At 41.2% G+C, this 72,089-nt stretch overlaps 1 long non-coding RNA gene across 1 annotated transcript; it reads right to left on the bottom strand.

Annotated features, from left to right (window-relative positions):
• Positions 1–13,859: 13,859 nt before the first annotated feature.
• LOC135983958 (uncharacterized) lies at positions 13,860–30,286 on the bottom strand. The gene is made up of 3 exons (XR_010601829.1): positions 29,975–30,286; positions 15,604–15,847; positions 13,860–14,285 (listed from the first exon to the last, which is right to left on the bottom strand). It is a non-coding gene; the product is annotated as an uncharacterized LOC135983958 (long non-coding RNA).
• Positions 30,287–72,089: the final 41,803 nt, after the last annotated feature.

Genomic DNA, 72,089 nt, shown 5'->3' with positions numbered 1-72,089 from the left:
ACAAATGGGGAAACTGAGTCAGAGGTGCAATGACTTACCCAAGGTTACCCAACAGGCCACCTGAAGAGCCAGGAGCAGAACCCTAGAGTGCTAAAGTAAAGCAGTTATATTTAGAAATTCTTATTTAATATAAAAGAGTTTGAAAAATTATTACAGTACTATTATATTTAAATATTTTTGGTGTACTGGGAAGTTTGTTTTAAACCAAAGGTATGAGTACAGATTTTAAAAAATAGTAATTTTTCAGTTTGAGTGACTTTATCTTCAAGGACACACACACAAAATAAATAAATAAATAAAAATAAACCCCAAACCCATGAGTTATAAGGGAACATATTTTATGTGCATTTAATTGAAACTAAAAACTAGTGATTTTTCTTGAAATCTGAAGGGAAAAAATAATTGTCTACCTGCATCCTTCTTAAGTGACATTATTCAGGTTAGAGTGAGTCCATCAGAACAGCCAGTAAAGAAAACAGTTGTTCACTAACTTTCTTGTGTGTGAACATGGCAACTAAGCACTGGACATAGGAGGAGGAGGAAAGAATGTTCTTTGGGACTTCAAGGAAGGTCAGAATACACAGAAAAAAGATCTAGAACTTTTTGAAAACAAATGTGTATGTAGGGGAAGTTGGGAACTGGTTGGGGTGTGCTGAGGAGGTCCATGTCTCCCCTCCCCCGACCTCCTAAAATGTTGGTTGGGTTGGGAAAGAAAGATGCTACCTGAATAAGACATGTTTTCTAAAGCTGACAGCCTTTAGTGAGCCATTTTTACCGCTGAAACTGGAAGGTGACCTCTAGTGGGCAATAATTAAAATTAGTCATTTTTCCAATGTACTGTAAGCTATAGTTCTAGTCAATAACTAGTACAATTTCAGAGAGAGGATAATTTACATTAAAATTTGCTAGTCACACCATTTCTAAATGGATAAAAATAAATCATTTATACTGCCTTTCAATTACATGCAAACCTAGTTAGATCTGCTACTGTATATTCTTCTTATCAAAGGGGAAATTGCCCTGCTCAAATGTCCAACTTTTAAGAGACAGCCACTAGAGCCAAGTGTCTTCCCAGCTATGTAGCTGCCATGAAGCCTTTTGGAGGTATCAGTGTTTTAGTCTGTGTCACTTATTCCTTACATTAAACCAAAAACATTAACATCTGATTGATGTTTAAGAAATGGTTATTACTGTACTTGGATAATCTAAAAATCAAATTTAAAAGATTGCTCTCTTGAATTGCAGTGTTAGAGAGGTTTGAAGGCAGCATCACCATTCCTGAGGGGGTCAAGTCACCACATCTATCTTCATGTAAACCACTGCAATTAGTCACATTACTTTTGCAATTAAACTAGTAAAATATGAAATTAATTGCCATTCAAAAACAATTTAATTTTCCTAAATTTTATAGAAAACTACATTGGAGACCAAGCTTTGTAATGTGGCCAGTTCTGTATGCGTTGCACAGTGATAAGATAGAAGGTAACACAAAGATCCGGCTTATTATTAGTCTGTGTTTATGTCTGTGTGGTTGTGATACCCATAGGGTAAATTGCAAAGCAATAGCAAATTGTTTTGACCATCCTACCTGCACCTTGCCATGCAATCTGTCCCCCTAGAAGCCACTAAACCTCAGAACACTTTGAAGCAGACATCAATCTTAAAAAACAACATAGCAACCCAACACCTTTCTTAATTTCAGAAAGGGGAACTACACAAAAACGAGGAAGTTAGTTAAACAGAAATTAAAAGGTACAGCACCAAAAGTGAAATCCCTGCAAGCTGCATGGAAACTTTTTAAAGACACCATAATAGAGGCTCAAAGTAAATGTATACACCAAACTAAAAAACACAGTAAGAGAATAAAAAAAAAAGTGCCACCGTGGCTAAACAACAAATTAAAAGAAGCAGTGAGAGGCAAAAAGGCATCCTTTAAAAAGTGGAAGTTAAATGCTAGTGAGGAAAATAGAAAGGAGTATAAACTCTGGCAAATGAAGTGTAAAAATATATTTAGGAAGGCCAAAAAATGAATTTGAAGTACAGTTAGCCAAAGACTCAAAGTAATAGCAATTTTTTTGTAAGTACATCACAAGCAGGTAGCCTGCTAAACAACCAGTAGGGCTACTGGACAATCAAGATGCTAAAGGAGCACTCAAGGACGATAAGTCCGTTGTGAATTCTTTGCATTGGTCTTCACGGCTGAGGATGTGAGGGAAATTCCCAAACCTGAGCCATTCTTTTTAGGTGACAAATCTGAGGAACTGTCCCATATTGAGGTGTCTTTAGAAGAGGTTTTGGAACAAATTGATAAACTAAACAGTAATAAATCACTAGGCCCAGATGGTATTCACCCAAGAGTTCTGAAGAAACTCAGATGTGAAATTGCAGCATTTCTAACTGTAGTTTGTAACCTATCATTTAAATCAGCTTCTATACCAAATGACTGGAGGATAGCTAATGTGATGCCAATTTTTAAAAAGGGCTCCAGAGGTGATCCTGGCAATTACAGGCTGGTAAGTCTGACTTTACTACTGGGCAAACTGGTTGAAACTATAGTAAAGAACAAAATTGTCAGACACATAGATGAACATAATTTGTTGGAGAAGAGTCAACAGGGTTTTGTAAAGAGAAATCATGCCTCACTAATCTACTAGAATTATCTGAGGGTTTCAACAAACACATGGACTAGTGGGATCCAGTGGATGTAGTGTACTTAGATTTTCAGAAAAACTTTTACATGGTCCCTCACCAAAGGAAACAAAAGGTAGGAATAAATGGCCAGTTTTCAGAATGGAGAGCAGTAAATAGTGGTGTCCCCCAGGGTTTGTACTGGGACCGGTCCTATTCAACATATTTATAAATGATCTGGAAAAAAGAGTAAACAGTGAGGTGGCAAAATTTGCAGATGATACAAAAGTACTCAAGATAGTTAAGTCCCAAGCAAGGTGTGAAGAGCTACAAAAGGATCTCACAAAACTGAGAGACTGGGCAACAAAATGGCAGATGAAATTCAATGTTGATAAATGCAAAGTAATGCACATTGGAAAACATAATCCCAACTATACATATAAAATGATGGGGTCTAAATTAGCTATTACCACACAAGAAAGAGATCTTGGTGTCATTGTGGATAGTTCTCTGAAAACATCCATTCAGTGTGCAGTGGCAGTCAAAAAAGCGAACAGGATGTTGGGAATCATTAACAAAGGGATAGATAATAAGACAGAAAATATCATCTTGCCTCTATATAAATCCATGGTATGCCCACACCTTGAATACTGTGTGCAGATGTGGTTGCCCCATCTCAGAAAAGCTATATTGGAATGGGAAAACTTCAGAAAAGGACAACAAAATAATTAGAGGTATGGAATGGCTTCCGTATGAGGAGTGATTAATAAGATAGTGACTTTTCTGCTTGGATAAAAGACGACTAAGGGGGGATATGATAAAATGCTAACTGGTGTGGAGAAAGTAAATAAGGAAGTGTTATTTACTCCTTCTCATAACACAAGAACTAGGGACACCAAATTAAATTAATAGGCTTCAGATTTAAAACAAATAAAAGGAAGTATTTTTTCACATAACACACTGTCAACCTATGGAACTCCTTGCCAGAGGATGTTCTGAAAGCCAAGACTATAACAGGGTTGAAAAAAGAACTAGATACGTTTTTGAAGGATAGGTCCATCAATGCCTATTAGCCAGGATGGGCTGGGATGGTGTCCCTAGCCTCTGTTTGCTAGAAACTGGGAATGGGTGACAGGTGATGGATCACTTGATGATTATCTGTTCTGTTCATTCCCTCTGGACCACCTGGCATTGGCCACTGTTGGAAGACAGGATACTGGCCTAGATGAACCTAAAGTGTCACCCACTATAGCCATTCTTATGTTCTTAGGTTTTTTAAAAAGTTGAGTGTCAGTGTTAAGTGGTTTTATAATTACAGTAGAACCTCAGAGTTATGAACACCAGAGTTACGAACTGATCAGTCAACCATACACACCTCATTTGAAACTGGAAGTACGTAATCGGGCAGCAGCAGAGACAAAAGAAAAAAAATTAAATACAGTACAGTATACAGTTTAAACATAAACTACTAAAAAAAGGGAAAGCAGCATTTTTATTCTGCATAGTAAAGTTTCAAAGCTGTATTAAGTTAATGTTCAGCTGTAAACTTTTGAAAGAACAACCATAATGTTTTGTTCAAAGTTACAAACATTGCAGAGTTATGAACAACCTTCCTTTCTGAGGTGTTTGTAACTATGAGGTTCTACTGTGTTAGTATCTTTCAAAGCATCATCTTTAAAAAAAATGTCATTATAACATGGAGTCTCCAAAATTAAGCAGTGAAACAGTTAATATTGACGAAAGGGAGAAACAGTATATTTTTCACTGTATTCTAGCAACTACAAACACCCATTAACATTTGCGAAGAAGCTTGTAGATAACACTAACCATGCCATTTCATTGGATTCAAAAAATCGTTGTGCCATTACTATATGTATAAAATCATTGCAGTGCATTGATTGCCAGGTAACATTTATTCAATTATCCCTATAAATAAGGCATTCAATTAATTAGGGTACCAATGAAGTGGGTTCTATTTTTAAATATACTTTTAGATTTTATTAAAGAGTTATTTTGAGAAATCACAGTAATAGACGGAAATGCAGAACTGAAATATGAAAATCAACTGATGACTGCTGACAGTTGACTGAGTTACATTTGAAAAACATACCTTCCTGCAGCAGCCAGTGCAATGAGAGTGGGAGGCAAGGGAGTTTTGGCACCATCCACCCTCTGCTCTGCCTAGTCACCTACTCGCTGGGGAAGAATCAGCTGAACATCCCCTCCTCCTCTTGCAGGATCCACTGAAATATAGGGATGTGCTAATCCAGCCATGCACAATAGCGCAGGCAACCTTATTCCCTTTTACAGCTGTGTGGGCCACGATTTGGCCATCTATCCAGCATTTTTGTATTACCAATAAAAGATTTGGTTGCAGGTGTGCTCTCACATGCACAAGTGTAATCTTTTTTTTTCTTTCACTCTCATTTTTTTTAATTGGAAGCATATGAAGAATATGCAAATACAAATATAATACTATACTTTGAGTAACAGAGTTGACTTCTGAGAGTCAGATTTACACAACTGCCTCCTTCCTCCAGATTTATAACATTGTGAGAGAAGAATTCAGCTTGGTTTTCTGATCCACCAGTAAGACCATTCTCATTACGTATATCACCTTTGATCTTTCACTACTTTGGACTAGATTCACAAAGAGAATTAGGTGCCTAGCAGTCATTTTAGGCACCTAACTCCAGGATTTAGGCACCACTGGCATTCACTAAACCTAAACTAACCTTGGCAGAGACTTATTTGCCTAAAATCCTTCAGGTGCCTAAACTTCAGCAGCTGGGCACCAATACAGCCATTTCACACCTGACATTGCCTAACAGCTCTGCACCTAACTCATGCCTAAGACTCAGAGATATTCACAAATGAGGGATCCCCCCACCTATCTTGCCTTTTGGGCCTGATACGAGAGGCAAGCTCTGAGCACACTTAAACCCATAGAAAAGCTACTGTCAATAGAGGAGGAAGTGGCCCCATTGTCACTTTTGGCCCAGGGTTAGTGCACACACTTATGAAGTGGAAAACCAAGGTTCAATTCTCCCCACTACATAATATGGAGAAGGGATTTGAATGTGGGTTTTCAACCTTGTAGGAGAGTATCCTACTCATTGCACTATAGAATATTCTGGTGAGGCCCTGTTGAAGCTGTTCCACTTCGTATGAAACACTGACTCATTATTGGGCCTAAGAAAGACTGAGTGACTCTATAGCCCAGTAATGAGAGTACCTACCTGGGAAACCCAAGTTCAAGTCCTTATTTCAGTAACTAATTATTTATACAAAGTGTAATAGCTTTAAAGGAGAGAGATGGAGAGAGCCCTACACTGCAACGTCCCATAGCTCAGTGAGTAGAGCACCCTTTTGAGAAGTAGGAGAACCAACTTAAAATCCTTTTGCTGCCTGAAGCAGAGCGGAGAGTTGATCATGACTCTCCCATATGCTAGGTGAGATCCCTAAACCACTAACTTAAAAGTTACAAGGAAGGGCCAACAATTGAAAAAGGACTAACCTGGCTTAGGAGGCTAACTCCAGGAGAGCATCCATGGCTCTGAATCCCAAGTACAGACAAGCACTTCCCACTGCGCTGGATTTAAGCACCTATGTCACTTTGAGGTATGGGGCTTAAGCCTTCTCAGCATTTCCTGTGCTTAGTTTATGCTGGTTCTATGCTCATTGTGATGCCTTTTGCACTTCCCATTCTTAGGTGCTTAATTGTCCCCATGCATTGTATAGGGAACCAGGGCACCTAACTTGGGACTGTGAATTCCACTGGATGGCAGGGTGCCTAAATTTAGGCATTGCAACAGTCAGTATTACAATGCCTTAGCTCCTTTTCCTTCTTTTTGGACAAACATAGCTCTCCTTACAGATTGCAGCCTTCATTCTCATATTACAACTGCAGGGGGGGGGGGGCGGCTGTAGTAGAACAGAATATATCCAGTAAGTAGGTTGTGGACTCCCAACTTCTGCTAATTTAAGAGCAAAACCTGAAGTCAGACATTATGTCCCTGTTCCTCCCAGTCCAAATGCAGCACATTGCACTGCAGTCAGACTGCCAGAGAAATATTTCTCACTTTGTTCCTGGGTGGATCAACATATTGGAAGGAAAGGAGTACTAATTACACTAATTTGTGTTTTCTTGATTTGTTTATTTTGCATGTGTGAATCTGACCACAAGTTTCACAGACATCACCATTCAAGTTTGTGTTTTTCAAAAATCATGTGAGAGAATGTGATGCCTTTGTGCTGCAGATTCTTTTATACAGAATCAGGGTTGGCATGGTTACATTTTAGATCCCATGCTTGAGACACTTACATCAGACATCAATGCCTCACAGGAACAAAAGATATAATTTATCTATTCTTCACTGCAGAATTACAAGCTACATATGCATTAATGAAACTTTACTTAAATAAGACATCTACGTTCATTAAACGGTAACCCTCCATTTGTTCCAAATGTAATAGCATTTGCTGGTTGTTATTTTGTATATTTGGGGAAAGGACATATGAAAATTCATGTTAGACCTACCCACCACATGAGGGCAAATGTTTTCTGAATTTTCATAGTCATTATTTAGGCAAAACACTGACTTCGAAGAGAGTTTTGCTTGAGTTACAACTGAGCTCATAGATATTAGCTCCCTGAAAAGGCCTCGCACTGCAGATTCAGTGATGCCAACATTACCATACCTCCACTTAGCTTTGGAGCATATTGACCAAGCCCCTCCTTCCTCCTTTTCTACCAAAGAAGAAGGAGGGGAAAAAATGTTGTTAGTGGAAAAAAAGGCCAATAAAAAGACAAGCTTAGGCCCAGTGCTACTCCCAATGAATCAATATTAAAAAAATCCCATTTAAGTCAATGGGGCAGGATCGGGCTACTTTCCAGTGCCTGATAAAAAACAAACAAACAAACAAAAACAGCTCTTCAAAAAGTCCAACCCTGAATTTTCATAGACCATATTTATAGGCTTTAAGTCAAACCATTTATAACCCCCAACAAGTCACATCTTTAACTAGTAGCTGCAGAAAAAAGATCCCAATATTCATTTCAGCATGTGTTTTTAAATCCTTTCACTGAAACTCAGAATCCTTTTACCAGCTTAGAACACTGATAGTAATTCTATTACCACTGCAATAGCCATCCCTCTCTAATTTTCTAGACACAATTACCGTGCATCATACAGGGTGAATACAAATGAACAAAAGAAAAAGCTTCTGTGGAAAAGAAAAATTAAGCATGGCCTAAAATGGTCCTGCAGGGGATGCTCTTGTACTCTGTAGCCTAGAAAAAGAAGCCTCCAAAATAGTCAGAAAAGGAATGGGGGGGAAGGGGAGAACACCTTAGGAGTCTTCTGTGTATGATTTTTACCTCTTCCCTTGGTAATTCATACAGATACAATTAAAATTTTAATTAACCCTTATCTGGGATTTTATTTTATTTTATTTTTATTCTGCACAGTTATTCACCATTTTAAAAAAGCAATCAGGGCTTATATGAAGAAAATTTCAGCTGTGTTTCAGTTTTTAGGCATTAAAATATTTAGTTAATTACATGTTTCTGATAAAATATACATTAAATCATATCAAATATCTAAATTAACAGTATTTTCTTTGAATAACCTTGGCGATCCTGTCATGGGGTTCTGGGCCGGGGGGAGGGGCGCAATTCAAACCAGTAAGTAGTTGTGTCACCACTTGCCCTGTAACCCTGGGTGCCTCACAATGCTTCTGTGCTGTAGCTGCCAACCAGGATTGCTCACAGCAATGCAGATCATACCCTGACTTGCTGTGTGATTGACAGCCCTGGTTCATTAGCTCTGACCCCAGCAGCCTTTATAGCCCCACAGATGCTTCCACCAACCTTGGTTACAACCAGTAAGGTGACCCCAAGATACTCCCATTCCAGAATTTCCCCAGAACCATGTGCCCTGAAGTGACCAGCTCTCTCCTGGACAGCTCAGAGAAATAATAAGGTTTGTGAGTTCCTTTAAAGAGACAAAATCCCCTCACAGTTCATTAACTTAACTGGGGTAAATTCACCCTTCCCTGCAAAGATAGCACTGGTTTAAAGTCATAATAAAACAAATTTATTAACAATAAGGCATAAGTTAAGTGATGCCAAGTAAAGGGAATAAAGTTAGAAATGGTTACAAGCAAATAGAAGTGAAAACACAAATCTACAAGTCTAAAACTTAATTTAGCAAGGTACAGATTTTGTTCAAGATGTTTTCTCTCACCAATCTTCATTCTTCCCAGCCATGATGGACTTTCCCACAGTCAGGACATTTCACAGAAGTAGAAGATGCTGGCTGTCCCTGTCTTCCTAGGTCAAATATCTTTGCTTAAGCAATCAGGTTTCTCACCTATATTCAGTTTCCGGAGACTTAAATTCTACCCTACTCCTCCCACTGCGGTAGAAGGACTTATCTTTCTGAGTTTGCAAGAACTCTGTTCCTTGTGTCTGTCTAGTGTTGGATAGCAAAGATGACTTCTATCTTTGCTTATATCTTCCAAAGTTCAATGAACTTGTTTCAACAGGCAGAACAACCTCATGCTGTTTTTCCCTTCCTGTGGACTTCCCATCCCCGTGCTGACTTGAATGTAAATGGGACTTCCATTGGTTTTGGTCACACCTTGCTTAATTTCATGGGATATAGCTTGATAGCTATGACTTTCTCTCCTGTCTGGGTGGTACACAGACTATAGAGCCTAATATCAATGAATATCCATAATTCTTTATATAGTGTAAATACATACATTTTATTATATTAATCTCCAGTGTGACACTGGGTTTCTTAAAACACCTTACTTGATAAATGTTTATGATACACTAATATTGTACACAATCAGTTGATTCAATCGCTTATCACTTGAGGTTCAGACCCCCGGTATGAATAGCACATATGACATTTTTCTTCCCTGCTGGAAGCTGTATCTTCCCCTGCTTGTTAGTTTGATAGCTTTGTTACCGAATATGTAAACGGAGCTTCATTGTATCTGTCTGTTGACTGTGCTTGAATGAAGATTATGGTGTCTCGTCCCTAAATTTACAACATATAATTTGAGAGTAAAGGCTAAATTTTCTGAGCATTTTTCAAGGAAACTGATAATTTACAAGTTAAAGCTAATTAAAATGAACCCTCTAAGAAATTTTTCAGTAGTTGTCTTTTTAAGCCTCTGTAACAACCTTTTAATATTTCCATAAAGTTTGAAATTATTTAAAACTATGGGGATAGACACTTCAGAAGAAATTAGATTCTAATGAAGAAGAGTTATTAATAATTATTTTCTATAATGTATAACTACAATGAGGCCAAGTTCAACAAGTTAGATCATTCTTAAATAGTGTCATTGTGACAGAGGTTACTCAACCAGTCATCAACATGCCACTCCAGTTAATATGCCTGCAGCAATTCTATTGATTTAAATGAGTCAGTGGACTAAGAGGACTGTATACATAAATCAGTTCTCAGTTGGAGATGAATTGATGATTTGTATGCAAACAGAAAGCACAAAGCATTGACATGATGCCCCTGGATCTAGGTATTAGGGTCCAGGTACACAAAAGGATGTAGGTGTCTAAGTCCAAAGTTTAGGGGTCACTGAGATCTCCATAAAAACCCACTGATTTGTTACCTAACTGTTGAGTAATTAAAATCCCTCAATGCCTAAATTTTCTATATAAAAGTCCCCTAGGGGCCTATTTTTCTGCCTTTGGGCATGGGCAAAATGCCTCAGCCTAGGCTCTTGGGTGCCTATTTCATACCTAAGCCCCAGCGTGATCCTCAAACCAGGTGAAGATAGGCATTCTCCTGCCTAGCTCACATGTGGGGCCTAATTCAACAGGAATTCTGAAAGCATACCTAATTTCATACAAAACAGGAAGCAGAGGGAGAATCCTTAAATCTAGTGGCTAGAGAATGGAGCCAAGATGTGGGAGGTCCCCATTCAATTCTCTCTTCCCGCATCATCTGATGAGGAGAAAGGATCTGAATTGTGGATTTCTCACCTCTCAGATGAATACCTGAGACACTGAATTCTGTGATACTCTGACGTGGGTTTCTCTCAATCTCTTGCTACTTCATTGTGTATAAATAATTCACTATGCACTGGACCAGAGTGAAAGAGTGAGAATGACTCTTTAGTCCACTGGTTAGGACACTCACTGGAGTGGTAGAAACCCAAGACAAAACCTGATCAATAGCATCCCCTCATAGGCAGCAGAATGCATATGTTGCATTTCTTCACCAGTGACAGTCTTCAACCTTCCACTTTGAGAGGACATATGGTAGTGTCAGACCCATAATTAAGGAGAAGTTATGGCATGTGGTGCCTCTACACCACCATCCCAATGCCTCCTCTAATTTATGAGTTAGTTAGTACCCATTATGCCTCTGGAGTTTAGGGCAGTGACAAAGCTCCTCCAATCCTGTCTGTTTCTGGCAAGTCTTTCAATGGTTCTCCAGCTGTGCCCCAGGTTTTTCAGTTCAGCTTCCACAGCTCTTTGCCATGTTGTTTTCACTTGCCTTCAGGTGTTCATCTTAATGCTTTTCTGGTGATGGAATCAGTTTCCATCTGAAGCACATGGCCAATCCATCTCCAGCACCTCCTGGTAATGATGGTGCTCATATCTTCTTGGCTGCACTGTGTGACTAGGTTTTGGTTTGAGATTGTTCTGGGCCGAAAGATACAGAGAATTTTTCTGAGGCAGGTTGTATGGAATGAAGACAGTTTGGACATATCCTATTTTGTCATTTCCCAGCATTCTGCACTATAAAGTAGAGTTGAAAGTATGCAGTTCTGATAAATCTTGAGTTTGGTTTTGAGTATGAAGGCATACCATATTTTGGCCCCCAGCACATGCATTGGATACTTTCCTAAAGCTAAAGAGGGTCCTGTGGCACCTTTGAGACTAACAGAAGTATTGGAGCATAAGCTTTCGTGGGTAAAAACCTCACTTCTTCAGATGCAAGACTTGTTAGTCTCGAAAATGCCACAGGACCCTCCGTTGCTTTTTACAGATTCAGACTAACACGGCTACCCCTCTGATACTTTCCTAAAGCTGTTATTAAACTGTAGAAACTGAGACTTGCCATTCAGTTCCTGTTGACTCTTACTGTGTGAGAACAACAAATCTGACTGGAGATGCATTGGCAGGAGTTGCATTTGGTGTTGTTTGCCCATGGCAACCCTGTATTATGGAGCAGGCACCTAATCTCCTTAGCCTCATCCACACTGTGAATTTGCTTTTTGACTGAATTCTGATTTTAGTGTTGCTGATATTCTTGGATCATGAGCACTATGATGCAGCTGCCAAGGCCTCATCAGCGGAATATGAGAACAGAGAATGTTAACATAAGAGATATAATATATAGAGATAAATGACATCATTCCCCAAGACAGGGAGAGGGGATATAAGCGCTGATGTAAGAGAGATTTAGGGCAATAGCCCTGAATGTTTGGAGGCAACTATCTTTCTGGCACAGTCCTATACTAGCCGTTTATTTGAATTCAAGCAACCTATGATACTGGCTTGGTTACAAGGAAAGGATTTCTGAACCTAGAAAGGCAAATAAATGTTTTACATAATCAAATTTTCAAGGGCAGGAGAGTCTCTGAGGTGAATCAAAGATAAATTAGTAAAGCTGGTGCTTTCCCCCACTAGTGTGAGAATCCTTTATTAAAAAAAATATTAATTCACAATATCCTTCATTGTGGCAGTCACAAAATTAACTTTAAAAGTAAAGCGGAGTAGTTAATTCCCTTGAGTGTTGGTGGCAACTCTCCCTGGAGAGCTATGAGGAAGAATTTCCTTTTCTCCCCTTCAGCCATATTTCTTGGAAGTCTCATGAATATTAAATAAACTAGTTCTTGTTTCTGTAAAGGTCTTTGGACTAAATTATTAAAATTAGTGAATTTCACTCTGGGTACTCTCAAACTATGAAAAAAATAGCAGGGGAAATTTCCACATGCTCCCTACCATTAGTTTAACTTTGCTATGTCTAAGCAGGCTATGAATGTAGTAGTGACCCACAGCCATGAACAAAAGCTGAAAGACCTTGTCCAAACATGATTATCTTGTTGCTAAAGTTATTTCTGGGAGCAAGCAAAAGCTGGGTTAGTTCGAAAAACCTGCTTCTACTGGTGGAGAATAACCCCCTAAGGATATAGTGGGTATAACCCCAATATTATTAAGCTTGTCCTGGATTGTTGACAAGCTCAAGATTTTGCAGAATAGAGCATACAGGTTAAATCTCATCCACATGCCAGAGGGGACTGAAGATCAAGGTATGATACCTTTCCTGCAATCCCCATCTTCATGCCTTCTTTCCAAGATTCCTTATTGGCAGGAGAAAACTCAAATCACATCTCACAATATTAAGTTCTTGAAGGTAACAGGCCTATTAGCATCATGTTAGTGAGGTTCCATAATAGGGAATTAATGTTGTATGAGACCATAAGGACAGTAAATGCTCAAATAATTAACCAACTGTTTTGCTTGGGCAATATATATATATATATAGTGAAGGTTTGCTACAGATCCAAATCATAGATCTGTGATGAGACAATCTATGGAGAATTTGGTTTTGGAAAACTACGAGGAAGTCAAGAAATCAAGTTTACTTGCCCATCTGAGCTTCATTTGTCTATTTATTTTGCTTTGATTAGTGTTCTTTGGGGGACAGATCTCGCTGTCCATACAAGTTATGATAAAGCTTTTACATAGTGCATTGATTTATTGTAAGAGGTACATTCTTTGTTGAGCCCACACATTATTATATTAACCGAGAAAGTAAACCAGTGACTGTTTTCAAGAGCATGCCTGCTCTTGAGTACACTTCTACATTTGCCTTAACATTGCATTCATTTGTGATTTTACAATATATGGTATTCCTCTTATTTGTATTATATTTAGTAGATGCTCACATTGGCTAAGGGCCCGCAGAAACCATAGAAACCACACTTGGCTGTGTGCTACAATTGAGCAGTACATCATGGATGTTTTATTTTTTCTTCTCATTGCCAGGTGCTAAAATATTTCTCCCTCAGATCTGCTTCTTGTTCATTTAATGATGCTGATATTATTATCAATTATTATCAATGATCAACAAAGAATGTACCTCTTACAATAAATCAATGCACTATGTAAAAGCTTTATCATAACTTGTATGGACAGCGAGATCTGTCCCCCAAAGAACACTAATCAAAGCAAATACATTCCCTTACTATTTTCAGAGACAAATAAAGAGGAAAGGGAAAGTCAAAAAGAGGGAAGGAAGTTTTGCTGTCTTCTTTGCTTTCTCTTCTCATACTTTTTCATTTAAACTTGTTTCCTTTAATGGATGGAACAGAGGTAGTGAAGTGTCAATTTTCTGAGGTATTTTAAGTAATGGGGCATTTTTCAACTGTTATGCTGGTCAAAATAGTATCTTTCAACATTAATGCATCAAATAGCTCCGTCAAGGGACCGAATGTTGGGGAAAATTCTCTGCTGGTGAAACTTCACTGAAGTCAATGGAACTGCACCTGTTCAAACAAGCACAGCCATAGTGTCACACGTAGAATGCACATCCCAGTAAACATCCTCAAAGCCTCTTCATTGTTTTCCTTCAATCCCTCCTTAAACCTCTCCTTTGCTGTGATGCCTTACAAAAACAAACCAAAACACATGACAATGGTTAGGTTGCTGTTACACTAAGACCACTGCGTATCATGCCAACCAGCATTGTCTGATTTTTTCCTGGTTTGTCCCCCAATCTGTTTCTTGTTTCTTGTTTTATGCTTAGATTGTAATCTCTTTGGGGACAAGGACTGTCTTTTTGTTCTGTGTACAGCGCTTAGCCCAGTGAATCCTTGTTCATGATTTGGGCTTCTTTCATTAACACTAATAAATAGGGTTGTTGATTAATCACAGTCAACTCACGTGATTAATTCAAATAAATTAATCATGATTCTTTAGCACATCTGGCACATAAATATCATACGATGCCAGCTACAACAGTGCCTGTTCTCACTTTCAGGTGATATTGTAAACAAGAAGCGGGCAGCATTATCTCCTGCAAATGTAAACAAACTTGTTTGTCTGCGCAATTGGCTGAACAAGAAGTAGGACAGAGTGGACTTGTAGGCTCTAAAATTTTACATTGTTTTGTTTTTTAATACTTTTTTTTACATAATTCTACATTTGTAAGTTCAACTTTCATGATAAAGAGATTGCACTACAGTACTTGTATTAGATTAATTGAAAAATACAATTTCTTTTGTTTGTTTTTTACAGTGCAAATACTTGTAATCAAAAATAAAGTGGGCACTGTACACTTTGTATTCTGTGTTGTAATTGAAATCAATATATTTGAAAATGTAGAAAACATCCAAAATATTTAAATAAATTGTATTCTATTATTGTTTAACAGTGCAATTAATAGTAATTAATTAAAATATGTTTTTAATCACGCAATTAATATTTTTAATTGCTTGACAGCCCTACTAATAAATAAATAACAAAAATGTCACCTCTGATGTAAAGGATATAGAGAACTAAAGCATAATTGGACCATATAAAGTTTTAGTTCTTGTGATGGGGTGTACAAACCCCACAGTGGGCATCAATGTCTTAAGGGGTTACTTTGGGCTGAGCCAGCCCCACCCCACCACACCTGCAGCAAATGCTCCATCTGCTGGAGGAATTAAAAGACAGGGAATTAGCTCATTTGGGTGGCAGAGTTGGAGGTGAGAAAACCTGAAGCCCACAGTTCCAGCAGCACAGAGCAGAGGGAAACCTAAAGTCTCTGACACAGCTGCCCAAAGGGGCTCTCCCTGAAGGAAGGGAGCCCCCTCCCCCCAAGACAATTAGAGATGGAAATATCCCCCTCTCCCCCAACATGGACCTGGACTTTGGTAACCCCTCTAACTTATTTTGGTTTGGACTTCCTCAGCAGGAGAAAGCCATGGATCTAAGCTGACCCAGGGAAGTGGGGGTGATGAGAGGAAGAGGCCCAGGTAGGACAGTCTTAAGCAGCCTTAGTTGTCGACCACTGGTAGCCCAAAGGGCCCTAGGTTGGAGCCCAGTGGAGTGGGGGGCGCAGTTCCTCTCTCCACAACCTTCTTGGCAGTCAGGGATTGGGGCCATGACCACTAGGCCATGCTCTCCAACCAGACCTCGAGTGAGGACCATTACAGTTCTCATCTGCACAACTGTCCTCACCACCTGGAAAAAAAAATAAAGAAGGAAAAAAAAAAGTATGGCAATTATTATTCACAACTCTTTTAATTTAAAATTCAAAGACTGTGACCACACTCTTAACGGTTCAAGACAAATTACAGGGCAGAATCAAGTACAGTGCACAAGAGATTATTCAATCAGTTCACCATATCCTTTCCTGGGCAGGAGCTGCCTGTAATGGTCTCATTAGGCCCTCCAGGCTGCACAACAGTCTCTTGGTATTAAAGCAAAGATATAGTCCCCAGGAAGAAAATAAACTCAATAGCATTGTGCCAGGTCTGCTTTTGTCCAGGGGACTCTGCCAGTCAGCACCCTCTTAAAAGGTTCTCCTCTGGTCCTTGTCTCAGGAAACAAAGGAGAGAAGGTCTGTTCTCCCTGGTCAGCCAACTACTGAACTGTCCTCATCCCCTTTTAACTGCCCCTTTAACTGACAGTGAGTAGAGGTGCAGCTGAGCAGGGCTGAGAGGTCCCACAGCAGTTCATTAACACTTGCTGGTTCAGTGTGGGGATCGTATACCCATCACAAAGTCAAACAAATACTTAGCCAAAACAGAGTTAAGCTTGAAATTGTATTTTGATGGAGTCCATATACACCCAAAATTCAACACCTTTTAAAAAACACAGATGTTAGAGTGTTTTGAAATAAACAGCTAAAATATCCAGCCAGTTTAGTACTGCCTGCCAATTGTTCACTATTCACTATAACCCCACCCCACTTACACCAACGGCATCTTCTAATGCAATTTAGAAAGAGGACTTTCACAGACCACTGGCAAGTATTCTGAAGACCACTGGTGGTCCATGGACCACAGTTTGGCAATTGCTGAATTAATTTGTCTACCAATCTATTTATCCTACATACATTAACCTGGCATCTGAGCACTATCATGTTCCATTGTCTTGTGGGGGCAGGAATTTCATGCCAGAGACATATATCCAGTATCCCAGTATAAGAACAAAAAATGATAAATAGAGATGGCCCTGGGGTGGCAGTGCCAGAGGACCTACTGCTATGTGTATCCTCCAATATTCCTTGGCCAGCATGGGGAGGCCACATAATGGATACTCCAGCCACTGACTTCCCTCTCAGCCCCTCACCCAATCCCCATGCATCTGCCCCATTTCTAGTTACTTGAGCTAGATTTTCCTCCGATACATGACTTATATAATTTTTAAAATACATGACCACTAAGCCTCACTGGGTAATTGTAGCTAACACTACACAGGAAATTTTTACTGATTGGTGTAACAGAGAAACCAATTTACAGAATATTAGTAAATGGAATTGATTGCAGGACTGTGCAAAATGCAATGTATAACTTTAGTCACTTTGACGAGACCAGCTGTGATGACATGCTGATATGCAGTTCAAATTGGTCTTTAGACAGGAATACATTTATCTAGAAAACTTAGAGAAATAAGAACACCTCTTAAATATCTGATAATTTCCAACAGAGAGCTCGTTATTGGCTTAAGCTATGTAAGATGATACTAGGTGTATTCAGCTTTAAGGCCTTAGTTTCTTAAAACTACACACAAATCTTTCCAGAACCATAATATAGGACATACAGAGTCTAAAGGGCTAGGGAAGTGATTATACTTGCTTTAAGATTTTTTTTAAACTGTGTAATTATAAGCATGTGCACAGATTTGGAAATGTATTTAGCCTTCAGTACTAACAGACACCGATATGTATTTTCTGGCTGGTACCTGTTAAGAATATAAGTATGTAGTTTACTAATGATATTGTTAAGCAATTTAGCTGTTGCTGACAAGTACCTGTCACAAAACAAGGAATTCCTCCCTTTTAAAAACTTTAGGACTATTTAATGAAACACAAACATTAATGCCACACAAAATTTGCACAATTAAAAATCAGGAAATTTGAGAATTTTAGATTAATTCTAACATTACCTCTAAATAAAGGTAAGATTAACTTGCTCTTAAATTTTGTCTCTTGTATAAGTATAGAATGTATAAGCAATCTTAGTGTGTGATCCTAGGTTATCTTAGAAACACTAATATTCCTAAGGTTGTAGAAAACATTGTTATGTTATATTGTTTTTGAAAAATAGCATGTATCAAAATACATGTGGGTAAGAGGAAAAGGATAAACTTCAGGCAACGCATTTTGAATACCAAATTGTGTAATCTTAAAGTTGTCTTAATATGGTGTGAGGGTTTTTTGTTTGTTTGTTTGAATTTTATATATAACAACACAGGAACAATTTTTCTAGTATTATTGTTAGATGTAATTGCAATCTAAATAAAAAGAATGAAAAAATGTGTAATATAATTGTGTCAGTTCAGGGCAACTGAATCTGTATTTCCCTTTCCATGGTCCACTCTAGACTCCCAGCTCCTCAGTCCCCTGTCTTGGGCATAGACCTGAGTCTCCCTCCCTTCTAATTGGAATTTTTCCAGGCTGCACAGTTCCCTGCCTAAAATGTCTTATTCCCAGCAACCCAGACTGCCTAAACTAGCCAGAGTCTGTGCTTTGCTTATTTTTCTAAGGTGCTGAACGACAATTGCCAGCAGTTATAAGTTACCATTCAAATCTTTCTAAGTAAGCACATTTATTCTTAAGGTCAAAGCATTACAGAGAAAACATCAAAACAATAATAGAACCTACATGCATGCTAATAAGCTTACCAGAGATTACCCCATCTCGAACAAGGGGTCAGGTATGTGCCCGCCAAGAGGCTTTTATGTAGTTACAAGTTTATAATAGCCTAAGCTCAGAAAAAGAGCACTGATTAGTTAGTCAGTCTTTCCTTTATCCAGCTCAGGTCTCTGAGCAGTCAAAGGTCCCTTTCTCAGGGTGTAGCTTCAAAAGGCTGAGTTTTTGAATAACCGGAAGTGGTATATTTGCACTCACTTCTCCCAAGAAATTTCCTGGGAAACTCATTTAACCTCGTTTGAGCCAAAAAATCATTTTTTTTTCTGGCACACTGTTTCAAATAGTCCTTTGAAGCTCATAATTCTTTTATGGTAATAATATACCAAATACATCCCTTAGTTTAGCAGTGCATCAGCATGTTCAGCACTTAGTGTAGGTTAAAGCTAATATAATTTGAGACTCTGTATTTGTGACCTTTAAAGGATTGATCACACTGAAAAGAAATTGCTTTATATGCTGTCAAAATGATTTTACCATTGACCCTCTCACCATCCCCAAACATCTCTTAGCTCATGTACAAGATTTTTCTTAAATTTCAGGCTACAGAAGTTAATTAGGAGAAATCTGAACTCTCTCTCTCCTAAATACCAACGGTTATCCTTACTATTTACTTCATTTTCTTTTAAATGAATACGTGAGTATTAGATAATTGGGTGTCACGTAGGGTGACCAGAGAGCAAGTGTGAAAAATCGGGATGGGGACAGGGGGTAATAGGAACCTATATAAGAAAAAAAAAAATCGGGACTGTCCCTATAAAATCGGGACATCTGGTCACCCTAGTGTCAAGATCATCTGACTCGAGTCAACTGTACAAGATACGTGGTAGACAGAAAGCCAAAGAAACTGTTGCTTGTGGGTCTCATCTATACCTTTTCTTTATAGATTTATTAGAATCTATTAAGAAGGCCATTATATTCCAGGTAGAGCAATTCAATGCCCAATTAAATCAGTTGAGAGGCTCCCATTCACTCCAATGTGCATCAGCCTCTAAATCATGGCTGTCAAACTCCAGAACTGCTCGATCAAGCCTTCTTTACAGTTTTATACAAAACAAGCTTTCACTCGAGAAAGTCTGCAGCTCTTATGGACAAAAAGAAAGGCTTCTGAAAGCTCATCTATGCAAAGTTCTCTCAAGGCTCTCTCCTCTTCCCTCTTTATGCCAATGAGAGTTTCGGTATTCGTTTCAATTAGAGCAGAATCTGTCCCTTACTGAGTAAGGACAGATGTACGCTAGAGACTTCTGCCAGCATACTTATGCTGATCAGGGGTAAGGAGAGGTGTCATCCCTGACCAATATAGTTGTGTCAGAAGATGTCCCTATGGTAGAAACAGGTATACTGTCAGGGCTGCACTTTTACTGGTATAGCTTGTTTCATTCTGAGGGGTTGGTTTTACTATACAAGTGTAACCCTTCTGCCCATCTAAGTTGGCAGTAACAAGGGCCGGGTTCTGTATCTTGGGGTTCTGTTTCAATAACGCAATGCAAAAATGGCTCGAGCCCCCACCCAGTGACCTGGGACAATTACATACCACCCCTCTCGCAAGCACGGAGTCTGAGTGTAACAGAAAATGTTTAATAACATGAGGTAAACGACATCAGCATTAAATTGGAAAAACACCACAAACAGGATTCATAACACAAACCATGAGCAAAAAACCCACCCCAGCAAATTGGGCTGTGTCCTTTCCCTTTGGTTCTTGAATCCAGCAACCCAAAAATCACCCAAAGTCTCTTGGGTCCAGCAACCACCAAAAGTCCCAAAAGTCCAACAGACCCCAAAGCCTCTGTCCCTGGTCAGTGCAGCCCCAGAGTAAAAGGGGGGGCACGCAGGGTGTTAAGGGGCACCTTACATGATCTGAGGCTGGCTGGCCGTCTCTCCATGGGGTCCGCCACTGCCTTCACCACGAGCCAGTCCACTTCCTGCCATCCCACGAACTGCTCTGCTCTACAAGCTGCTCCGCTCACCGACCTGTGAGCCGCTCCAGCCGTCCCCGCAAACAGCTCCACTCACTGTTCCTTGGGCCGCTCCAACCAGCCCCACAAGGCTCCGCGCCGCTCGCTGCTCCTCCAGTCGTCCGCACAAATTGCTCCATCAGCTGATTAGCAATATAGCTTCAGGCTCCCCCCACTAGTTAGCACAGCACTCAGTGATCTCAGCTCTTAATAACTTCAGCTCTTTTATGATTTCAGCTCTTAGCAATTTCAGCTCATAGTAGGGGAGCCCCAGTGCTAGTGCACCATTGGCCCAAAGTGAATTCAGCTCAGCAGCCTGTAACTAGACTCCTAATGGAATCAAAGTTAGTTCTGACATTCAACAGTGGAGAGAGGAGGTAATGCAATTGGTGTTTCAAACCCTCAGAGGGGGCCCATACCATCAGGTACAAATACCTGTCCCCATCCTCTCTCAATTCATTGGGTTTTGTAACCCATGTCCCTTATCAAGCAAGTGCTACTTAGGTAATGGTGAAGGACTCACTCAGTCCTTCTGTCATACAACAGTTCCACTGGCCTTGATTCACAGAATCAGGGTAACAAAACTTTATTCTTCCTGCCCCAATAACAGAGAAAACTGGGGATCCCACACCAGCCAAAGTAACCACTTTGAGTTGCTGTTGTTTCATGCCAGGTGAGTGGGTGTGCCTATGCAAACAAGATCAGCCCCTGGAGTTCTTTTCCACACTCGCCATAATTCACCACCAGATATCAGGGTAGAGCTCATCCTGACTCTGCTTACATCAGTACAAAGCACAACTTTGCTAGTATGGCTGCTTCCAAACTAAGAGCAAACTTTGCCAGAGTACAGGTTTCAGAGTGGTAGCCATGTTAGTCTGTATCAGCAAAAACAACGAGGAGTCCTTGTGGTACCTTAGAGACTAACAAATTTATTTGGGCATAAGCTTTCGTGGGCTAAAACCCACTTCATCAGATGGCACAAGGACTCCTTGTTGTTTTTGCCAGAGTAGTGTACCAGTATTCCTATATAGGTAAAGCACTCCTAGTGTAGAAATGGATTAAGCAAACAGACAGATTGGTAGCTCTGAGAAAGATGTGTCCTTCTCTGCCCATTCATCTAAATCAGGGGTCAGCAACCTTTCAGAAGTGGTGTGCCGAGTCTTCATTTATTCACTCTAATTTAAGATTTTGTGTGCCAGTAATACATTTTAATGTTTTTAGAAGGTCTCTTTCTATAATATATAACTAAACTATTGTTGTCTTTAAAGTAAATAAGGTTTTTAAAATGTTTAAGAAGCTTCATTTAATATTAAATTAAAATGCAGAGCCCCCCAGATCGATGGCCAGGACCTGGGCAGTGTGAGTGCCACTGAAAATCAGCTTGCATGTTGCCTTTGGCACGCTTAAGCAATGACAATGCCTACTCTCCTTCTCTATGTATCTCTTACATCCTTAGCAATGTTAGAAAGTGGCAGTGGAACCACAGAAGCTGAAATATAATGTGATATGTTATTGTATGGGTTAATTGCAACCTTTGTCCAGTTACCTCATAGCCACCCTATAACATATCCTTTACTTACCTGATGGCATGTGCTAATAACCATTGGCAAAAGCTCTCCAGCAACATGAAAGAAGCACACATGCACCTTGAATTGATTCTGGATGCACAAATGTCAGCACATAATATAAATCAGACTCTCTATTGTAATATGTGTTGATGGCTCATTGGCTACATTTGTGACTGGAGTACTTGGCTGGAGTGTGCCAGGCACCCATAATTGAAGCTAACTTTTGCTCTTATTCGCTCATTTGAACTTTTTGAGTAATTATCTCAGTTATTACTGGGCTTCGGTTTGCTCGTATATTAACATCATTAATCATTATCAGCTTTAAAATGTACTTTGCTTCTCCTTAATAAAAGCTAAATTATAAATGCGGACAAAGAAATACTCCTAGGTAATTTTAAAGCACAGACAGTAGAGTAATAAAGTCTCTAGCGAGCTTTGAGAAGTGAGATTAGTCTTAAAGTTATTATGTAAGATGGTTTGTTAATGAGATGATGCTCATGGGTGCCAGAAATGAGAGGGAAACATTCACCACCACATCAGTCCTGGAGGCAGAGCCTTCAAATATTTCAGTTCTCTTTGTGGTAAGATTTTTTTCTAGCTCTTTATTGTTGTAAAGATAAAGTAGAAACGATAACAATGTTGAAGGCTTTCCATTATGAGCCAGTCATATTTCCCACCACATCTGTCCACGGCCTACCTTTGTTACTCACAAAACTTGTAGCTATGGGTGCCACAATTTTTGATGGGGGCATAAACCATCTATTGGAGCACACTAGGCTGCTGTCACCAGAGCTGGGCCCAATAAGGCAACCTCCCGTCACCAACTGTCTCACTGCAGCTCAAATTACTCTTCTACCTCTTTTCCCAAGGAGTGGCAACATAGTGGAGGCAGGCACCAGGGGGAGAAAAGAATCAGACCAACAAACTACACCAGTAGCAGTGTAGCAGCAGAACCATAGAGGAGAAAGAATGCATGCAACACTAAGGCGGAGGAATAGATCACCTCTCAATTGAAACAGAAGCAACCCCACCTGAAGGCAGACACGAGTGTGGGAGAGAGGCAAAAACAAAGGAGGAAAGAGAAGGGCTGGAAACTAGCTGTTTCACATACTGTGAAAAGCAATAGTGCTCCTCCTTAGGGAGAAAAAGAAAGGAACTGCAATGAAGGTTGGTAAAAGACCAGCAGCAGCAACACAGGGGAAGGCGATGGTCTTGTTTTCCCTCCATTGATCCCCATCAAGCCACCGGAAACCTGGTTGGGGACAGCTGGGTCTTGGCAGCAGTTTTCTCCCACACAATATGCTGCCTACCTATGGTCCCAGCACCATGCTTTCAAAGGCCAAACTAAAAAGTCCACAGCATCTCTGAAAGCTTCAGCAGAACAACAGCAGCCTCAGCAGCAGGGAAGGACTCTTCTCGGCTTGAAAGCCCTTCTCCTGATATCAAAGTCTGCATTCATCCAAAGCAGCACCTCCGGTTCCACCACTGCAGTTAATGGACTTTTTGTTGACCTTTACTATTATCCACTTGTTCTACTTTGCCATGCTTCCTGCTTTAATCCTCCTAATCCTTATATCTACTTTTACTCTACTCTTTTCTCTTTCCCATGCCTACACCCATCACACCTCTCCATATCACCCTGTCCTCCATCCTCATCAATCCATACTTCTTTCCAGTGCTCTATAAATTCTCCACAAACACCAAAATATGCAAAAACCCCAAACAAATGAAACACACCAGGAAATAATCAGGCTGTTAAAATGGGGGGAAACAAAACTAGACAGAGGTTTATTTAATAAAATAGCAATAGGGAGTGGTGTTTTTTTTAAGCACACACACACACACACACACACACAAAAATGACTTCACAGAAAACAATACTGATATCAGATTATGCAGGAGTAGACCCATAGAGTTGGGTACTGTTTTGTGTGTGTGTGTGTGTGTGTGTGTGTAGAGGCAGGGTGATATTGCTTCTGTGGAGAGAGCAAATACTTCATAGAATAATTGGAAGGAGAGGATGAGAGGATCTGTTGAGGGGAATCTATTTAGAGTTTACCTCTTCTCACAACTCCTCTTGTGGGTTTTCTCATGGGAGAGCATGGTATAGTGTGTATGGTCTACAAAAATACTACAGTGGATTACTATAATTTGCCATTGTATTTTACTTTGATTTTACTAGAGTAATTTAGCACTGACAAAAATAATAATGTAGTTTCTGTAGAAACACCACAGTAAGTTTTACTATAGTATTATATTAAATAACTTTATTGTAGTTTTTTCCTGGGAGTATAGGCAGGGGCAATAACCTATGTTGCTAGCTTTATGCAGAAGTCAATGGGGCAATTTGTCCATTTGCCCCCAGCAGCTGAACTAAAATTTAGATAGCTGGGAAAGGGAAATGTGACAGCACGAAGAGCGCAAGCTGTTAGAGTGACAAGCATAGCAAAACAAAGACTCTCACTAGATTGCAGAGATAACTTGGCAGCAGTACTGTAGTCATACTACTGTACTGACAGTAGGTGACAGTGTTTGGGAAGGATTAGAGATATACATTAAAAATGAAAATAAAATGCTCTTGTATATTTAAGACATAGCAATTGTTATTTCTGCAGGCATGTCTTATTGTATACACAGATCCATCTGTTATTAAGTAGGCATTAACACAAGCAGAAAAGTAAAGTAGTAATTCTGAGGCAGAAAATGAGGTTTGATTCACAATGTGAAAGTCAGTCCTTGGTACTGGCTCCATCTCTTTAATGTTTCTTTAAATTGAAATTGATCCTCTTTGTTCAAAGATTGTAATTTGAAACACCTTACAGTCAATTAAACTGTAATGAAAATATTTAACATGTACACTACACAGGCTCCATTTATTAACATGTACCCTCTCTGGTCCCTTATTATCATTGACTGCAGAGGATATAGCCATAACGATGGCTCAGTGGGACACAGCATGAAGCAGCGTTGCTCACACAATACATTAAACTCTAAGCTAAAGTTGTTTGTTTTCTCTTCTGCAGCCCTGCAGATTTCAGGGAGAAATAATAAGTGGGGGCATAAGGGCCTTCCACCTCTGCACTCCAGTTGATTCATTATAGATTGTAGGGGTTAATAATTGTAAAAGAAAGATTGAATCACAAAAGCAGCTGGTATATTACACAGATTACCTCTGCCTCCCATGGAAAATTATGCATGTTATAGGAGGGGTAAAATTGATCACATTCCACTATTTTAAACCAGTGGATTTTCTTACCATGAAGACTTAACACCAAGGACAATGACATTGTAAATCTTACATTTAAGTCATGCTTATGGCTAAAAGCTTTCAGCATTTTTCAGCCAGCATAATGCTAGCAATGCTTCTGTCATCCAAAGTCTTGCTGAAGTTCCATATTCAAAAGGAAATCTTTAAAGACTCTCATAAGAAAGAGGCCTGCTGGTTTCTGAGCATGTTTAAACGCTGTAATTATATTTCAGTCATAAATCACTTCTCCTTTGAAGAGGACAATCAGTGAACACATAGCAATTCTGTGCTGCTGGCACCTGTTGTGTATGAGGATGGATGGCATAACCAGTCAATACGTATCCCTTTGGCCTACCAGAAAATATCAGCTAGAGAGGGATGAATGGCTGTTGGCCAGATGCTACAGCAAGGGAGCTATAAATGCTTCTGCCCCCAGATTAATCACCTAATTTACAGTGACAGGAGTCACTCACCACGTTGTGCAGGCATTTCTGGGATTCTTTAATGATCACACAAGAGTGTGTAGAAAATAGAGTCTTTTTCTTAAGAATATAAAGGTGGCAGATCAGTACAATAAACCTGGGAAACCAAAAAGTGTAGTCCACCTGCATGCAGGTTTCTACCACATTGTATGCTTTCTGAGTGATCAGGGCAGACCCCAAAACAGAGGTATTCATGGGTACTCTCTCATTAGTTTAATTAAATGTTACTATTGGCAAATATATGTGGCATGGGTGAAAAATGCACCGCTGCACAATGCACATTCACAAGTTAACATTACAAAATACAAATTACAGGTCATGATCCAGATCCTCTGCTGTTGTCAATTGGCATAGCTCCATTGAAGTCAATAGAGCCATAAAGATTTACACCAGCAGAGGCTCTACAAAATTTATGGCCTGTAACATACCACAAGATGAATATTACACTTTGCTCTTGGACAGAGCTTTTCTTCCATAGAGATCAAAGAAAGACTTGAAGCGACATAAGCAAAGTTACAGTATAGCGGACTCTCCTGCCTCCCAGCATGTGCTTAGTCCACTAGATTAAAGCATGGTTGGGAATTTAAATTAATATCTTAACCTTAATTCATAACTTTGCTAGATATTAACAATTATGGACTGAAAAGACACACTTATTACAACAATCTATAACCCACTTAACCCCCCTCCAACCTTCCCCTATGAATGGAGAGGTGTTAATGGGCCACTCCAGCATGAATGGTCCCTTGAAATAAGTGTGAACTACTTATGCTAAAAAATCTGTTCCATCTTGTATTTACCTGTGACACTCGGGGCATGGCTACACTTGCAGTTGTAGAGCGCTGGGAGTTAAACCAGCCTTCGGAGATCGCCGCAAGGAAAACATTGCTGAGTGTTTACACTCTCAGCTGGAAGCGCACTGGCATGGCCACATTACCAGCTCTTGCAATGCCACAAAGAGCAGTGCATTGTGGTAGCTATCCCAGCATGCAAATGGCTGCAACGTGTTTTTCAAATGCGGGAGGTGGGGGAGGAGTGTGTTGTGTGTATGTGGAGGGAGAGAGAGTGGGTTTTTGGGGGGCTGAGAGTGTGTCAGCATGCTGTCTTGTAAGTTCAGACAGCAGCAGACCTCCCTCTCCCCCGCCTCTCTCTCACTCACTCAAAGCCAGCAGCATTCCTCAGTAATGGTTCCTTTGTCTCGGAGCAGATAAACAGCCAGCTGTCAGAAACGGAGCTTTGGAAGGGCATATCCACATTCCTACAGCGAGTTCAAAACAATGACAAGAGTGGCCACTTTACTTAAAGGGATTACGGGACGTTTCCAGAGGCTGATCAGAGCGCAGAAATGCAACACCTTGTTCACACTGGTGCCGCGGCGCTCCAGCAGGGGCGCAGCAAACATTATTCTACTCGCTGAGGTGGAGTACCAGCAGCGCTGTAGCCGTGGAGTCAGAGCACTCTACGTGCCTTGCCAGTGTGGACGGGTAGTGAGCTAGTGCACCCGGTCTCCTTTATTGCGCTGTAATTCAGAAGTGTAGCCAAGCCCTCAGAGGGTGTGTTTATACTGCAATGTTAGCTCAGGCTCAGGCTCAAACCCATAGGTGCCAACTTCGTGGGTGCTCCAGGGCTGGAGTACCCATGGAGAAAAATTAGCATGTGCTTAGCACCCATCAGCAGCCAAGCTCCCCTCCCTTGCCCCAACTCCCACCAGCTGGTGGCCCCCGCTGATCAACTCTTCCCCCTCCCTCCCATCGCCTCCTGAATGCAGCAGAACAGCTGTTTCACGGCATGCAGGAGGTGCTGGTGGGGGGAGAGGGAAAAGCGGGAACGGGGCGCGCTCAGGGGAGGGGGCGGAAAGAGGCGGGGAAGAGGTGGGGGGGTGGAGTGGGGGTGGGAAAAGGCGGGGTGGGGCCTTGGGGGAAATGTGTGGAGTGTGAGCGGGGAGGGATGGAGTGGCGGCAGGAAGAGGCATGGCAGGGGTGGTGTATTCGGGAAGGGGTGGAGTGGGGGTGGGGCCCAGGACTGAGGGGATTGAGCACCCCTGAGGAAAATTAGAAGGTGAGACCTGTGCTCAGACCTAACTTCCCTTCTATTCACATACAAATCACACTAACCCAGGGCTTGGACCCAGGGTCCCAGGACCCTACAGGTCTGTCTAAATGGCAAAAAACAAACAAACCCAAAACCTATGTCTGGCCCTTGCCAGACAATCCGGGCTTGCCGGACTCAGCTGCGAGGGTGTGTCATTGCTGTGTAGACTTCTGGGCTTGGGCTTAGGCTGGGCCTGAGCTCTGGGACCCTCCCACCCAGGGCCGGCTCCAGCTTTTTTGCTGCCCCAAGTGGCGAAAAAAGAAAAGAAAAAAGAAATAAAAAGAAAAACCTGATTGAGCTGCCACCGAAGAGCCACCAAAGAGGAAGACAAGGAGTGAAGGGTCCGCTGTCGAAGACTGAAGCGGGCCAATTGATCTGCCGCCGAAGTGCCGCTGCTGCCGACCCGGACCTGCCACCCCAACAACGGACGGACTGCTGCCCCTTTCTATTGGCCGCCCCAGGCACCTGCTTCCTTCGCTGGTGCCTGCAGCTGGCCCTGCTCCCACCTCACAGGGTCCTAGAGCCCAGGCTGCAGCCCAAGCTCAGAATCTACACAGCAAGCAAACAGTCCCACAGCTCAAGCCCTGTAAGCCTGAGTCAGATGTGTAGACATACTCCAAAGGGCTGCAGGGTCTGACCCCCAGGTCAAGACTTGACCCAGAGTTCAAGCCCTATTGCTTTGCAGTGTCCATTCAGCCCTGCTTGACTCAGGTCCTGGTAGTCCTCCAAAAAAGTATCCCACAATCCCATGGGTCTACTTCCTTTGTCCTCTCTATTCTAGGAATCTTGAACCTACTCTATTGAAAATGGACACAACCACCCTTGGTGTCCTGCAACAGCTCAGTGAACCAGTGTTAACCCTTCCAATGGTCCTTCTGACCACTTAACTGCAAACAAACCACCAGAGAAACGTTTGTGTTTGCAGTGGAGACTGAACTGAACAAACCTTTTGCAAAGCGTGCTGCTGTATAGTCACAGGAGCACATCTGATTGGGTAAATCTCTGGTGCTAGGTGAGCAAGACTGTGAACATTAGTAAGAGCACCAGGAATGTTCACATATACTAGCAAAAGGTGAAGAAGCTGACATTTACAAATTTACCAAACCAGTGAAAGGCAGTAGATTAAGCAGCTCAAGAGTGAGGACCAGAAAAGCAGGGACTAGAACTGCACTTCAGGCAACGCATCAAAATCATGCCCATTTTTTTGAGGAGTTTGACTAAGTACTGGGCATTGCACCCAAAATGGAGCCAACCATAGTGCATGATGACCTTGTCAGCTGGGATGGTGCCCTGCTGGCCCCAGAATCTAGCATGGAGACTGGAGGGAGCCCATCACTCAGTGTGGGCTGTTCCTGAAAGTGGTTCCAGAGCAGGCTCTGGAGCAAGAGCAGCAACAATACATTCTGGGTCCCTACTCAGAGGAACTGATGCATCGCCCAAGGAACAGCCCTCTGTGGAACCTGCAATAAACACAGACAGGACCAAAGCTGCCCTAAGCCTGGTAAATTTCTGACTCCATTGTAATGCTTGTAACTACTGTAATAGGAGGGATTTCCACTCTATGAACCAATGCCAATGTTATGAGAAGCCACAGCTAGGAATGTGTATCCACTAATGGTGGATTGTATGCCAGCGGCTTGGTTCCCTTTCTCACCCCCACTACCACATGGAGTTCAAAATGGCAACGAGGATATGCAAATATAACTTTTGGGTGGGCTAGAGTTCACTTCATTTCCCCTCTCCAGTGCCTTAAAAAAAACCCAACTCCCATAAAAAGTAGCTGGAGACCCAGAGTTCGGTCTCTACGGATTTTCAGCAAGGATTTCATAGGGTCATCCTCCCCACATTCAAGTCCCAAAAGGAACTAAATAAATGAATTTAATTAAATAACTTTATAAAATCTTATGATAAAGAAACAAATAATCTAACTTTTGCAGCATGACATGGTTATTTTATAATCCACAGACATTACCTTCATGGTTGTACATAAACATAAATAAAGAAAACAAATTAAAATCTGAACAATTCAGTCCCCAAAGAAATACATAAGAAACGGAGAGTTCCCAAAAGCTTAGTTTTGTTCACCTACGTCTCAGTTAGAGTCTTTGATCAACAAATCTATACAGCTGGCTGAGTCTAAAACAAAAACATCTTCCCTCCACTTGCTTGTGGGAATCTTCAGTTGGAATCCATGCAGACTCTTCCTCTGCTGAAATCACTGCTAGCCAGTCATCTGATTAACCAAACACTCAATTAAGTTTATAGATTTAAAGAAAACCCTGCTGCAAAATGCTTCAGAGTTAGGGACAACAGCCTGATTTCTGCTCCTGGGCTCAGCTTCTCCCAGCTCACACAAGGCACATGGCCTTCTGCAAAGCAGCTGCCCTGACTGCTTGCGCTCATGGAGTCTGATCCCAGCAACAGGGAACCTTTTGGAGCATACCCAAAACTACCACACCCAATTCCAGAAGCTTCTGGATGTGGAGTGCTTAATCTGCCTAGCAACAATGACCCAGAAACAACTCACTCCTGTCTCCCCGCAATGGGTTTCTAAAAGAGATATCTCCCTATTAGGAACATGGGTTACACAAACAGTAAACACTTTTAAAGTTTATTTTTACTGAAAAGGCACAGATTTTTGATAGGGTATTCCTGTTTCTTAAAAATAATAACCGTACACTGCCTGTAAGTATGCTGATCTGTAACCATTCTACAGTGCATTGAGCCACCTGTAAACTGTAAACTCTCTCTCTGTGTTTGGGGAAATGTGTTCCATTCACAATTCTAGTCCATTTCAGTTAGAGGTAGTCCATGCAGTCCATAAGTGACAAAATCATTTGTCCCAAATATGACAGAGGTTTGAAAATTTGTCCAGAAATGTGCTGGGGAAGGGAATGAGGAAGGCTGTGGATTTCTAGATGTTTGCATGCAGTCTAAGCCATGTGGAAGCTCATGCAGCACCCTGTTGCACCCCGCATGAATTCTGACACAATCCTGGGTGCTGATAGCTGCAAACTTTTTCTGAAGCAAGAACGTCAGATCAGAAGTCACATTTTGGGAAAGGGCATATTTTCCAGGGCCAACTTGGTAGCTGACCAGACCACACCACTCAGAGATGTGCTGTTCAGTCACTATACATTTGAATACTTCTGTTGCATAAACTGTAGGTTTCCCACCAGCAGCTTGGAATAACATCTCCCTTTGCCAATAGGCATCCCACAAACTGTTATGTCCTACTCAGGTAGAAGGCCTAAAATTATAGATTTTTTTTTTTTTGTAGCATGGCCACTGGGCAGCCTCTGCCCGCCTCCCCCGCAACTCAAATAGTTTTGCAATTTTCTAAAATCAAATGAGCAACTTTACATTTTTAACTTACCATTGTGCCTGTAATTCTTCCTCTGCAATTAACCAAGCTGGGAGCTTCTGTGATATGAATCATCCTTCTCACAATATATTGAAGTTCAGTTTGTAAAAGTATATTTGATGTCCTTGAAATTCCAAAAGCATCTTTTCCGTCCTGTTCCAAGCCCCTCAATCTATACTGGTTGCAGTACCTCTACAACTCACCCACACTGCAGTAGGATCTGGGCCAATGTACCTTCATGGACTGTTCCAAGAGGAAGCATTTCCATGATGAACTTATGATTGATGTTCTGGAGAAAGCCAATAGGTTCTGTACCAAAGACAGAGGGACTTATGGCTGGAGAAATGGCATGCCACAAGACAAGAGGAAAGGCTCTTGGGGGGAGGGATAGCTCAGTGGTTTGAGCATTGGCCTGCTAAACCCAGGGTTGTGAGTTCAATAATTGAGGGGGCCACTTGGGGATCTGGGGCAAAATCAGTACTTGGTCCTGCTAGTGAAGGCAGTTCCTGAAACAGGAATGGCAGCTAAGGGAGGAGGACAGAGCTCAGCAGAAAGAGCTGTTTGAGTGGCTTATGTTACTAATGACTGAAAAAGTATCAGCTCTTGCTGCATCACCCATACCACAGCCTGAACCCTCTGCTTGCTACCCTGTGCTGCAGTGAGAAGCAGCTTTGAAGACTCCATGGCTGGGTGACACATGCAGTTGGGCCCCATGAGTGGCTTGACAAGGCAACCTTGTCCCATGTAGCACTCCATATTGATGCCCTTCCCTGTGGTTGCCTCCATCTCCCTCACACAGCACCATGTGCACAGCAAATGGGGAAAGAAGTAGCCAGGGGGAAAAGCCATGGTAGAGAGTTTTTGTCTTGTACATGTTTTCACTTGTTCATGTACTTTGTTTTTATTGTTTGGAGGGTTTTTGTGTGTGTGTGTGTGTGTCCCCATAATGTTCTATTGTTACTGGTGTTTTGGTGTGGTAATGGTAGCTGGGCTGCATGAGAATGGATGATTATTTTACTTTTCTCTAATACATGTTCACAAATAAAGTTTTTATTTCAACAAGAAAGTTTATTTCTATCCCTGCTTCATATCATACAATGTGTATTCCAAATAATAAAGGTAAAGGCATAATCAAGGACTATTACGAATTAGTATGCAAAGACTATACCTCAAAATAGTTATCTATAGCAATTATTACTTCAACCACTTCCTGGCATCAGGCATACTGTGAATTATGTCCTCCCCCATTTTGTAAGTGGTCATGTCATTCACAAGTAAATTTCCTGGCACTTAAATTCCACATCCATCTGGAAGCATTCCACCCCTCCCCACAATCAATGAGCCCTCCTACCATCTCTCCTCCACAAGCACATTCATAAAGGAACTATTTCCCCTCTTTCATTGGGCTATGAAAGTACATAATGTGGGAGAACAAAGCATTCCTGACTTCCTGACTTCTGTTGCGAATCCAGTTCCGGCAGTGACTGGTGCACTTTCTGGCTGAGTGTACGAATTAGGCCATCCCTCGCTGTCACTCAGGGAGAAATGGCTCTCCTCTGGCTTCAAAAAGATTGTGAAGAGCACAGCAAGCCACAGTAATGCAGACAACATTGATGACATTTGAATCCAAACAGGTTTTTAAACATCTCTAGTGTGATTTCAGTCTGCCAAAAGCACATTCAACAACCATTCTGCACCTGCTGAGAATGTAACTAAACCATCTTTTGCCAGGGCCTCTGAAATCAGGGTACAGTTTTATAAGACAAGGCAAAAGGGGATATGCAGGGTTCCCCAGAGTAACAGTTGGGACAGTAACTCCAATTTATAACAATGTCATTTGCTGGGAATAGTGTCCCAGCCTATTAGTGACTGTAGACTCCTGATTGGTTGAAAATCCTGGAACTATGAAATTTTCCAGTGCAACCCATGATGACGTTAATAAATTACCCTCTGTGGTCCATGAGGACCTGCATAACAATAGAATAGTACCCTTTGCAGTTTATATGCTCATTGAGGAGGGCAAAGTGTGGGCACAAGTCCCATCAATGGCCCCAGCACAATTTGGAAACCCCATTGTATCAAAGTCAGCAATTACCTCAGGAATATCTTTCATGCCTGCCACTTTTGGAAAAACCACATGCCTGATTGCCTCAGAAACCTCAGTGACCACTTTTCAGTTGACTTTCAAATACTAAACTGGTTTGCAATGGACCAGTAGCAGTCTGGGGTAGCCAGGTTTCAGACAGCTATAGCAACCGGCTTCTGGCCCAGTAGCGGTGGCCTCATGCTTGTGTCTTTATGCTGGAGAGTTGAGACAAACTGCTCTCAAAGCTCTAGAAATTTATCTTTCCTGGAAAGTTCTGGATCCAGTGCTGGTCATCCCATGTCTGCATGACAATGTGGGCCCACCAGTCTGTGCCTGTGGCCCTGCTCCAGAAGCTCCAGTCTACATAGGAGTCATCAGAGGCTGTACTGATTGTACTGAGAAGCATGTCACTTTGAGTCTGCCATGCCTAGTTACTCCTCTTTCTCTACCTCCTTCTCCTCCTGCTCCACCGTAAGCTGTCAGGTGCCCTTGGTGGGTCAGAAAATTTCACCAAAATGTTCACCAGCATCTCAGGGAAGCTCTGCCCATTTCCTGATACAGGAGTGAAAGCAGAAGCCAGAGAATTTCTTCAAAAAGTGCCTTCTCCTGCTGATAATAGCTCATCTTAATTTTCATGTTCTCTGTATGTATATATATCTTCTTACTATATGTTCCATTCTATACATCTGATGAAGTGGGCTGTAGCCCACGAAAGCTTATGCTCAAATAAATTTGTTTGTCTCTAAGGTGCCACAAGTACTCCTGTTCCTCCGTATTGCTGGCTCCAGTAGCTGGGAGTGAACTGACCAGAATGACTGCTTGGTAGGCTGTGTGTGTAGAATGAACAGTCAAGTTTTTCCACAGTGCCCCATGGTCAAAGGGCTAGAGAGGACATGTCTCAAGGAGGGTTCTAAGAAGTCTGGGATGTAGTCAGTTTTGACTAAGGTCTATGTGCTGCAGGGTGCACACCAGAGGCCCAGGAGAGAAATTTTTAACCTAGGGTTGACAATCAGTGTAGATGTTCAAGGCTTGGATTCTCTAACCCAGGGTAAACTGACTTCAGTCCCGCTAATCCTGGTTGCAGTGTAGACATACCCTCTGATTATATTTCCTGGACCTGAAGAAAAACTCTGTGTAGCTCCAAATCTTGGTTCTTTTACCAACAGGAGTCAGTTCAGTAAGAGTTATTACCTAACCCACCTTTTCTCCCTAATATCCTGAGACCAACACAGCCACAACAACACTGCATACAGCCATATTTGACAGTTTGTGTTTATGACCTGTCACATTTACATACTATTTATAAAACCCTTAGTGTACAGAAGTAGTTGCTGGTGCCTATTGTAGTTGAGCAGAGGGGCCAAAAAGATAAACTAGAATTGATTTCTCTTTAGAGAAAATAAAACCCTTTAAAATACACATTTATCTCTTCTGTGCCTGAAAGACATTTCCAGACTTCTTGAGCCTGATTCTGATCTCACAATGCTTTTGAAACCGTGTCACCCCATTGACTTCAGCAAAAGTTACTCCTCATTTATATCAAAAGTATGTGAGGTCAGAGTCAGGTCCCTTGTTTTTATGCTATTTTGGAAGGACTATGAAAGTACTGTAAAATTACATAGTCCAGACTTTGATGTCAACCATGCTAGATCTCCTGTTCAATCGTCTCTTGTATTCCTTCCCAGAAGAACAGAAAAATCAAACTGTGGTTGCTCCACTGCTTATAGTTTTTGTTTCTGTGGGGAAAAAACAACAACAAAACAAACAAAAAAGCCCAGATATTTTAATTGTATATATTATCAACAGGGTTCAGCTGAGACACTATCTACTTCTTCAATACAATTTTACACTACATGTCAAAGAAATATCAATATTTCCCCCCAAAATTATTCCTGGGAAGCTAAATGGTGCTTCTTATCTCTACATATATAAATTGATTAGGGAATGAATGTTATTGAAAGCAAAGCACCCACCTTACCAATTTTGCTTTGTTTTAAAAGGTGTTTTAAACTCACCAGTTATTTATTAAGGGCCAACATTTATGTTTTTGTTCCTTGTTCAGATAACTGAGGCATACAGTGCCAATTTCTGAGGAACAGGAAGAAGGTGCTGAACCTTTTCTTGATTTTCAAGGGCTCTCCACTTAGTAAGAGGAACAGAGAGAAGGGTTTTGCTATCTAAACAGATTAGGTTGCTACCAGAAGCTATTTATATTCAATTATACTGCCTGATTTATTTAGTAAGTGGGCAGATTTTGGAAATTTGTTTAATAATGCAGTAGAACAATGTTTATTCCATTACATAATTAAAAGGTCAAATTGCAATATAATAAGTGGCACAGTGCATATCAGTGGTGCCATTACACAGTTAAGGATTTCTGCAGATCCCTATGAATTGAACTACATTCAGCTGTATTAGAGAGCTACATGCTAGAAATATAGACTAATTTACTTCAAAAATATTGTGGAATCTCTGTTCATATAGTTTTGTATTCTAGAAGATGGCTTTGTCTGTTCTGGTGTGAAGCAATGCTGGACTTAACGCGTTAGATACATTTCAAGGCCTCATGACTGAAACTGCTTAGTGCACTAATTCCTCTTCACTCAGGAATAAAATATGACCTCTTTAAGGCCCAATTCTTTAAAAAACTATGTATATTTCAAAACATGTGGGCCTTTTCTTAGTGAAATACCCATTGTTTTTCTGGATCTGTGATTCCACTAGTATTATGTCCCTGTCCTGGACCCACTGAATGTTAATGGTCTGCTTTTATAAGTGCTTCTGTCCAGCCTGTGGATTAGGCACGCATTCTCACATTCCTAAATCTGCGATGGCATAGAAACAGAAGAGAATCCTACCCCTGGTTTGCCTATTGGCCTGGTGGACTGGTGTTTACTAGGACAAGCACCACTATGGCTGGGAGCTTTACTCAAAGAGATGCCACTTTTAGTTTAGTTTTGTTTTGAAATGAATTGTGTGTTTGTTTTACACAGTGTGGCTGATCCTCTACCACCTTCTTATACTCAAGGGCTTTGTGATGGAAAGACATGTACACCTTCATGCTCCATTCTCAACATGAATTGATGCATTCCTTCTCTTTTATGTTTACCCCAGCATCCTACTGACGTAACATGAGTGTGTTGGTCCTGCCCAGTGATGTTTACCTCCCAAGCTCATTCTCTCCATTCACCTGTCACTAACATAGCAACTGTACCTGAGGTTCATTGTCCAAGTCTTTAGTTGGAATGGTAAGGAGTTCCCGCTGTACGTTTGAGCAGTTAGTGTATTGATAATTTAGCAATTTAATAACATAATTTAACAGTTAACATAATGTTCCTTCTATTTATCTCTGTCATCTCTCTGTTGTGTGTGATCTACTCCTGAGGCTGGGATCAATCACAGGTAAGAAGACTGCCTGGACAGCTACCCTCTCTTTTGCAGTTGTTATCTATTTACTAGTGGCTGTTTCATATTTTATATTTCCTACAAAATGGGAGATGAAGAAGAAGTAAATGTTTCTGTATATTTATTATTCTATTAAATGGTTCCCTCCTGTTTTACTATTTCTTTTAGCTTTCTTTAGTAAAATTTTATTTTTCAATTACAGTCTTCTGTGTATTTCTCCAGCAGTTCTAATATATCAACCAAGACCAGCCTGCTGAAGCCCACTGTTGGGTCTCCTGGTGGGCACTTACAAATTACCCAGTCTGTTAATTGCCTTATCACGTATGATCTTCTAGAGCAGGGGTCGGCAACATTCAGCACGCGGCTCACCAGGGTAAGCACCCTAGCGGACTGGGCCAGTTTATTAACCTGCTGACGCGGCAGGTTTGGCCAATCGCGGCCCCCACTCACCACGGTTCACCGTCCCGGGCCAATGGGGGTGGCGGGAAGCGGCACGGGTGAGGGATGTGCTGGCTGTGGCTTCCCGCCGCCCCCATTGGCCCAGGATGGCGAACCGTGGCCAGTGGGTGCCGCAATCGGCCGAACCTGCCGCGTCAGTAGGTAAATAAACTGGCTTACCCTGGCGAGCTGCGTGCCGAACGTTGCCGACCCCTGTTCTTGAGGAACCTTCCTTTCATGCGCTCACCATTTCTTTTCCTGCTCATCTACTTGGCAGTGGACAAACGCCTCTCTTTTCATAGATTCCAAGATCAGAGCGGACTATTGTGACCGTATAGTCTGACCTCCTGTTCCACACAGGCTAGAGAACTTTCCCACAATAATTCCTAGAACATACCTTTTAGAAAAACTTCCAATCTGAATTTAAAAATTGTCAGTGATTGAGACTTCACTATGACCCTTGGTAAATCATTCCAATGGTTAATTACTCTCATTGTCAAAAACTGATGCTTTATTTGCTCAGTATCTGACACTCATCTACAGAGGCCCTACTTCCTACTGGAAGTGAATGAGCAGCGTTCATTGGCCAGGCATAACATGGCCAGGAGTGCACCATTAGGTACTAAATAGTTAGGGAGTCCTTTGGGGAGAGAGTTGGCATACTGCTGAAACCAGGTTGTAACAGAAAACTTGTTTGACAACTAACTCTCATCTGAGTTTCCTGCCTGATTTCCACACCAAAGACATGAATGAGTATCACTACTTTTTCACTACTCTCCCTGCAGTATTTCCCTAATTATTTCTGCCTTATATGGGAGAGAAAAAGGACCACAGGGTCATAGAAGGTAGGTATAAAAAAAGATATTACTAGAAAATCATAAATCATATATCAAATTCAGTACAGCAGACAACCTCCTTACCTGAAAGCATGGATACCTAACATTACAATGATTCAAGTCTGAGGCTTTTTCCCATTCATTTGCATACTTACCAGTAAATTCTGACCTTGTTTTTGGCAGAATTGGTAAGATTTACGTACTATACATTTTTCAAATCATACCTGTACAGGCTTCCCCCTTCTTCCTTCTAAATGGATTCATACAAATTCCCACTTTTATCATACATTTCATGAATAGAAATACTCTACCTCCAAATCCAAGTGTAATCCATCTGTGAAAGACTGACTCCATACTTACAACAATTACCAATGATGTTTTTGTTTTTGTTTTTGTTTTTAATCTGCCAGCATCTTCAAGTATGGAATCATTCATTTACACAAATGAAAGCAGCATTGTTCAGATAAATGTATAGAGCACTAGAGCATGTAGAATTTTCTGCCTCAGTCAACAAGCAGCTCTAAAGCACACATGGCTCTGATGGAATTTAATTGAGCAGTCAGAGTTCTCAATCCTAACACCAGTCAGAATTGCACACCGTAAAATTCACCTGAGATAAAAACTCAATAGAAGGCCAGTAGTTAGTATTACTGGCATTCATTTCATTTTGAAAAGCTGGGGGACATATTCATCTAATCAATTATGACTAAATTTCCCTAGTATGGGGCTCCCCAAAGTTCCAGGAAGTTGCATCAAGTTTACAAAACTTCAGAACATGGTTGGCAAAATATTTTTCACCTGCTGCAGTCTGCAGAAAATTGAAGAACTGCTTGCATTCAACAAATCTCACTTGTGATTTTTGTAAAAGATGGGGAAGGAGGAGGAGGAGGGGATGATGGCCCACTCCAAAAGTCACAGAGATCTACAGCAATAAACATAGGACTCAGGGCCAAGAGGTTCTGATTCTCATGCTACCAATTGCCCTTCATACTTAAACTGTAATCTTGAAAACTGCTTAACTCACATGGACCCTCGTAAGTAAAGTTATTTAGTGCAAACATTTGCAGGATAAGCCCTTACAGGTGTTACTTTGAAGGGTCATGGATCCTCCTCCCCCCATAATAATTATTCTAGCATATTCTGTTACTGAGAGGGGAAGATACATGTTTGTAGACTTGAAGCATGACAGAATGAATCAGGGGAGTGGTTCCAGGTGTAGAAGGAGGAATCGAAGAAAGCACGATGTCAAAAATGGAGGAGAAGAAAAAGGGGTGATGAGTTGTGCAGCTTGGACTGAAGTGAGATGTCAAGAAGGAGAGTGAAAAGAGATGACAGCAGAGATGCAGGAAGCAGGTCTTTAAAGGTGAGAACAGGCAAGCTCAATGTGGAACGTTAGGGGATGCCACTGAAAGAGTTTGGAGAGAGTCTGGTTGGTTAGAGCAAACCGTGGTCACTGAGAGCTGCGGGTGGCCGTGCAAATGTAAACAAACTGTCTGGCAGCCCCCCAGCAGATTACCCTGACAGGCTGCATGCAGCCCGCAGGCCTCGGGTTGCTCACCACTGATCTAGACTAATGAGCAGCCGCGCCACCCTTGCCTGGAAATCTTAGGTGCCTTACAAAGCCTTGCTGAAATAGCTCCCACTTGGGTACCTCACAAACAGTCTTCCAGCGTACAAGCCACATCCTGAGTATGTGTGTGTAACTGCAGCCTGGCAGCCACCCTTGGGTTACACTCTGGTTCTCAGGGTGCTGCAGAGTGATCCCAACACACCCCCTGTCTTAGATTTCTCCCCAGAAATATATGTCCTGTACTGCCGAGCCTTCTCCTGACAATACAAGTTCATTATTTCTTTAATAGAAATAATATGCACACAACTAGCCACCCCAAATCGAGTTTCCCAAATACTTCAATTTAAACACATTGGATTAGATAAAATAAAATGATTAAAAACAAAAAGAGAGATTGGAAGTACAAGTACAGAGGCATAAAAGACAGAAATGGTTACACGTAAAATAACGATAAAACACAACTGCTGCCTAACCTAACAAACTATGTTAAAATCAAAGCAAAGTTTTCTCACTATATGCTTTCATCAGTCTTACTGACCAAACTTCTTTGGTCATGATCCCTTCTCCTAGAATCCAACAAATGTCCCTTTGTTGCTTCAGGTGCTATGAATGCGATGGGCAGGGAGAGAGATTGGGGTCCCTTAGGGGTGTTTGTCCCTTATTTTTATAGTTTCAGTTCCCCTTCTTGAAAAATATTTCCTGCGGGGTACCAGGAGATATAAGGTCGATGGAGAAGGATATTCCCTGCTGCTTTTTTCTCACCTGTTTAAGATTTATTTTGTTTCCCTTCATGCTTGATGATTCTGTTTATTGCTTAAGAGCAAATTAAACAAAGCATAAATTCCTTTGTTTGAGACAGATTCGTTTGCCAGCCTCAGAATGGAATATGTGTTAAGATCATCATACAGTGGACTTTAATAATTTCACATTCAATGTTGCCACACATATTTTATCTGGATAATACTGATCAGCAATCCCTACATCTTGGAATATTTATCATCACATTGGACAAAACACACAAACAATCCTGTCTTGGGATGGGTATAGATCAGAAATCGGCAACCTTTGGCACACGGCCCGCCAGGGTAAGCCCCATGGCGGGCTGGGATGGTTTGTTTACTTGCCGCGTCCACAGGTTTGGCTGATCATGGCTCCCACTGGCTGCGGTTCGCCACTCCAGGCCAATGAGGGCTGCAGGAAGCGGTGCTGGATGAGCCATGTGCTGGCCATGGCTTCCCGCCGCCCCCATTGGCCTGGAGCGGCGAACCGCAGCCAGTGGGAGCTGCGCTCGGCCAAACCTGCAGACGCGGCAGGCAAACAAACCGGCCCGGCCCACCAGGGGGCTTGCCGTGGCGGGCCACGTGCCAAAGGTTGCCGATCCCTGGTATAGATTATATGACTATAACAGATTTTTTCTATCTCTAATTATTTTCCCTTATTCAACTATAACAGTTTTTAAAATGATGATATGTGCAATGAGAAAGTACAGTTAATTCTCATCATGCCAAGGGCATCCATGTGGATGTAAATGTATCAAATACCAAAAAAATCAAAGTTCTAATATAAAACAATAGCTTAAATGGTTTATAAGGCTAGGCTATTTGTTTACCACAATAAATAATTCAGAGATCTAAAGGAGAGGAGAGTTACAAGAGCACTGACAGAAAAACAAAACAGACTTATAGACATATGTCATGAGACAGAAAGGAGCAATCTTGGTGACAGGAGGATAGTTTTGGAAATAGCCTATACAATGCAAGAATCTCAGGATGTATAGATGAGCAAATCCACATATTGATTTAAAAGCAAACACTGAGATCTTCTGATCAAGTTTAATTGAATTTGGAAACTACCGTCAGTTTGGCAGAAGTAATAAAATATGAACCATCCAGTTGGATAAGACGCAGTTTCCTTATAAGTTATAACTTGATAATCTTATCAGAGATGCCATAGAAGAGGCAAGCCCAGTAATCTTTTCTTGCAGTGCTAAGGAATGACTCCAGATTTCAGCAGCTTGCCTACAGAAAGACTGATGGATGTTATAGATATTTGTTAAATGGAAAAAGAGGAAAGAACAAGTGAACTGAAGTGATCTGAGAGGCTCAGGTTTGAGACTAATAAAACCTAGAATAATAACAGTGGAGCGAGAGACAGATGTTCAGTTTAATACCATGCTCTCAGTATCTGACATTTAGCCAATTGTCATGGAGTATCTGGTAGAATGGCTTCAGTTTCTAAAAATAAAAAAAAGAAACAAAAAGGAAAGAATCTAGAGGCCAAATCTGGAGATGCCTTACTCATACACATAGGCCCATTGAACTCAGAGGATCCCTTGTGCAAGGAAGGGGATCTTGGGTTTGTCCGTATATTTGTTAGATTTTCTGTAATAAAGTTACAATAACTAAAACATTGTATACTGAAATAGGCATCTATTATATTTAATAAAAAAAACTTTTTACAAAGAAAATTTAGGTTGTAAAGTTTTCTATTTGATTTAGGAAAACCCCAAATTTATGTTACCTGTGCAACCTTAATACTGTCTTCTTGTGCATATGATTTAAAATACATTCCTTAATTAGATGATCCCATATTATTTTTTTCCCACAGGAACGCAACTAATTCAGTGCCCAGGCTGGATGGTGTCCAGGCAAATAAGCAACTGTCCAGTCGCAATACTGTTCTTAGTTGCACTACTGAGTGTGGCTCCAAGTCCCATTCAATGTACATCATCCTAACGTAGAACTGAATGAAGAATTAACTTTTGCCATGGAATTTTCTATGGCACTCGCCTCCGTATCAATGATTAACAAAGATTAATCAATTTATGTTCACAACTCCCCTGCAAGATAGCAGATTGTTATTATCCCCGTTTGAGACAGAAAGGCAAGGTGAGTTGCTAATGTCCACACAATGAAGCAATGACACAAGTAGGATTAGAATTTAGGACCTCCTGACCGTCAGTAATGTCACCATTACTCCAGACTACACTGCCTTGCTGCCAGAGATTCTGAGTACCCATAGGTCGCACAGACTTCAGTTGTAAGCACTTAGCACTAGAGCTGGTCAGAAAAAACTCTGATGGGAATGTTTTTCATCAGAGAACACAGTTCCATCAACATCGAAATTGTGTAGATTTTGCCAACATTTCATTTTGGAGGAAAGAAATTCTTATAGTGTTGAATTGCCCCATTACAACATTTATAGAATTAAATATGTCAATTTGTGCGGTCAAAATGACTTTTTGTTTCACAATTGAAATGAAACATTCCAATAGAGCCAAAATTAAAGGCCTTTTTCAGAATGTCCTTTTGCAGAAAATATTGGGGGCTTGGGGGCGGCGGGGTGAGGAGGTTGTTCTAATCTGAATTAAAACAAATTTTGAAGTCCCCAAATCCTTCATTAAATGGAATTTCTATCCTCTGTACAGCTCTACTCAGCCCTTCTGAAAAAGAAAGAACACAGCTAACTGCCACCTGCAAATGTTTTGGTTTATGACTTGCCCAGCATCAGAGTGGACTGTGTGGCAGAGTCAATTCTGAATTCTGTTCACCTGTGTAGTACTCAAACTGCCTTAACCATAAGGCCATCCTTTCTCTTCCCGTGGTCTGACCTCATTGTTCCAGCTTCTAGTGCAAATGAGGTAGGGGTCTTAGAGACAACAGCTTAATTCACTACACCACTTCTAATCATTCCCTGAGCCCAATCCATTTTGTGTACTGAATGAGACAGGGATCCTGTGGATAAAATAAGAGTTGATCCTATACTGAAAGTTGGCATCACAATTCACATGCACAAGGGCACAGGCAATCTTAATTCTGATTTCAAGTGCTTGCCTTTTTAGCCTTAATAACATTCTTTTAAACAAAGAGATTTTAAATATAATTTCAAAGATTTTCTTAAAAAGCAAAAAGCTAAAATGTTTTGTACAACTGTAGCAGCCCCCCCCTTCCTGCATCATTAGCCATGTTTTAAACCCTGAACCTTCAGCATTGCAGCATACAGACATTGTCCTGCTGAGTTGACAGAATGCCATCATCCTATGTGAACTCCAGGAGGATCCATAGCACACTGAAACCTGTGATTGAGAAACCCCATTTTACAGCCAACAAAGTCAAAGACTAAGGTATATCAGGTGCTTTCTGAGAGACCATGTGGCTAAGTGAGTACAATTTGGGTCTGTCATATTAGAGATCTGCTACCCATCCTCCCCGCCTGCAACTTCTGTAATCTCTCAGTAGGGAGTAGTAAGTCTTTGCTTAACAAAAAAGTTGTCAAGGTTACTTAGTAGAAAAGGTGAATGTACCATTTTGCAGGGTAATGCACCTTTCCTCATGCTAAAGGGTATTTTAAATAAAATAATACCTAGCTCTTTTCATCAGTAGAACTCAAAGCACTTTACGGAGGAAGTCATTATCATTACCCCCTCTTTTATCAATGGGGACATGACATACACAACATCACCTATCAGGCCACTAATAGCACCAGGAATAGAACCCTGATTGCCAGAATTATTGATCATTGCTTAATCCCCTGTGCCATATTCTTTTAGAAGAATGATGCAGTGGGGCTGTGTCTTGACTACAGTTTGACCTCTCTGTGAAATGTTGATGTGAGACACCAGAGGTGGTGCATACAGGATGCTATAGAATTGTTGGCACGCTGCACAAAATAAGATGTATTACACAAACCACTGACAGGAAATAGCAGTGTTTGACAGCTTCTAGCTCAGTGAAACCTGAATGGATTGTAATGAGTCCAGCAAAAGTCATCTTTTCCTTGCCAAATTTCAAAGTCCTGATGCCAACCATAATGTTAGAACTCTTTCAAAATAAATTAAAAAGTTGAAAGAATTTTTATAATGGAAAATGTTAGACCAACATAATGTAGGAGCTGGTTCTATGGTACTTTATATAATAGGCTGCCACCTAGAACTGATGAAAGTACGATAGACAGACAGAAAGACAGACAAGTATCCCAGTAATTTTCAGATGACTGGCCTTCCCTTTTGCAGGCATAGTTTGCACTTGCAATTCCCCTATGAGTGCTTATTGAGTAGTTGCATGACTGACTGATTAAAGACATGAACTAATTTTGCAGGAGCAAAGTCTGAGAATAATTTTTGCACAAACAAATCTTCCTTCAAACATACCTCAACATTTTCTCAGAACAGGAACTTCAGAAAATCTGGAGGCATATTTGGGCTGAACAGGGTCATCTGTTATCACCTGGAGAGAAGTGATAGTGTTCAAAGACATAATTTTCTATTGTTCATATGTGAAACTCATGTACATGTTTTTATATTCAGCTAAATAAGTTATACTGGCTTATTTCATATTTGGGAAAGATATGTTGTAAATGTGATATTTCTAAAAGTTTGGACTACTTGTGTGACCCTTCTGCCCACCAGAATTGGCAGCAACAAGGGCTGGGTTCAGTATCTAGGGGTTCCTTTTCAATAACACAATGCAAATCTGGCTTGAGCCCCTACCCAGTGACCTGGGAAAATGACATTCCCCCCGCTCCTCTGCGGGCACCTCTAAGAGGCAATACTTCCCCTCTCGTGAGCACAGAGTCTGAGTATAGCAAAAGCCTTTTAATAAAGGAGGAAAACAATGCGGCATTATATTGGGGAAACACGACAAACAGGATTCATAACACAAACCATGAGCAAAAGACCCACCCCCAAGTAAGTTTGTCAGTGTCCTTTTCCCCCCAGGATCTTAGGTCCAGCAACCCAAAAGTCACCCCACCCACAGTTTCTGTCCTTGGTCAGTGCAGCCCCCAGAGTTCAGAAGCTCATCTGCAGAGTTTACCTCTCAGCCTGATTGGAGGGGAGGGGGAAGGTATGGGGGACCTTACATGCTCTGCTGCTCGGGTCAACGACCGATTGCCAAGCCTCTCTGTGGGGTTCTGCTGCAGTCTTCACCAGCCACCCCTCTCTGCCGGCCATCCTGCTGGCTGCTCACCAATATGTCTTCAGACCCTCCCCCCACCCTTAACACTGCTCTCAGTGATTTCAGCTGTTAGTAGGAGAGCCTCAGTGCTGGTGCACTCAGTACCACTAGCCCAAAGTAGGTCTAATATTTAGACCTAGGTATCTGTGATTTCAGCTCTGCAGCATGTAACAAGACTCCTAATGGAGTCAAAATTAGCTTTATTATTACACAGAGGGAAGGGAAGGGATCAAAGAAGTGTTTAGGGCCCTCAGACAGCACCCACACTACCAGATACAAATACCTACCCCCAACCTCTCTTTATTCACTAGGCTTTGGAACCCATGTCCCTTGCCTACCAAGTGCTACTTAGTTGAGGGCGAGTCCCTCCATCATAAAATGCCAAGTACAGCTCTACTGTCCTTGAGTCACATAACCAGGATAACAACAGTTTATTACTCCTGCCACAATAACAAAGAGACTGGGAATCCCACAGCAGCCAAAGTGAACATTTGGGCAAGCAGTACCATCATGCTAGGCAGGGTGGGTGTGCCCATGCAAACGAGATCAGCCCCTGAAGTCCTTTTCCACAACTCACCACCGATGTCAGGGTAGAGCTCTTTCTGACTCTGCTTACACTTGTAAAGCCAGACATTACTGAGGCTGATTCTCCTGTTTTCCACCAATTTGACACCAACATAACAACTGACTTCTGCAGAGTTCTACTTGATTTACAGAATCAAGTTCAGAATCAAGCCCAACAGTTTAATCCGTTGTTATGCAAAGGTTCCCTGCCAAACATCTAATTAAGCCTAACATCAAATGGTATTCCTATTCCGCTCCTGGGCTTCTCCCAAAGAAATGCCAAAGTATGTGGTGCTTGGAGATTTAAACATATTTTCATTATATATATAAATGTATGTAAAAAGTTATTTGACTAACTGCGTAGAATATCCACATACAGGTAGAAATATATCAGGCCTGATTTTCCTCTCACTTTAAGTGTGTGAGATAAACATGAGTGTGTTCGTTGGAGATTATTAATTCTGTATCTGGATTAATCACTGCCATGCTGTTTTGGTATCATATATGGTGATAGGTATTTCCCTCTAGATGTCTGTCTGAATAGCAGAGCCAAGGAGAAGAAGGAGGATGCCCTTTCTCATCACCAAACAGCTTACACTTAAGGGTCATTAAGAGAAAATGTCGGAGTCTTAATTATTCTAGCGCTCTAGCTCTCCTGGGGAGCCCCCAAAGACAATTTGAACAGGAGAGGGAATTAAAAAGGGGATGTCTTCACCTCAGATTTTAACACAGGCTCTTACTTGCATCTTGACCATAACTTGGCTCCTATCCACAAACAAAGCCCTGCCACTTGAGTTTGGTGGTGCTTTAAACCCAGGCTAGCTGACCTATCCTGGGCTATCGGCAAAACCCGATTGCTATTTTCATGTGGGGTGGTAAACAGGCCACTCTGCAGTGAGACTACATAGTAAACCACTCAAGTGCTCATAGGTTTCCAATACCTTTCCACAGTTCACATCTCCCTTTCCCCCCACCCCCATGCCCATGACAGACAAATTCTCCCACAATTCACTAGGAGACAATCAGAGTGGGTCAGTTTACTGCAGCATGAAGAACCATAGGATTTGCTCCCAGAAGCCTTAGGGGGATAAATGTAAGCACAGCACCAGTGAGGACATAATAACTCAGGTAGGTCTTTGTAGTGTGGCTGCTCACACCTGGGCTAAACTAATCTGGGTGCTGATTGTAACAAAGTCCTGGAGAAATCTGACTGAATTAAGTGTATGTGTTTTAGGAGTTCAATGTATTAAAAATGCAAATGTTTATGTATTATTGAGAGGCTGTATGTAATTCCATGGGGGAGAGAGCCTAAAGCCCTCCAGGATCTAAGAACAGTGCAGATGGTTAGACAAATTCACTCAGGTTGTCATATATCCAGAAAGGTACTACCTCCTGGGCAGAGGATTACATATACTGGTTCAAACTGGATTCTCCAGGGATGAACAGACAAACAAAGGATGTTTAAGAAAGATTAGTTCAAATGGAACAGGTGCAGAGAAGAGCTAATAGGATGATCCAAGGAATGGAAAACCTACTTTATGAGAGGAGACTAAAAGAGGTTGGCTTGTTTAGCCTAACCAGAAGAAGGCTGAGGGGAGATATGATTGCTCTCTATAAATACATCAGAGGGATAAAGTTCAGGGAGGGAGAGAAGTTATTTAAACTAAGCACACAAGAACAAATGGATACAAACCGGCCTTCAACAAGTTTAGGATTGAAATTAAGTGAATGTTTCTAACCATCAGAGGAGTGAAGTTCTGGCACAGACTTCCAAGGGGAGCAGTGAGGGCAAAAACCTAACTGGTTTCAAGACTAGGCTTGATAATTTTATGGAGGGGATGGTATGATGGGACTGCCTACGATGACATGTGGCCCATTGCCAATAGCATAAATCTCCAATAGCCAGAGATGGGACACTAGATGGGGAAGCTCTGAGTTACTACAGAGTATTCTTTCCCAGGTATCTGCCTGGTGGGTTTTTCCCACATGCTCTGGGTGTAACTGATTACCATATTTGGGTTTGGAAATGAATTTTCTCCTGGGTCAGATTGGGAGAGTCCCTGGGGGATTTTCGCCTTCCTTTGCAGCATGGGGAACGGCTCCCTTGCAGGTTTAAACTAGAATAAATGATGGATTCTCTGTAACTTGAAGCCTTTAAACTATGATTTGAGGACTTCAGTAACTCAGCCAGAGGTTAGGGGTCTATTTCAGGAGTGGGTGAGGTTCTGTGGCCTGCAATGTGCAGGAGGTTACACTATAGGATCACTATGGTCCCTTCTGACCTTAAAGTCTATGAGTCTAAATAGCCTGAGTTAAAACTGACTCAGGGCCTATTCTGTGATCCAGCAGACAACAGGAGATGTGGCCCGGAGGAGTGTGTGTGTGTGTGGGGGGGGGGGAATCCTTAGGGAAGTGTTAGAAGGTCTTTGGCCCACTGAGACACCATATGACTTGGAGGCGAGTTCTGAGCAAAAGCTCTTATGAACTGGTGACCACAAGGAGAAAACAGCTAGCTACCCCCATAACTGTGACAGTGTTTAAAAAAATAACAGTTGGAGTTACATCGTAAAAATAGTGTAAGTGGGATCGAAATCCATCTCTGTTGCCCATATAAATAAAGTTTAGGGGACAGAGGCTATGCCAACTGACAATCAGCCTCTAGATGAATATGATTCTTAATATTCAGTACATTTAATATCATATTTACATCTTGATCATGTTGTCCTCACCAGATCTTTTTAGTTAGCATCTGATATTATGCAAATAGAAATAATGCATTTTACACTTTTCAACTTTAGTAAAAGGGTAAGCAAATGCAATCCACGTCCATGAGAGAAGCCATAAGATGCAGCAGCTAATAAGCTAATTATTTTCAGAAAATAGTGGAATAATTGTTAAATGGCCCGAGGAATAGATGGAATTACAGCTTCCCTACACAAATATAACTGACACAGCCCGGTTTGTTTAACTGAATGGGCTAACTAGTCCTGGCATTTACTGTGCTTATCATGAATATGTTTGTCCTATATTTGTCCTGAGTATACATAGTAAGGAATTCATGAAATATTAGATATGTTTCCATGTGTGGAAAGGAACTAATTAAAACTTTTCTGACAATAATTCTGAAGAAAAGTTGCATTAACAGGCCACATTTTAATAAATATATTAATTTAGTTTGTAAATTCATCTGTGAATCTTGATTTTGGGGGTAATTTATTGTTCTTAATCATTTGTATTACAGTAGTACTTAGAGCAAGGAAACAGGATCACTGCCCCATATTAATGAGCACTGAATAAAAGATATTCCCGGTCCAAAAAGCTTAGAATCTGAAGACTTGCTGCTACAGTTAGATTCACTCCTCCAAAGTCCCATGGAAATTGATGGAGCTCTATTTGAATGCAGAGGTCAGCTTACATGAATCCACTCCAGGATCAAAGCCATAGTAGGAGAGAAGATGGAACAAAGTGGTTTTACAAATGACCAGACAGTTTTTGACAGTTACACCGTGTAAATCAACAGTAACTTCCACCACTTTAGTGGAGAATAACTGAATTTATACTGTTCTAACTGAAACCCAGATTCCACCCTTTAGAAGAGAATCAGAAGGCAGGACAAGGGTATGCAGTTACACAGGATAGTTAGCGTACAAAAAAATTCTGATTTAGTTAAAAATATAGCTTTTGAAATTATTTGAATTATTTTTATTTTATCAGCTGCCTGCTTCCACTTTTTTTATTTTAACAACTTAAAATATCTTTTAAAAATGTATTTACCTTTTACTTGTTTCCATTTAAAAATATTTTAAAATCCACTTCCCTCTGCCTCCCAACTGCCTGTAGTAGGGTAATTTGCCCCTTCAAGGGTCAGAGGCCAAGTCTAGTCAGCCCTAGTTATTAAGAATGCACGAAAGAAGAGGGATCAGCTGATTTTCTCTGAAGAGAATCAGGAAGTCAAACTGAGGGGGACTGAGGTAGTTGCGGACACTGCAAAGAAAGGAGAAATGGCAGGGACTGCCAGACACCGGACAGACACTTGACAGTAGCCTTGGAGGAGATACCCCTAAGAGCACAGACTAAGGCCAGCAGGGTAGCTGCCTAAAGTTTTCATTTTGGTTTCCTGTTTTGGAAAAGAAATAAAGCCCTGCCAGAAGGGTCTGCGAGACTGATATGTTGTGCACAGAGGTGGATTAGGGGTTGGGGGGCCCTGGACCAGTACAAGTAGGAGCTCCTCCCCACCCCTTCTGCCTGCAGTCCCCCCCAACCTTCACCTCAGTGCTCCTGCTGGGGAAATGGGGTTGGGGTGCAGGGGTTTCCCCTACTCCGCCCACCTGGCGCTCCTGCCAGGGAGCAGAGTTGGGGTACAGGGGCTTGCCTAGTAATGTGTCTGTATGTGATGCATTTGGCTAGGCAATGGTTACTTGCTGCCATGAATTACCCCTGCTGTGCTTGATTCTTGACCATTAATTGCAAGGAGCAAATAGTCCTATCTATTGCCAATGTGTTTCAATGTTAGCACTGAGCAATGTATAGATGTATGTATTTCACAAATAAAAACTCATTTTATTTCAAAGACTCAAGTTTAGTAACAGGATCAAACACAAACTCTTGGTCAAACACGGGATATGACAAAGAACAGTCTTGCAGTTAGGGCTCTCATAGCTGGGTGTAACTCCAGTTTTCATTGGGAAACCAGTCCCCAGGCGTGGAGTGTATGGGGTAGTATGAGGGACTGGTAACACATGGTGAATGCAGTGCGGGAGTTTGGAGGGCATCGACTGGAGTGTCTATAGTGGCTGGAGGGGGCATTGGGCATGGATTTGCTGTGATTGCAGGCTAACAAGGGACTTCCATATGTCTGTCTGGTCCTCAAGGAGCTTTATCATCCACTCTTGCCCCTGTGACCTTTCCTGACTATCCAGCTGTATTCTTTCATTTATTGTCTACCTCCATGCCCTTGTTCCACTCTGTGCTGCATCTGTTGACTGCAGCACCTCACAAAACAGATCCTCCTTACTTCTCCTATGTCACTGCCTTATCTGATGGAGGTGCTCCGCCGGTGTGGAAGAGGGGGGTCCTCAAGGACACATCTGCAGAAGGCAAAGACATAATGAACAGAGACAGTATTGTGAGTATGCTCAGAGCCGTGAATCACAAACATTACATACACTTCTTTCTCACTGTCCCTTGGCTAGCACATAGGTTGCCGCAAGTCCCAATTATTGTGAGTTTGTGGGGAAGAGGGAGTGGGCAAGGGGGAAAGAGGAAGAAGGGACAAAGGGTGGTTTGCAAAGAGGCTAGGGAGCTTATTCTAATTTTGGTACGCTTTTCCAAAGGCTAGGATAATCAAATCGATATCGCTTCCACAGGCTAGGATAATTGAACCCGATATCTTGGTTTACCCTCGGGAGCATCTCCTGCATGTGTCTGGCTTCAGACCAGCTTCAAATGCTGTGTGCCAGCTGCTCTGGTCCTTCAGAAATAATTGCCAGGTGGCACAGCAAAGTTTCCTACAGCAGGTAAGGGGCGGATAAATAAGGCAGCTCTTCCAAGAATCCTTCAGCAGAGGATTGCAGGATTCTTACAGCAAGGTTTCCTAGAGATCATTATGGAGAATTCCAGAGACATCTGGGTGGACATTAACAAACTTTTTCCACTGTGGCTCCATTGTGTAGATGGACAGGCTATGCTGCTAATTTCTGTCCCTTATCCTTCCTCTATCATATAATAAAGTATACGAGAGCTCAATCTCCTCTCTCTGTGCAGTACCGGACCTCACTCTCCGGCATCCTGTGTGCCAGAACTGGAGAGCTGGGACTGGCTAGACCCTCTCTGGAGTGGAAAAGAGGTCTTGACTTGCCGCACCACCAGACAATCCGCTACACATTGACTTCCAGCTCCAGCTCCTCATCCACCACTTCCTCATTGGGGTTGAGTCCACTGGCCACTGCCTCTAGTCTCCCCAAAGTATCCATGGGGCTTTTGGCGGTGGAGGTGGGGTAGCCGCTGAGGATGGCATGGAGTTCCTCATAGCACCAGAGTGATGGTTGGTCTCCCTTGCCTTCTGCTATGCAGATTACAAAGGATGAATATAGGCAAACAACACAGGAATGCAGGGGCAAGATTAGAAAGGCAAAGGCGCAAAATGAGCTCAAACTAGCTACGGGAATAAAAGGAAACAAGAAGACTTTTTATCAATACATTAGAAGCAAGAGGAAGACCGAAGACAGGGTAGGCCCACTGCTTAGTGAAGAGGGAGAAACAGTAACAGGAAACTTGGAAATGGCAGAGATGCTTAATGACTTCTTTGTTTCGGTCTTCACCGAGAAGTCTGAAGCAATGCCTAATATAGTGAATGCTAATGGGAAGGGGGTAGGTTTAGCGGATAAAAAAAAAAAAAGAACAAGTTAAAAATCACTTAGAAAAGTTAGATGCCTGCAAGTCACCCGGGCCTGATGAAATGCATCCTAGAATACTCAAGGAGCTAATAGAGGAGGTATCTGAGCCTCTAGCTATTATATTTGGAAAGTCATGGGAGACAGGAGAGATTCCAGAAGACTGGAAAAGGGCAAATATAGTGCCCATCTATAAAAAGGGAAATAAAAACAACCCAGGTAACTACAGACCAGTTAGTTTAACTTCTGTGCCAGGGAAGATAATGGAGCAAGTAACTAAGGAAATCATCTGCAAACACTTGGAAGGTGGTAAGGTGAAAGGGAACAGCCAGCATGGATTTGTGAAGAACAAATCATGTCAAACCAATCTGATAGCTTTCTTTGATAGAATAACGAGCCTTGTGGATAAGGGTGAAGCAGTGGATGTGGTATACCTAGACTTTAGTAAGGCATTTGATACGGTCTCGCATGATATTCTTATCGATAAACTAGGCAAATACAAATTAGATGGGGCTACTATAAGGTGGGTGCATAACTGGCTGGATAACCGTACTCAGAGAGTTGTTATTAATGGTTCCCAATCCTGCTGGAAAGGCGTAACGAGTGGGGTTCCGCAGGGGTCTGTTTTGGGACCGTCTCTGTTCAATATCTTCATCAACGACTTAGATATTGGCATAGAAAGTACGCTTATTAAGTTTGCGGATGATACCAAACTGGGAGGGATTGCAACTACTTTGGAGGACAGGGTCATAATTCAAAATGATCTGGACAAATTGGAGAAATGGTCTGAGTTAAACAGGATGAAGTTTAACAAAGACAAATGCAAAGTGCTCCACTTAGGAAGGAAAAATCAATTTCACACATACAGAATGGGAAAAGACTGTCTAGGAAGGAGTATGGCAGAAAGGGATCTAGGGGTTATAGTGGACCACAAGCTAAATATGAGTCAACAGTGTGATGCTGTTGCAAAAAAAGCAAACATGATTCTGGGATGCATTAACAGGTGTGTTGTGAGCAAGACACGAGAAGTCATTCTTCCGCTCTACTCTGCTCTGGTTAGGCCTCAGCTGGAGTATTGTGTCCAGTTCTGGGCGCCGCATTTTAAAAAAGATGTGGAGAAATTGGAAAGGGTCCAAAGAAGAGCAACAAGAATGATTAAAGGTCTTGAGAACATGACCTATGAAGGAAGGCTGAAAGAACTGGGTTTGTTTAGTTTGGAGAAGAGAAGACTGAGAGGGGACATGATAGCAGTTTTCAGGTATCTAAAAGGGTGTCATGAGGAGGAGGGAGAGAACTTGTTCACCTTAGCCTCTAAGGATAGAACCAGAAACAATGGGTTTAAACTGCAGCAAGGGAGGTCTAGGTTGGACATTAGGAAAAAGTTCCTAACTGTCAGGGTGGTTAAACACTGGAACAAATTGCCTAGGGAGGTTGTGGAATCTCCGTCTCTGGAGATATTTAAGAGTAGGTTAGATAAATGTCTATCAGGGATGGTCTAGACAGTATTTGGTCCTGCCATGCGGGCAGGGGACTGGACTCGATGACCTCTCGAGGTCCCTTCCAGTCCTATAATCTATGATTCTATGATTCTATGATTCTATGCCTGCCTCAGCTCCTTGATTTTAGCACTACCCTGCTGCATGTCTCTTTTGTGCCCCTTGTCCCGCATGCCACTAGCAATCGGCCCATAGGTATCTACATTCTTATGGCTGGTGTGAAGCTGTGACTGCACAGCATCCTCTCTCCATATACTCAGCAGATCCAACAGCTCTGGAGTGCTTCATGCTGGAGCGCATCTGCCGCGAAAAACCGGCATGGTCAGCTGGGAAGATGCTGAGTGAACTGTGAATGCGGAGCAAACAGGAAGAGGAATTTGAAAAATTCCTGGTCCTTTAAATGGGGGAGGGGCCCTATGTACCTTCAGAGCAGGAGAGTTCAGACTGCTGACCAGAGTAGTCATGATGGGCATCATTGGACACCTCCCGGAGGCCAATTAGGGTGACATAACTATGTGAGGAGTCTACATTGGCGCTGCGTTGCTCTAACTACATTGCAAAAAACTCTATGCTGCTCATCGAGGTGGTTTTATTATGTTGGCATAGCTGGGGAGTTACATCGGCAGGAGGAGCATGTCCATATGTACACCTCCACTGTTCCATTGACGAAAGCTGACTTTTGTCGACAAAACTGTGTAGTGTAGACTAGGCCTTATGCTGTTAGTTCAGCAGTCACAGCTATGAGACATGATAAACATGAATTCATCAATAATTAACTATCTTACTCTTCAATCACAGTGAATTCATATTTCCACAAATTCTTATTTTATCTATCTATACATGTGCACATACACTTACACACATACACACACGCGCACATGCACAATTCATCATCTAGTCTTGGACTTTTGCAAGATATTGGACCTGAGACCTTTCACTGGTTTAGCATTGAACATTGCCCTTTCTGCACTACAGAGCACTGTAATTTGGGAATAAAATTTCTGTAGGGAAATACTACACTTTTTTTATGAAAAACAAAAAATAAAAAAACAACCTCCTCCCCTGCAAAAACATTAGCGCACCATAAAAATGGGGGCTTTTTGAAAGTTAGGCAGATGTTTAGAAAGTTAGAAATACTTGCAAATAAACTAGTGTGTGCAGAGTGCAGGTGAAATAGTTATGATAGATCTGCTATACAGGGGATTTATAACTCTCATCAGCCCCCTCGACACTGCACTTCCCTTTCCCCAGGACAGGTGAGGAGAATGTTCCTGAACCAGGAAGTTGCCAGGCTCTGTTTGTGGAGAGGTGGGTGCATGGCAAGCAAGGAGCTGCAGGAAAGCTGAAGCAGTGGCCACATGGCAAACAGGGACCTGGAGAGAAGCTGGAGGCAAGAACAGATGCAGAGCCATGTATAGAATTGGCTATGGCTGCTGAATATTAATTATAGCTGGGTGCAGATCTGTATAGTACTTATGGGGGAGCAGCAGCAGTTGGGCAGGGAGCCAATGCAGAGGGACCCCAGTGAGAGACACTAAGTGAGCCTGGGCTTGGAAACCCGCAATCTCCTGTTTGCTAGAAGAGACACTGGGCTGAAGAGGGCACCCCCGGCACTAGCTCTGAAGAGCCCTGACTCTTGATTTGAATGCCCCAGGTGCCAAAACATTTACTACTGTCACTCACTTTGAACTGTTAAAGCCTCTATAGCTTGGGTATCTGCAACCTTTCCCTTTCCTTCCATCCCTAGTAAAATACCCTTTCTCTTAGCCCTGTATCTGAATAGTTACTGGGACACATCAGGGCTAGCACCTATAAGGCCTAGCTGCAGAAGCATCTATGGTGCTTGCCTCCGAATCATGGTACACCTAACACACTAGGAGTTTGGAGCAGCCACAGTGTAGTTACACAATCAAAATGTAGGAGATTAAAGTAATTTATCACATAGCTCCCTAATCCATCACATAGTTATCACCAGTACATAAGTGATGAGCTAGACAGGCAGACAAGATTTAAAAAGTTGTAAGGAAGGCTTCCTCCAGAACATTGTATGTTTTAATCATTCTACACATTAACTGGAATTTAAAGGTGCTAAACTAAATTGAGAAGAAAAGTGGCTAATAGTGTTCTGGTTTTCATGCTTCTGGCACTGCAGATGTTTTGAAGATTAGTCTATTTGTGCTCACCCATTTTAATACATTATGCTTAGTTAAACTAAGTGGTACTGCTTAGAGTTTCTTTACTGTCCAGATTAACATCAGTGCAAAGTGTTATCTTCTCAGACTTGATGTTTTTAAGGATTCTGAAGAACTCTCTGACTAAACAGACTCTAAAGTAAGAAGTCAGAATCCCTTCGAGTGTTTTTTTTTTAAATCAGCAACTCACGCCAGTCTGATTCTGTCAGTCACATGCTCTGCCTTCTGACTGCTCTGATCACTCTGGCAAGCAAATGAAGCTGGAGTAGCAACTGAAGTGTAAATTCAGCTTTGAGCTTTCTCATGGCTGAATTACTCCTTCCAACTGAACAGGTGGAACCTACAAGTTGTTATGAGCAACTGCAGAGTCCTTTAGAAAAGTCCCAACATCTAAAAAAAGAGTATTAAATTTAGAAAGCCTATATTTCTTCATATAGAAAAAGTCTCTTCTGAACAATTGTACCATGTATTATACAAATAAAAAAACACAGAATCTGGCATTTTTTTCACTCCTGAAATCCTCTCACTGCCTTTAGAGCAGGTCCTCAAGAAATCCATTTTGAAGCACTTGGAGGAGAGGAAGGTGATCAGGAACAGTCAACATGGATTCACCAAGGGCAAGTCATACCTGATCAACATGATTCCCTTCTATGATGAGATAACTGGCTCTGTGGATATGGGCAAAGTGGTGGATGTGATATATCCTGACTTTAGCAAAGCTTTTGATAAGTCTGACTCAGTATTCATGCCAGCAAGTTTAAAAAGTATGGATTGGATGAATGGACTATAAGGTGGATAGAAAGCTGGCTAGATTGTCGGGCTCAATAGTTGTGATCAATAGTTGGCAGCCAGTATCAAGTGGAGTGTCCCAGGGGTCGGTACTGGGGCTGGTTTTGTTCAACCTCTTCATTAATGATCTGGATGATGGGATGGATTGCACCCTCAGCAAATTCACAGATGACTCTAAGCTGGATGGAGAGGCAGATATGCTGGAAGGTAGGGTGGGGTCCAGAGTGACCTAGACAAATTGGAGGATTGGACCAAAAGAAACCTGATGAGGTTCAACAAGGACAAGTGCAGAGTCCTGCATTTAGGATGGAAGAATCTCATGCACTGCTACTGGCTGGGGACCGACTGGCTAAGCAGCAGTTCTGCAGAAAAGGACCTGGGGATTACAGTGGATGAGAAGCTGGATATGAGTCACCAGTGTTGCCAAGAAGGCTAATGGCATATTGGGCTGTATTAGTAGGCACATTGCCAGCAGATCCAGGGAAGAGCTTATTCCCCTCTATTCATCACTGGTGAGGCCACATCTGGAATATTGCATTTAGTTTTGGGCCCCCAAACTACAGAAAGGATGTGGACAAATTGGAGACAGTGCAGCGGAGGGCAACAAAAATGATTAGGGTGCTGGGGAACATGACTTATAAGGAGAGGCTGAGGGAACTTGACTTATTTAGTTTGCAGAAGAGAAGAGTGAGGGGAGATTTGATAGCAGCCTTCAACTACCTGAAGGGGGGTCCCAAAGAGGATGGAGCTAGACTGTTCTCAGTGGCGGCAGATAACAGAACAAGAAGCAGTGATCTCAAGTTGCAGTGCGGGGAGGTCTAGATTGGATATTAGGAAAAAAATATTTCACTAGGAGGATGGTGAAGCACTGGCATGGGTTACCTAGGGAGGCGGTGGAATCTCCATCTTTAGAGGTTTTTAAGGCCCAGCTTAACAAAGCCCTGGCTGGGATGATTTAGTTGGGGTTGGTCCTGATTTGAGCAGGGGGTTGGACTAGATGACCTCCTGAGTTCTCTTCCAACCCTAATCTTCTCTGATTCTATGAAGGCTGTCAGGCAGCCCTGCTATTGACACAAAATGGTCAACACTCCCATGGCCAGTAGGTGAATTAGACTGAAATGATTAATTTTCACCTTTTGTCTGTAGGCAGAATGTTTTGAATTAAGACTATGAAGACCTGTACAATTTAAAATTGTTACCAGCATCAGTTCTTTCACTTGGGCACATAAATATCTAACTGATGAAGTGAAGATTTTGAAAGGTTGACATGCTTGAAAGGCAGTGTGCTCCAGTAGCTGGATCATGGGCTTAGACATTAAAGGCTTGAGTTCTAATCCTGGTTCTCCACTCTGGTCATTCTGCAGAGTTTTACTCATTTTCCTTTCCAGGTCATTAAACACTGCTGGGCTTCTCGGCCTTTTGGCTGAGTTCATGTGTAGCACCTTGAAGCACCCTACTGTTAACTTTTTGCCAGGATGGAAATTGACTGTTTATTTCTACTGTTTTCTTTCATTTTCCTAGATAGTTTTTGATCCATCCACTTTGCCTATCATCCAAGGACTACTTAGCTTTTTTAGTAGCTAGACTCTTGGGCAGGACCTTGTGAAAGGCCTTTTGGAAGTCTAAATAAATGTCAATAGTTTCTCCCTTGAACATGTCAATAACGGAGTGGAGAAAGAATTAAGTGCTCAGGGTGACACTATTTTCCTTTGCTGAAATGGTGCTGGTTAGACCCTAGCATATTGAAGTGTTTTGTTACTTTAGTTTTAATTAATTACTTTGAGTTTTGTAGGTACAGATGTTATGTTTATTGGTCTATAATTTCTTGACCATCCCTAGAGCCCTTTCTAAAATATAGGGCTAACATTTGGTACCTTCCAACCCTCTAGAACAATGGCTATTTTTAATGAGAGTGTACATTTTTGTTAGCAGCTCAGCTACTCCATGCTTGAGCTCCTTCAGAACTCTGGGGTGTTTACTAGCTGGAACTAGTGACTTATTGCTTTTTAAATTATCAGTTTGCTCCAGCACCTCTTCCTCTGAGACCTCAATCACTGATGGTACCTCATCTTGCTTGCCAGAAAAAGGTAGGTCCAGGGTAGCTACCAGCCCAACATCCTCAGAAGAGAAGACAGATTCAAGAAAATCATTAAGCTTCTCAGCATATCTCTCATTTCTTATTGGAAGGAAAAGTGGTTGTTCCTGGGACTATATTGATCTCAATTCTTGCCCTTTCTTTCACAGAGGAGTGAGAAGGGACAGATCTGTGAAACAGAAGTAGGAGGCCTGTGCTGGAAGGGAGACTTTGTTAACGGAGGAACATAACTAGGGGAATATGAACTGGAGGGACTAAATGAGTGGTTGTGTGGGTGAGGTTCTGTGGCCTGCAATGTGCAGGAGGTGTGACTAGATGATCATGATTGTCCCTTCTGGCCTTAAAGTCTATGAGTTGAGGAGTGAAAATGGAAGTAAAGGCAGAGCTGGAGTTATTAGCAGAAGTAGGTAGAGAGCAAGAATGGAAAGATAATAGTAACAGGACTGAGTGGGGAACAGGCCATCAGTATCTTCTCTCCACCCACCCCTATACCAGATGGAGCTGGTGCCTTATCAAAACTCTGACAACAGGTGAAGACATTCAGAACTACAGATGGAATGGGTAGAGCCCTGCGCGGATACAAAATTTGTATCCGCATCTGATCTGCGATCTGCAAAAATGGTCTGTGGATATCCATAGATTTGCAGGACTCTAGGAATGGGAGCTAGAGAGTGGAAATGCCTTCACAGCTCCAACAGTAACATACAGCCTTCAGAACTGCCCTTCACTGGACTCTGTCTTTGCTGACGGCAGTGTGTTTTATTAGCCCCCAAACTAGGTAATGACACCTATCTATAACCTTGTCATTCCCTCCCTGTGTTTGTTCTCTCATTCTATTGTCTTTTGTCACATAAGTCTTTGGGGCAGGGACTGTCTTTTTATATAAATACATATGTGCCCAACACAAAGGGGCTAGCATAATACAAATAACTAATAATATAATGCAGGATGTGTGTTTTGGGAGTTCAAGGGAATGGAACAATGCAAAGCTGCAACAGGCCCGAAGGGTTTAGGCAAAAGTGATAATACCTAGAGCAAAAATATCCACCATGATATCTATAAAGCTAAGCATCTAAAGCCATATTTAGGAACCTATAAGTATCCTGGTTTGGAGAAGTATTGAACCTCCACAGCTCCCACTGACTTCAAGTATTTGTGTTTCTGAATTACAATAATAAATAAGGGTTACACTATTTTATTTAAAAAAAACAGTATAATTTGCAACACTCATTTGCGTTCATGATTTGATCATTGTAGTATATATTGAATACATTGCGTTCCTAAACAAAAAGCTATATGAAAACTGGAGTTAATATTGGAAATACATGCAACTAATTATTGTACTTACAAACCCAGGGTACTCACAGTTAAGGTTGAACTTAGATATCCAAACATACTAAGGAACAGAAATGCACACTTAGGGTACACAAACACCCTTAAATCTGCCCTGACACATATTCTTGAATCTCTGCTTATTTTTAAAACTCACTGAAATCTTGTGCTTAGGCCATATTGGGGCAGGAGTGGGTTGGTTTAATAGTGATTAACATACTCGTTGAAACTCAGTGAGACTTAGGCCTCTCATGGTCTAGTCTTTTGAAAATGGGACTTTGGTAAAAATTTCAAAAGCATCTTTCAGAAATACAGCTAAATTACAGTTTTCATTTTAATTGTATCTTATAACTGTGCAGAGTATGGTAGTTTTGTTTCATGAAGGACTGAGATTTCTAAGTTGCATCTGAAGAAGTGAGGTTCTTACCCACGAAAGCTTATGCTCCCAGTACTTCTGTTAGTCTCAAAGGTGCCACAGGACCCTCTGTTGCTTTTTTGAGATTTCTAAGTTTGGCTTTGTTAAGAATAGGAATGATAATCAAAAATTTCAAAGTTCTCTATAAAGGAAAGTTCTCCCAAAATGTTTGAAATACTTTGTTTTGAAAAAAATAAGCAATATTTCATTTTAACTTTAATTTTGTAATGTATTATATTAAATGAATTCTTAACAAAAAGTTGTTTCAAAACGAAAATCAAAGTGTTTCATTCTGAAAGAGCCAACATTTTGTTTAGGAAACAAACCAGAAAAGTTCAGATAACATCTCATTTTAATAATAGACCCAATTTCACAAAACATATTGATTTTGACAGAACTGCATAGTCGATTGAATATGGTTCTCTAGCCAACTCTATTTGATGCCCCCCTTTTTAAAAACACAACCCCAGTATACAGGAAAGAATAACAGAGGTGATCACATGCTCACAGCAGCAGTGCTTTTGATAGCATGAACTAATGTATATCTCCTATGCCAAATGCTTAAAAGCCTCTTTCTCCTGAGACCTGTTTGCTTCATTAGGTAAAACAAAGCTTTCTTGGCGTCTTGCCATTTCTATTACTGTCCCAAAGTGGTTTGTATACAACATGCATTGAATCATGCACCGCCAACAGCAAACAGATCTATGCTTAAATGAATTACCAGCATATCAAGAATCTTCCAGCCTTTCCATTTATTGCTTTCCTGTGTTTACCTTTTATTGGTTGCTTAGTAATCAATAAGTTATACCATTGGTTGTCAATCTTTTCCATACCAAGAGTCACCATGCACCCACCTGAGATTTAGCCAGGACTCCCAACCCAGTTAGCAATACAGAAAGGGCAGAATGGCCACAATCCCCAGATGGAAAATACATGATTTACATTTCTTCATGTGTGATTCCTCTGAGAGTGTAGGAAAATAAATAAGCCCTATAAGGGCTCAGTGAGTAGATATTTTTCATATTCAAGTTCTTACTCATGTAGCTCCATTCCAATTTTAAAGATCTATTTTGGTAACAGTGATCAAATTTTGTTGACAGAAGATCAGTACCCCTGGAGATAAACAGCACGACTTGTCCCCCTCCCCATATAAAACATTAATTATCACAAAATACTGCTCTGGGCAGAGATTGTCTCTTATAATGAAAGTAATGCTGTGAAAATGCATATGTTATTGTCATGATGAATCTGACTGACAGAAAGGCAATTTAGTTTAAAAATCACAAAACAAAAAGCCCAACAAAACAGGTAAGTTTCCTGCACAGTAGCTCTTTATGACTAGAATAATAAATAGTAAAATATTCCCAGATAACTCATGACACTAGAAAGCTTAGGCCAGATCCTCAGCAGGTACCAATCAGCAGAGCTGACTTCAAAGGAACTAGTCTGATTAGCTCCAGCTGTGTATATGGCCCCTTATTTCTACTGTGCCAGAAATATCTTGCCAGTTATCATGTAGTGTTCTGGCTAAATTTCCTATCTAGATTGGGTTGGAAAATGGTTATTTTTGCTGTGGTAAAATTTATACCTTTATTTGCGGGTGGGGGAGTGAGAAAATGGTCAACCACTTTAGGTTGCAATGAAAATTCAATTTTCCTCAGAAAGCAGACACTTCACAAGAAATTTCATGTAATTGAAAACAAATGACAGTGAAACAGTTTTGACGGAAAAAGTTCCAACTACCACTTCTCATATCCAAGAACACACATTGACTAAACAGTCTTTTCTGTTGCATGTATAAACCCATCTACAATCACTCTTAACAATGCAGTATAGCCATGAAAAGAATGTGGGGGCAGCCTTATGTATTATATTTCCTCAAAAGTTTCATGGGCAAATGCTACAGCTGGTCTTCAAGCTGACCCTGGGCAATTTAGTCAGATGGAATACTAGATACTGTAATAAACACAGTTTGTACTTACGCCGGACTATTCCCCTTAAGAAACTAGCTATGCCACTGGAAAAAAAAAAGAAAGTATCTTCTTTATCCTGATACAATGATGTAATATTTCTACTTCCCTGCACCACTTTCACACACAGACACACCCACACACAGCCAGCCCCCAGAATAAAGTATTAGCCTCCTGGCTGTTGTATTCTTCAGTGGCTGCCTACAGCTTCTCAGGACCTTTCTGGAAACTGGAGAGCTATAGAAATGCCCCATCTACACCCCGTTTCTCACCTATGCAAGCACACATGCAGCCACATGAACATATATACATGGTGTGTATGCACGCATGTGTATTCACTCATTTAAAAATGTTACTCTAATAAACTTCGTAAATAAATTAACCGTAAACTTCTTGAAATGAGGGTGCATTAAAATTCAGGAAATGGAGATATGAAATGCGCTGTTCCACTGTGATCATAAAAAGACAGACATCTTCTGATTTTGCCAGCTCTGTGGACCATATGCATAGTGCTTTGTTACTTCCAGATGGGGAAAGCTAGCAAATGTAATGACCCTCTCCCCACAGATCTCTACACCTGTATTCCAGCAGGCTGGGCAGCTAATGCACTACTAGCCACATAATTACTAAACAGGTGTCTTTCAGGCAAGGAATACAGCAGGAACAAGCTTCCAAGGCAGCTGCTTCATGAAAAAAAAAAAAAAACAGTCAAATTACAGAGGAAATTTTCTTAAAGGGGGTGGGGAGGGCACACACACACCAAGAAGGCAAAATACATTTATCTACTCTCGCCAATCTCCCCCCACAAAATAAAGTCTGGTTATCAACAGAAATTTAAGCAGATTAAATTCCCACCCCACACTGAACAAAACCTGGAAACAATTTAATCCAAATGTAGCACCTCCTTAGGTTTGGTTTTACTGGAAACTTAAATAACTCGGTTTTTCTCCCTAAGGCCTGGTTTGCACATTTTTAGCAATAAAACAGTATCTGTTAGGGGTATGATTTCCCCCCAATAGTGATACTGGTACAATTCCTGGTGTGGATACAATTATACAGGTATAGCTTGTTTCTTTTGCCATATGGGTAAATAAATTAACTGTAAGCTATGTCCGTATAGGCACTCTTATAATGATATAGTTGCATCCATGCAAGGGATGCTATACTGGTTTAATTACAGTATAGTTAAAGCACTATAAGCTGTGTCTAGACAAGGTTTAAGGCTGTGACAAGTGTTAACAACAGGCATCTTTCTGACCTACATTCCAGTCCCCTCTAAACATCATTTCCTCCCCCATCTTACATTTAGACTGACGATAACACCCCATACCTACTGCAATGACTAAGGGCTTGTCTATACTTACGCGCTGGTTCGGCGGCAGTCAATCAAACTTCTGGGTTCGATTTATCACGTCTTGTCTGGACGTGATAAATTGAACCCAGAAGTGCTCCCTGTCAACTCCGGTAATCCTGCTCGGCGCGAGGAGTACGCGGAGTCGACGGGGGAGACTGCCTGCCGCGTCTGGACTGCGGTAAGTTCGAACTAAGGTACGTCGACTTCATGTAGCTGAAGTTGAGTACCTTAGTTCAAATTGGGGGGTTAGTGTAGACCAGGCCTAAGAAGGAGACAAGAGGTCTAGTAATAAGAGCTGTCAAACAATACTAGAAAACAAATTTAATTTATTATAAATATTTTAGATGTTTTTCTGCATTTTCAAATATATTGAATTCAATTGCAACACAGAATACAAAGTATACAGTGCTCACTTTTTATTATTTTTATATTTACATTGTAAAAATCAAAAGAAATAGTATTTTTCAGATCACCTCATACAAGTACTGTAGTGCAATCTACATCATGAAAGAGCAATTTACAAATGTAGATTTTTTTTTTACATAACTGCACTGAAAAACAAAACCATGCAAAACTTTAGAGCCTACAAGTCAAAGCATGAAGGGGCATAGGAATGTTTAGCATATGTGAATGCCTGTTCTCATTTTCAGGTGACATAGTAAATAAGAAGAGGGCAGCATTATCTCCCATAAATATGAACAAACTTGTTTATCTTAGTAATTGGCTGAACAAAAACTAGGATTGAGTGGACTTGTATGAGGTGAAAGTTCTATAATATCCAAATGTATCACAACAAATGCATTTTTTAACTTTCATCCCCTTTCTTCACTCTCACACACTTTAGAAAAAGACCCAATAAATTCAGTGCTCATGGAAGATGCTTTACTGAAAGTCCTAAGGCAGGGGTGTCAAACTCAATTGCACAGGGGGCCAAAACTCAAAACTCGCGGGCCGAACAGTATAACCATTTATTTAACAGACTAAATATTTATGTTTTTTAACCATTAATATGAACCAAAATACAGGATATCATTCCAAAATAAATACATTTCAACTTAAAATATTTTGCTCTTCATAAAAAAATATCCTGTCAATACAATACATTCAAAATCTGTACATGCTGGAATATTAAAAAATCTGAAAATATAAATAAAAAATTGAATTTAAAGCAAAAGTATAATCATAACAAATCATAACATTCCATTTTCTTGTCCTATTTAGTCAGAGCCTGATACTTGGAGTCTTTTCTTTGCAACAAGTTCGTTTATGTTTGGGGTTAGGTTCTGTGTTGTGAAGATTCTCAGGATCGATTGCAGGTGTTCATCAGTGAGGCGACTCCTGTGTGACGTTTTGTTAATTTTCATCACAGAGAACAGCTGCTCGCACAGATATGTGCTGCCAAACATGGACAGGATTCGAGCCGCATGTTGGCGGAGCTGCGGCATCGCTTCAGGAATGAAGCGAGTGAACTGTGCTGGCCCCGCAGTGTCGTACTTTGCCTTCAGTGTCCCGTTACATTGCAGTTCTATCAGCTCCATCTGCATTTCTACAGGTGCGGTTTCCACATCGACTGCAAATGGGTTGCGAAGCAGCTCGAAGTTACTTTTCTGTGCCTCAAAGTCACTGAAGCGCCGTGCGAACTCAGTGCGCAGCGCGCTGAGTTTTTCAGCAAAGGTGGCATTTGGGAAAACTGTGGCACTTTCTTGGTTCCGTATTACTTGGCAACAGGGAAAGTGAGACAAGTTGCATTGGTGCATTTGTGTCTCCCATAAGCGCAGCTTCACTTGAAATGCCTTCACTGCATCATGCATATCGGTTACTATGTGCTCCCGTCCCTGGAGTTGAAGGTTTAAAGCGCTAAGATGCGACGTTATGTCAGCCAGGAACGCCAACTCACATTTCCACTTTTCATCCCGCAGAACTGTGCAGTCTTTCCCCTTACTGTCCATGAACTGGCAGATTTCCTCTCGCAGCTCAAAGTGTCTTTTGAGAACTTTTCCCCGACTTAGCCACCAGACCTCCGTATGATATGGCATATCGCCAAACTCGCTATCTATTTCCCGCAGAAAAGACTGGAATTGGCGGTGATTTAAACCGTGGGCTCTGATAAAGTTGACGGTTTGTGTTACAGTGTTCATCACATGATCCATTTTTAGGACTTTAGCACTCAGCGATTCCTGGTGTATGATGCAGTGATACACTGTCAACTCACCGGCACAGTTCTCCTCCCGCATCTTTGAGCGCATCCTTCCCACCAGTCCATTTTTTTCACCACACATAGCAGGTGCGCCATCTGTTGTAAGTCCAACGAGTTTTTCCCACGGCAGTTTCATGTCGGTTACACTTTGAAATACATTTCCAAAGATGTCTTCTCCTTTCGTTGTCCCGTGCATCGATTTAATGTCCAGTATTTCCTCTGTTACGCACAAATTGGAATCCACACCACGGATAAATATCGCCAGCTGTGCAGTGTCAGTCGCGTCAGTAGTTTCATCCACGGCAAGGGAGTATGCAACAAAATCTTTTGCTCTTTCAATCAACTGTGTTTTCAAATCAGTCGCCATCTCACAAACCCGATTAGCAACAGTGTTTCTGCTGAGGCTTACATTTGCAAACGCTCGCGTTTTATCTGGACAAAGGACGTCGCACACTTTCATCATACAATTCTTTACGAATTCCCCCTCGGTAAACGGCCGTCCTGATTTGGCGATCTCTTCGGCCACAATGAAACTTGCTTTCACAGCAGCTTCACTTTGTGATTTTGCTTTGGTGAAAAACGTCTGCTGGGATGTCAAATTCTTCTTCAACTCCTCTACCTTTTGTAGCTTCTGTCCTGCACTCAGGTTTTTGAATTTGTTCTCATGTTTCGTCTCGTAGTGCCGTCTTAGGTTATACTCCTTCATTACAGCGATATTACTCCCGCAAAGGAGACACACTGGTTTACCTGCAATTTCAGTAAACATATACTCATTCTCCCACCGGCTTTGAAAGCCTCGGTTTTCAGAATCAAGTTTTCTCTTGGCCATTGTTGGGGTCTAGCTTTGATTTGATATTAGCGTTGTATACATCAACAGACCGCGAACTTGAACCGCGGCTTGCCGTTGGCGGCAATTGCACTGCATCATGGGATTTGTAGTGTGTGTTATTGGGGCGTCATATCACAGGGCCATTAAAAACAGATATATAAAACGATTTCGCGGGCCGGATATAGTTGTATGGCGGGCCGGATGTGGCCCGCGGGCCTTGAGTTTGACACATGTGTCCTAAGGTGTCTGAAGTCGTCTGCTTCTCATAAATCACAAAAAGGAAATGGGTATGTTTTCCTACTATTGTACCTCAATGCTGTTTTATTTCACATTGCAAGCCCATTCAATCTTTGGCCTCCTCCTACCAAATAGTGCTAATTGCATTGGGGACACCTGTTCATTAGAAAGTGGACTGAGCGGAGACCACCAACATACTATATATCTCACCAGTGATTTAATAGGTTGTGTTCTTCTGTAATGCTCAGAGTAAGCTTTCTGGCAGGCTATGCACTGCTTTAAATATTTCTGCATCGGATAGTCACAGATTACTTTTTCAGTTTAATACCTTAGTCACACAGCATCCCACACTGACGTTCAACATAATGTTAATTTGCCTTTTGATATTTGATAGAGAAGATCAAACTAGAATAATACTTCTCAAACTGTGGTTCATTGAGAGATGACTGGTCACATGGTGCTTGGTTCTCCTATTTTCTTCCAGCTACTTCTCCAGATGTCCAGACTGTTTATTGCAAAGAAGAGAAAGGTACTGTCAGGCTGAGTGTACAGGGGAGAAAGGAGAAAAAATGTACCTGTAACTGGGAATCATGTGGGGGTGTACTGAGAAGAGTGAGCAGGGAAGAAAATGTTGTCAGCAAGGGAATGGGGGTCAGATTCTAGAGTTGCATGCACAGGAAGTGGACAGGTAAGGATCTGGGCAGCAGGGAAACAAAGAACAAAAGGAGATGAATGTAATTGTTTTGTCAAAATTATCAAATGCAGTTAAAAATGCTCTCAAATATAAGTTTTCCTTGTACGCATTCATTGTAATTGCCATGGCCAATGCCATTGTGATTTGGAGGTGAGGATGGAGGTGTTGCATTTCTTAATGGTAATAGTATTGTGGTAGTGCTTAGAGGCCCCATTCCGGAATAAGGGCCCCATTGTGATGGCCCTGTACAAACAAACAAACAAAACAAAAGATGGTCCCTTCTCCAAATAGTTTAGAATCTAAGACCAGGAACAATAATTTCCTTTTCAGTGAGGTCACACAGATCAGCCACCAAGATCCTGAGTGGAGAGCTTCCTATTTTCCCCATTTCATTAGACTCTAGCTAATCTTGTGTCAGAATCAGCCCAGAGGGAGGGGAGAAAAAAACAAATCAAACCAGCCAACCAACTTTTTCCAAAGCAAAGTTTGGAAACAGAGGCCATTTGATTAATGAACTTATCAAAGAAATTCAATCAAAAGCCCAGCGGTAATGAAAATACATTGTTTGGATAACTAATGACTTGTGCAGCTATGAGTCACTAAAATAGAAAACTCAGAAATATAAACAGTGAATAAATCAAAACAGAAAAAAATAATTCTGGAAAAAAATTGTCCAGAATAAAAATATCAACCTGTACTTAACACTGAGGATGCTCATCTGCATGTGCTTAGCACACAAGTTTTGATATTGGAAACCTTGGAGTTGTTAGATTTATGCCTGTTTCATTTTTCAACACAATACAGTTTCAGGGAGATAGGAACATGCAATATGCACTGAAATCAGTGTCACTTTGCTGAATCTAATACATTGCCAATTGCCCCTGGAAATCAATATCTGTATCTTCCAACTGATAGAAACTATTATATATCAATATAAATCTTTCAAAATCATATTTTCAAGGAATCCTATAAGTTTGTCAAAACCAATGCATTTTCATGCATATCAATACATTTATTTCCAAACTTTTGCTTTTTGCAGTCAGACGTATTTGCCCATTCAATGCATATTTTCTTAACAACATCCATCTATTCAAGGTTGGAACAATACCATAGATATACCATTTTGCTATGAATAAATATAAAGTCCTTCTGTGGAACTGCATGCATATTATGGGAAATAGTATATTTGAAGCCATCATACTTGGCATTAAATTGGTGTGTCATAACTGCAACTAAGACATTGTTATTTATTTCAGAACTTTTTCTCTGCATATTCAATGGACACAGTTTCCCTATTCAAATACGTCTTTAAGTATTTTTCAACTGAAATTAAAATATTTGCAGCAGTGATGGGAGAACTTTATTCTAATAAAACAAACAATTTTGGAGTAGCAATTCTGTATCCAAGCAAGCAAGACCAAATCCTCATCCACCAATTAAACTGATGGCATAGTATGTGAAGGATCACAAAAAAAATATTACAAACCCAAGATTGTACTGGCAGAGGGTTGGATGGAAATGTTTAGCAGCATTACCAGGGAAATTAAAAAAAAAAATCCATACAACTTAAGTGAAAAGAGAAAGGAAATGAACACAATGAAATCCTAGGGATACATCATCTATGGGGCTGGGATACACAGACTGCCACATCCTAGGACAGAAGCCATTTCACCTACAAAGAGGCAAAGTTTGCAAAGTTCTAGCTTCCCTCTGTAATTTACAGCTTCACTGCCTCTAATAAAAGAAAGATCTGGAATGGACAGCAAAAGAACTCTTTGCAATAAAACTCTTTTTCAACTCATCACTGCCCGTGAATTTGTGATTAAAAAAAAGGAATTGGGGACAACTCCCTGAAATCGGTAAGTTTGCTCAGACCTGATCAGAAATAAAAAAGGCAGCTTGGGGACATTTTTGTATTATAAGCCCACAATCAGCTTCAGTGACTGGACTGAAGAAGACCTTGAATTCATAGAGCTGCACTGTGCCTTTTAAGACGGGGGGAGGACGGTGTATAGGCACAATGGATATTAAGTTCAATAGGGACTTTTGTGGGAGCATATGCTATTAAAAAGGAATAATGGGTGCAGAAAGGAGTCCTTGAAGAAATGTCCCTTGACTTTTTTTTTTTAAAATGCTGATAATTATGCACAGACTCCACTACAATGAAATGAGCTCCACTCTTAAGACAGCAGAAGTATTATGGTGGCCTTTCCATATAAAATGACTTGTTTCTTTGGGGCATCCCCAAACTTAACTATCTCACTAGTCCGCACTAAAGTCCTTCTTAGATCTGATCAATATTTTTCAACTTTCAATTTTTTAATGAAACAGTCTGAATTTATTGAAAAAGTGTCGTCCCCCCCCCCCAACCAAGCTCTAGTCCTAATGCATGCTAAAGTTATCACAGTGGACATCAGAGCCAAGATTCTCAAATAGAGATGCCTAAAATTAGGGTCTTAAATCCTTATTTGGGCACATAACTTAACTAGCCTGATTTTCAAATGTGCTGAGAGCTCAACAGCTCCCCATTGAAGTCAATGGGCCTATGTGGTGATCTCTGGAGGGAGAAGAGGACAAAAAATTGTTTGACAGACCCACCCCAAAACACTAATGCTATCTGTCCAAAAGATAAGAGGATCTTCAGTCTATTATGGGAAGAAATGGTTTGCTGTTGGAATCCAGAGGGTAGAAAGGGGGGGATCACATGGGTCTGAATACTACATTTTGAATAAGCATCCCATTCTTCAGCTGTTTATCCAAACAAACTCAAATGCTTTTTTGTTGCTGTTGTTGTTTTTTGATATTTGACTATAGCTACTTTAAAATAAAATATCAGATGGTGAAATACTTCTTTGTGGAGAATCTGCAGCATAGTTCAAACTCGGTGTTGATCTGTTCATCGATTCGCCCAGCTTTCTCGGGGACAAATCAAGGTATTTCCTATTTTTCAGATTTTTAATGAAGACACAAAGCTGTCTCACAAAAGCTGTTTTATAATATTGAATAACCCCCCCCCCAAAAAAAGAAAAGAACGGAAAGAATATACAGAGAGGCATAACAATGCAATAATTACTTGTCTGTGCACCATGGGTCAGAGATGCAAATTGTCTTTTCGGTGGCACATACTCTAAGCATACTGTTTACCAAAAGTCTTTTCAGTCTGCTTACCAAAAGGGTAATCTTTATCTGCCAGGAGCAAATAGTGTAAAACAAGAACAAGGACAGTCAGCAAAGGAAGGGCAGATTTCATGTTTGCCTTGATCCATCCTAAATGCAATTCTGCTTGACCTCCAAAAGTGTACATGAGTACACACATCTAGTCCTGACTGATGGAGGGAAATGTTTATATTTGTACTTCAATTAGTCAAAGAGATTTCACTGACATGGTTCTTTAAGTTCATTATGCAATAGCTTATTAAAATATTTATCAAATGTACATAGAGAGAACTACAGTACTGCAGCCTTTCTAGAGTGGACAGTAATATCCAGAAGAACAATTATGCTTTCAGATAAGGATTTATATCTTCATTATACTGTTTGACCTTAGGCTGCAGATATTTATTCAATACAATTTCTTATAACTACCATACCAAATGTAACCTTAATGATGTTCTACAGTTTTGCAATGCAAATTATAATCTGTTTATGATCCCTGATTGTGCAAATTAAAGCTAATTACATCTTTTCTATTCAGGGAAACATTACACTTTCTAAGAAGATTTCTTCTCCAAAAAAGCAAGGTCAATATAAACAATTAAAAAGAATTTGTGGCTGAGCAGTCTGAAAATGTAATTTCAAATGCTGTTCATAGGATTCAATTTAGGGGGTCCCCACTGGTTAATTTTTGAAGCACATTTATGAGAACTGCAAGCTTCACAGAGTCATGGAGTTTGTTTCTTTTTCATTTAGTGAGGACAAGAGATAAACTGGTATATCTTTATAAATGTAATAAGTTATTCCCACATACTATAAAGTATAGTATTCCTGTCATGACC

Source organism: Chrysemys picta, chromosome 1 (genome assembly GCF_011386835.1).
Source record: "Chrysemys picta bellii isolate R12L10 chromosome 1, ASM1138683v2, whole genome shotgun sequence".
In the NCBI taxonomy this organism is placed as follows: domain Eukaryota; kingdom Metazoa; phylum Chordata; order Testudines; family Emydidae; genus Chrysemys; species Chrysemys picta.
Note: the sequence above shows the minus strand (reverse complement) of the source record. Positions and strands in the feature narration are given on the sequence as shown.